General features: G+C 32.2%; 2 protein-coding genes across 2 annotated transcripts; both read right to left on the reverse strand.

Annotated features, from left to right (window-relative positions):
- Positions 1-29,037: 29,037 nt before the first annotated feature.
- LOC139525236 (techylectin-5B-like) lies at positions 29,038-34,680 on the reverse strand. The gene is made up of 4 exons (XM_071320430.1): positions 34,467-34,680; positions 33,396-33,514; positions 31,179-31,290; positions 29,038-29,045 (listed from the first exon to the last, which is right to left on the reverse strand). Exons 1-4 carry the CDS (start codon positions 34,678-34,680, stop codon positions 29,038-29,040), a joined length of 453 nt encoding a protein of 150 aa, XP_071176531.1.
- Positions 34,681-47,755: 13,075 nt separating this feature from the next.
- Positions 47,756-60,373, reverse strand: LOC139522509 (fibrinogen-like protein 1). The gene is made up of 5 exons (XM_071315999.1): positions 60,073-60,373; positions 54,699-54,817; positions 52,193-52,289; positions 51,341-51,505; positions 47,756-48,278 (listed from the first exon to the last, which is right to left on the reverse strand). Exons 1-5 carry the CDS (start codon positions 60,362-60,364, stop codon positions 47,998-48,000), a joined length of 954 nt encoding a protein of 317 aa, XP_071172100.1. The 5' UTR covers positions 60,365-60,373; the 3' UTR covers positions 47,756-47,997.
- Positions 60,374-60,948: the final 575 nt, after the last annotated feature.

A 60,948-nucleotide genomic window follows, 5' to 3' on the forward strand; every position in this document is an offset into this window, starting at 1 on the left:
ATCTAATAATTATGTAAGTGGTATTTAGCTTCTCATGCTAAGCCTACACAAATATGTATTTTGACCTGGTAAATCTAACAAACTTGTCAGCGGTATTTACCTTCTCATGCTAAGCCTACAAGTGCACAGATCAGTATATTTACCTGGTAAATCTAATAAACTTGTCATTGGTATTTAACTTCTCCTGCTAAGTCTGTACAAATCAGTGGTTTTAAAAAAATATTGTCAGTGGTATTTAACTTCTCATACTAAGCCTACAAAAATCAGTGTATTGACCTTGTAGATCTTAAGAACTTGTCAGTGGTATTTACCTTCTTATGCTTAGCCTACACAAATCAGTATATTGATCTGGCAGATCTAATAAACCTGTCAGTGGTATTTACCTTCTCATGCTCAACCTACACAAATCAGTATATTGACCTGATAGATCTTTTGAACTTGTCAGTGGTATTAACCTTTTCATACTCAGCTTGTACAAATCAATATATTGACCTTGAAGATCTTATAAACTTGTCAATGGTATTTACTTTCTTATGCTTAGCCTACACAAATCAGTTTACTAGTATTGACCTGGCAGATCTAATAAAATTGTCAATGGTATTTACTTTCTCATGCTTTGCCTACACAAATCAGTATATTGACCTGGTAGATCTAATCATTTTGTCAGTGGTATTTACCTTCTCATGCTAAACCTACACAAACCAGTATATTGACCTGATAGATCTAATAAACTTGTCAGTGGTATTTACCTTCTCATACTAAGCCTGTAAAAATCAGTATATTGACCTGATAGATCTAATAAACTTGTCAGTGGTATTAACCTTCTCATACTAAGCCTACACAAATCAGTATATTGACCTGATAGATCTTATAAACTTGTTAGTGGTATTTACCTTCTCATGCTCAACCTACACAAATCAGTATATTGACCTGGTAGATCTAATAAACTTGTCAGTGGTATTTACCTTTTAATTTTAGTTTTTTGTGTAAAATTCGGAGTTAAGTATGACGTCCATTATCACTGTACTAGTATACATATTTTTAGGAACAAGCTGAATTACACCTAAGGGTGTGGGGATTCTCGCTGCATTGAAGACCCATTGGTGGCCCTCGACTGTTGTCTGCTCTGTGGTCGAGTTGTTGTCGATTTGACACATTCCCCATTGCCTATCTAAATTTAAATTCAGTAGGTCACATTCATTAAAGGGGAGGGGATTGGAGCTACGACGTAAGGAACATATCCGATATCATTTTAAATGGTTATTCCATAGCGGTCAACCAACTTCTGATGGCGTCCGTAAAATTTACGAAGGGAAGATTTCAAGAAAATCATGCAAGCACGGGAATATCGTATCAATTGGGAGATACATACCCCGTATGCAGGTGCTGCTGGAATGTTGCTACTTAGACATGTTAGAAATGGCATGTTCACAATTGAAAAGCTGAAATCATCTCTTTTGTCGTAAAGTTTTGTTTTCAATCGACCATCATTGTCAATTTCTAGATGTAAGTCAAGATATGAGGTCGACTTAACTGAAATCTGTAGTATCCTTTATCCTTAGTTCGATGGGATAGATGCGTTCCACATAGTCACCAAATTTTGAATTATTTAGAACAGCATCTATATAGCGAAAAGTAGAGTTAAAGGATATTGCTAACTTCTTGTCTTTCCTCAAAGGAAAATGACTAAAATTCAGAGATGTATTAAGCCAAAATCTCTATTCTACCCCTGTGTTCAATTTTTAGCCACGTCTGACATGTTGGTTGGTAGGCAGGGTCATTGTATTCAACAAGATACGATGATAATTATTGTAGCCTAGCTGACTCAAATTTGATACGGTAGTTTTTAAGGAAAAGATTTATGTAAAAGATTACAAAAAATACATAAAAATGTTAAAAAATGACTTTAAAGGGCAATAACTCCTAAAGGGGCCAATTGACCATTTTGGTCATTTTGACTAATTTGTAGATCTTATTTTGCTGAACATGATAGCTGTTAAAATTTATCTTTATATATAATGATATTCAAGAGATTAGCCAAAAACTGGAAACTTTCCTTTAATGAAATAATAATTCAAGGGAAGCAACACAACAGCGGGTTGTCTAAATATTTTATAACAGAAAGATCTTGACCTGGTGGACAACTCAACGATGTCAGGTTTAATCTAAATACTTTGATTCAAGAGATATAAGCCAAATTCTACATTTTACCCCTTTGTTCTATTTTTAACCATGATGGCCATCTCGTATGGCCGGACAGTTTATCGGACACATTTTTTTTAAATTGGACATCACAATGATGATTTTAGCCAAGTTTTGTTAAATTTGGCCATGTTGTTTCAGAGGAGAATATATTTGAAAACATTAATGGACGATGATAATAAACGATAGACGACGGACACCGAGCTATGAGCCCTATGGGTAAGGCGACCTAAACATTAGGAGGTTTGTATAATTGAAAATCACAAATTCATTAACCAAAGCCTAAAGGGCAAGAATTGAATTTAAATGTCATCATATGACCTTTAACAACGAGAAAAAAACCACCAACATTGTAAAGCTAGATAAAATAATAGTAAAAAGAGTAATGTGTTTCAAATTACACCTTTGAACAAAAGATAGATAGGGATACTTTTTTATTTTACAATTCTACTGTGATAGTCGACTTTGGTATATAACTATATTTTTACCCAGTTATTGATAGGATTTCAAACTCCTATGCACAGACACTTGTTTCAGAAAAATATTCCTATATGCCTTAATATAACACAAGGTATTTAACGAATTTCAAAAAAATTTCAGCTGGTCGCGAAATTCCTTTGGCCTTAGCTATAAAAAGCCCCGGACATGAAAAAAGTATTCAAATAATAGAAGAAATGAATGGTGAATTTGAAAAAACAAATGTACGGTAAATTTTTCCAGAATGCATTTTTATTTGCTATTCAGACGGGTTCCTACGTGCATGTATATTACTGGTCATCCATATGTGAATCACCCTTGGTCGGTGTTAATTGTAACATTACCAATATATGTATCAGTAGAAATTTCGAGGTTTGTTTAATGTTCCGCATTACTTATTGGAATTTCAATTTTGAGCAAACTTAAAGATTTTTGCGATTCTTGTTTGTTCGAAAGTAAACTAAGCAGACAAGCTTAAGTTGTCGGAAGAAGATCCGACCTCAATTGATCATTCGTCTCAACTCGGCCGATTCCGTACCCTCATCTAAGGAAGATAGAAGGAGAGTAGCGGATTCTACCGAAGATTGCCGAATGGATAGAAGGAGAGTAGCGGATTCTACCGAGGATTGCCGAATGCTCAATTGATGTGTTCTATAAGCCGTTTGTGGTAAACTAAAAGATCGCCGAAGAAATAAATTCTATGGTGATTTCAAAATTGACAATTAAATATTCTAAATATTGTTCAAGACTGACTGAATTTGCTGAAGCGTATTTGTAGTTTAGCAAGTCAGCTTAGAATCATACCTTTCCTTACATACTGCCCTCCTGAATATCCAGTCATAAAACTTGATGAGAACCAACGACAAAATATCTATCAGAAATTGATCAAGTGATTGGCATTCGTTTCATGAAATATTTGCCACTGGACTTTAAGCAACCAACAATATATTAATCATAAGCTATCATACCATACCGCCTTCTCATGTATGTATCTAATATTTGTATAAATAAAAGAACATATAGAAAGTTTCGTGAACGATTGACTACAGGATTTACTAGACATGTCCAGAAACTTTGTAAAACGCAATAACAGTCTCGGAAAAGCGAACTATTTTGAAAATATAGACCCCCATCAGAAGGGACAATAGAAACATTACCGTCCAAAAATAAATCAGTAAAATAAAAATCGTCTCTATTGTCATATCTTTACATAGAGTTTTAAAAGGCGTTTTTTATATGTAATTGCAGTAACAGAAAATATTGAAGGTCACAGTCAAAATTTCCCGCTAAAATTCAGGGTCTAATCATTCTAGCGAAAAATACATAATTCGCTCTTGCATGCGAAGTAAATAGACGCAGATATATAAGATAGGAGACGACTGGATGCAAAGCAATATTAAATAAATGCTCAGTAAGAATTCAAACGAATTAAAATAAAACATTTTATTTTGGCAAATTATTACAATCTCATATGAAAAAAACAATAATAGACGTTAAAGTTAATTCAATCAATGTTCACCACCATTCATCAACAACACTTTGATCGCACGTCCGGCTATATCTAGCGGGTAATGACATCTACACCATTGTGAATTAATCCGAATCCAAATGATCGATTATAAACTCTGTTGCTCCAACGTCCTTTAATCAGTCAATTATATTGTAAATTTGTATATCCACAGTAACATCAGCATGGAACATACGCTGAAAAATAAAACTTCCAAAGGAAATGCGACTGGAACTACTGATTATAAATATTGGGTGGGATAAATAATGGGAGGGTTAGTTTTCGGCTATCGACGGCAGAATGAAAAACTTAAAATTCTTTAAATCACAAGTATCTAAAGGATCCAATCAAAATGCATTGTTATGTTATAAAATTCATAATAAGTTGTATCATTAGCTGTATGTAAACATGGTAAAGAACCGAAATAATTCGAAAAGTATAATGTCTTTTTCTTTTATCTCCAGTCACCAGTTATATATTTTTAATTAATTGAAAATAGCAAAATTAATTTACGTACTAATAGAGAAATTGAACACCAAAAAAAAGTGAATGATAGATCGGATAACGAGTTACCTGCGTCACTTCGTAAAGAAATGAAATGTGGATTTTAGCATTAATTTATAATTTACTACCCTGTAATTAAAGTTAGACATCTTATGACTGCATGACTTCGTAAAGGAACGAAATATGGATTTGAGAATGCATATTTTTGTTTTTATTCTTATTCATTTCAATTTCGTTCAAGATTTACGTACATTGTACATGAAGGTCAATAATTTAAGTTGATCTCAAACTTATATAATTGTTTATCAGTCTCCCTTAAATAACCAGGTCCGATCTGAATAGTTCACAAATAAAGCGCCATTAACAGATTTTTTTCTCATATATAGACTATCATTTTACTATGATTATATTTAAAATAATCAAATATTAAAAGTTTCTCGGTATTGTCTAGAATAAATAATTTTGTGGGTTTTTTTTAATTAAAAAGTGAGTTAACGAAAAACATACTCTGTCTTTATAGTGTGCGATATAGTTTTAGAGAGGCTAAATTTTTCTAGTATTTCTTAAATTTATAATGTTCCAAGGTTGTCATGTCTTATTTCAGGGTGGCATTCAAAATCAAAAATACTCATGTAGGATCATACAAGTTACATTGTGTTTTAAATATGCGAGATATCTTATGAGGAAAGGCTTTGATTGTGCATTTTTCATAGTTTTGTTTTAAAGTATGTCTGAGAGTTGGCCATCTTGCATTTGGATTGGCTTAACACTCAAAATGTGTATTAGGCTATTTTAAGGGCACGGCGAACTTGGGAAGGAAAGTTATAAATGATTAATCTCGGTGAGGGAAAGTGCAGAAGTAAAAAAGGGGCATATAGTTTCTAAATCAGGGATTAAGAATAGAGCAGGGTTGTCATTACCTCAAATATGGACGTAAACGTGTAAATAACGCAATTCAGTTCTAAAAATCAGTAAGGCCTTGTGAGTTTCGTCCTTTTACATGAATATTATCCAAAATTGAATGTCAATGTTTACTTGGTACTTTTAAGTAGGCAGTACAAGTGGTATGAAAAAAACTGACATCATACGTGTATTGCAATAAGCATTCTTTTTCTTTCGTTAAATAATTAATAATTTTCTACAAATACTGCCGAAAATTACCCAAAAGAACTTACTTTAAATCAATCAAATTTAAACAATAATAACTGTCCTTTTTTAGTTTTAGATATTTCGGCTTTACAGAAGAAACTCCATTTTTTTCGTCTTTATTGTTTATTTTCCATTATTGGATATTGTTGATTCTTTGACACCATCTTACGGTGTTTCTATTTCACAACAAGTTTGCTATACCAGTGTCTGTTGTGACGTATTTGATTTAACGAACGCAATCCATATATAACTAGTATATTATGAAGCCAGGGATTTCGTTACCATAAATTACTTAAAACTTTTACTGAATTCTTCCATAAATATATAAATTTGATTTTAAAGTTTGGTTATACCTGTAGAAAATTAATTTCAAACGGGATAACATATCCTCATTTTTACGTAAATGTTTAGAAACGATCATGGTAAACTTATCGATCCTTTTTATATAAACTTGTTCTTAAAGGGTGCCAATTCAACACTATATTTATATCATTGAATATTGTGTTGGTTTTTGTTGTATTGATATTGATTTTGTAATTAGTGAATTAAAAGCAAACTAAATTTTATTGTTACATACATATTGACATTCATGAATCTACTATCTGTCGATACTAATATTTTGGCACTGCGCATGGTCATGTTTTTCTCTGACTGTTTATGACGTGTTTACAAGTAATCCACTGGATGTTGGATGTGTACGGATTGATAGTTTAGTCTTAAATGCATAATTAGTTTTTATTAGTTATTAGTGGGCTCTCAGCCACTGCGAGTACTCTCAGATATATACGTAATGTCCTTTTGTTGATGGATTATATAAGTTCCCGACCACGTTCACTCTTTTTGGTATTTTTATTTGTATTCATGTGATGAGTTCAGTCTTTTCCAACTGATTTTTATAGTTAGTTCTGATGTTGTAATGTTACACCACTGTCCCAGGTTATTAGTGTTGGGATCACGCTAACATGTTTAACCCAGCCACATTCTGTATGTATGTGTCTGTCCAAAGTATGGAGCGAGCCTGTGATTCAGTGGTTGAAGTGTTACATGCTTTTTTTCTTTCATTCTTTTTATATGAATTAGGCCGTAAGTTTTCTAGTTGGAATTGTTTTACATTTTTCATTTCGAGGCCTTTTATAGCTGACTTTGCGGTATGGGCTTTGCTCATTGTTGAAGGCCGTACGGTGAATTATTAGTTGTTACATTCCGTGTCATTTGGTCTCTTGTGGAGAGTTGTCTCATTGGAAATAATTTTTTTGTAATATACAACATCTTCTTTTTTATATTCTGTTTGTATTTTTAATTATGCATTTCTTTTGTGTGGCTGTTTGCCAGACAAAGAGCGGTTATGTTATTGACATATATTTTATGTCGGTATGATCCAAAATCTTTAATAGGAGGGATTGTGTTTGATTTTGATATGACGAAGACATAATCTTTCAATAATTTTTATTGAGGTCTGGAGCTGGCCTGTAAGTAACTGCTTGTAGTCCGAGTCCTTTTTTTATTTATTTATCAATGTCATTTTGTTTCTTGTGTTACCTATTCTGTCATCGGACCTGGAATTCTGTTAAACAGGGTTTCACTGTGCATATTGTTATGTGGTGTTTCATTTTCATTTGCTAGATGTATATATGGGATTATTATCTTACATAAAACGGTTTACCCTGTCGCATGTTTGCGTCTGTCCCAAGTTAGGACTGCGCCTCTGGCCTTTATTAGTCTTGTATGATTTTAATTTTTAGTTCATTTTTATAATTTTCTTTAATTCGGTGTGACGTCTATTTTCATTGGAACTAGTACTCATTAGATACCAGCTGAAGCCCGCTTCCGGGTGCCGGATTTTGTTGCTGTGTTGAAGACCCATCGGTGGCCTTCGGCTGTTTTCTGCTCTTTGGTCAACTGGGGATTCACTATTATTCGTTGGGCACGAAATTAGATGTTCAACGAATGATAAATTTTTTATAGGCTTATATCCAAACTTCAGCAAAACCACGAAATTAAATATCCACGAATATGCAAGTTTCCTTAATCCACGAAAATTGGTACCCACGAAAATAAATGAATCCACAGTTGTAGTTATCTCTTTTTTCAATTTCCATTCAAAAGAATGTTAGGTTCAAATAAAAATTAAATCCAGTTGTCAGAATATTACAGCCTCTTTGTGTCTTAAAACCGTCTTGTGACGTTATATCATATACCTGATTGTTTGAATCCATTCTGACAAAGTGTCCAGTTCAAATCATTTTTGTTAAGCCTATCCTCTAGCGCAGTCCTCAATTGAATCTATAAATATTTGTGTATGTCTTCTTCAATTGTGATAATTTAATGTTAAATGTTTTGTAACGAGTCTACATTGTGTAGGGTGTACATGTTGTTTGATGATTTTCCTGCATTGTTCCTTTACTACTTTAGCTAGTAATATACGTTCACCAATTATACATACAGCTTTCTTCTCTTCCGTTTAACTTATAACATCAACTTAATAGTTTAAGGAAGCGAGATAGAGAACAAAAATCTATTGTTCACGCAATTCATTTTTTTTTCTCAGTGAAATTTCTCTAAGTATTTCCCAATGTGATATTTAATAGTATTGTAACTTTCACTGTCATTATTAAATGTTATATCAGTCTTACATATCTTATTTTGAATTCTATCCTTATTCTATCTTATTTCTATGAAATCTTTTTAGAAATTTAAATGTGACGTCAATTTGTGCGTTGGTGGCTTTGACTAACTCGACTGTGTATTATTATGCCCGAGAACACAGTTATTTCGTAGTGCATTTCTTTTAGACAATAGATTCTAATTTAAAAAATCGCACCTGCTCTTTCTCAAAAAGATTTTAACAGTGTATTTACTACCAGTGAGACAATTAATATCAAAACTATAGAAACTTCTACCAGCTCTAACTCAAAATATTGACAATTTTGTGTTAAGGGGGCGTAAAACTCAGTTTGACAGCTTCTGACGTGATAAAATTTGACCTTTTGGAACTGGACCAAATCACTACTTGGTAAAGGATAAGGATGTTCTTATCCTATGCAGAAACCCTAGCCGTATTCTGTCCAACTGTTTTGCCTTCTGAATTTTTTTTTTATTTGCTCGTCACTGGTTAGTCTTGTATGAACGAAATGCACGTCTGGGGTATTAAATTTTAAAACTGGTACCTTTTGATAGCTATTATTCGTGTGTTTCTCTGTCCTATATGTTCTCCCATGTATTTGTATTCTAGTCCTGGCATGTTATGTTGTCATTTTAATGTTATATTTAACATCGCCATAAAAATCGGGACGGATCGCATACAACTCAAACAGGTTCAATCCCTCTTTTTTTTCTACTACGTCCTAAATCAAGTTTAAAAAATGGCCATTGTTATATTGTAGTTCGTTTCTTTGTTTGTTTCGCGCGTCTGGCGTATTTAATAATAATCCTGGTACCTTTGATGACAAGTTTACACCCCTGGGTCGGTGCCACTGCTTGTAGATGTTTCGTCCCCGAGGGTAGCACCAGCACTTCGGTGTTAACATGAATATCAATTATATGGTCATTTTTTTAAATTTCCTGTTTAAAAAACTTTGAATTTTTCAAAAAACTCAGGATTTTCTTATCCTAGGAGAAGACGTCAGGCGTATTTTGTGATTTTTTTGGTCCTCAATGCTCTTTAATCTGCACTTGTTTGGCTGTTTAACTGTTTGATATGAGTGTCACCGATGAGTTTTATGTAAACAAAACGCGCGTCTGGTGTATCAAATTATAATCCTGGTACCTTTGATAACTGATTTTAATTTTGATGTTGTGTAAACTGTTTGCAAAAGTATGAATTATTCTAAATAATAAAAATGTTCTTATTAAAGGCAGAAAACCTCAGCTGTATTAGGCACAACTTTTTGGAACTTTTGGTCATCAATGATCTTCAATTCTTTACTTGTTTTGGCTTTCGAACATTTTCATCTGAGCGTCACATTTTAATGTTGTGTCGTAGTTCTCCTCTTATATATGTGGCGTTTCCTTCAGTTTGTAACCCGGATTTGTTTGAGCGGTTGCCTTTATTTATATTAGTACTGATTATTTTTTCCGATTTAAATTTCTCTTCGTGCATCTCAGGTTCAAATCGTATTATATCTTCATAGTGGCCTGCCTTCTGTACATTATTAATTGCCGCAGTAAATTTATGATTAGGGTTCGATCGCCTATTTTAATATTTTCAGGTTATAGTTAACCTAACGAAGGTATTAGCTCTAAATGTCCTCTGAAATTATGTAGGATTACTTTTGGAACGTGTGTACTATCTGCTTGTAGTTATGAGCGTGTTAAGCTTATATATTGACAATTCTGTTCTAATTTAATGAGTCTAAGAATTATAAATATTACAAATAATCATGAACTTATTACACGGAATGAAGCATATAGCAATGCATCTAACTTTTTTTATGTTGTAATGTGACAGCGTCATTAAGCGTTTACCATTCTTGCGTGTGTTTATTTTTTGCTCTCATTCGTGAAGTTCTTGATCAACTGTTTGAGTTTTATCATTATTTGGGCTATTTGTAATGGAGTCTTTTACATTACTATATTTTGTGTATTGTTTGGTCTGCATGTTGATGTTCTTCAACTTGAGTTTTAAAGTATTAAATCTGTCAATCTAACACAAAAGTGTTCCGTGAAATCTTGCTTTTCCATTTACATATGTTCCGGACCATATGAGTATTTGGACCATACGCGTATGCTTCAGGAAATTTGTAAAAAACAATACACACCTATGTTGACACGTCTTCATTTAAGAGAGTTAGAGTCATGTCATTGATCAAGGGGAATGATTTCGGAATGGGCGTGTCTTTTATTTTCCAGAAAATGGCAAATCATTATAATCACAAGTTTTGGTTTAATCTGCAAAGTGTGGAGAGAAAAGGACGGATTGTTACCATTGGCTAGCGAAGATGAGAGAAAATACCGTTTGAAAATATGTACATACTGTTATCTGCCTCCGTGCAGATATGAACTATCATTGTTTTGATAGTTTTCTTGTAGTTCAGTGTTAATAAAGTTTTGAAATATTCAAAAGACGATGGCTTTACAAAACCAAGATATAAAATACCTGAGAACAACTTTTTGAATTCAAATGGTCGGTTGCTAGTGCCCTTCAACTTTGTTTTGATTTTTCTATTCAGCTTTTTTAATTCTAGTTCCACTGGGGGTGCGTGTTAGTTACACAACAAATAAGTTATAACAAATATAAGCCTGGAATTTTTAATGAGCTTTTAATACACAAAAAAAACAGTACAGACTGTTAATAAAAACATGATAATATGGTGCATACTTGCCAATGAGAAAATTATCAATAAAAGCCTAAATGTCATCGATGGCCTCCAACAATGAGCAAACCCATACAGTGAGCTGTAAAAGAACCTGACATGAAATAATGTAAAAAATAAATTCCAACAAGAAAATCAACAGCCTTTTTTATGAAGAAAATAATTGACTTCAAAAAATATGATAGACTTTAAACAATCCAAATACGAAATAAAATCATGTCTGAGCTCACAAGTTAAATCAAGAAATATATAATTGACTCTCGTTATTTCGAAGTCGACCGGACCAAAAAATAAGTTCGAGATATCCTTATATCCTTAAGTCGACTCAAACGAAAAGCTGAAGTTTGACAGTTCGTTGTCTTTTTGACAAGGTATGAGCTTATTCAGAGTCATCTGCTAACAATTTGCAGTATACTTATGCAATCAAAAATGTTTAATCTTCATTGTGATATATTTCATTACTTCATATGAATTTGACCATGGATACCAGTAGATCATATGGTAATGGTCTGCCCTGTTTCTAAATTTGTACAATCCATTTGGATTGACATAGGTGCACTGACTTCTAACCAATACATTTTTAGCAAACCACCATCCACCAACCGTATAGCTAGTGCATCGACCTTCTTGCCAGTTGTCATTGTCACGATCTATAGTTGAAAATGGTTGTCCGGATAATTGAGAGGAATTGTTCAGCATTGCATCCCCTTAGTTTAAATAAATAGAAAAAATATATATTAGTCTCAGAACTTGTATTTGTTTGACTTTAAAAATATTTTGATATGAACGTTCTTGATGAGTCTTATGTAGACGACACTCGCGTCTTGCGTTCTGAATTATAATCCTGGTACCTTTGATAACTAATTATAGTCTTTGGATGATATATTGGCTCTCAATAATGACGATTTCAGTTTGTATACTAAAGAAATTTATCCTTGTGAACTTACTCTAAATAAAGCAAATATCAACAATGATCACTGCCTTTTCCTCGATCTTGATATCTATATCATTAACGGGAAGCTTAATACAAAAATTTATGATAAAAGAGATGACTTTTTATTTCCTATCGTAAATTATCCATTTTTAGATAGTGACATTCCCTTGTCACCATCTTATGGTGTTTACATATCTCAACTTGTACGATTCGCTCGTGAATGTAACAACGAATTAGATTTTAGCGAGAAATGTATGCATTACTGACAAAATATTACACCAGGGTTTTCGAGATCACAAACTAGTCAAAAAATTTACTAAATTTTATCATCGGGATAAGGAAATAATTCGTAAATATAACTCAACATGCAGACATCTTAAGCGATCAGGTATTTCACATCCAATCTTTTATGGTAATATTCTTTACAAAGCACAAACATGTCAGTATTCACCTCAAAAGCTTACAAAATCTTTAAACAGACTTATTAAAAAGGGATATAGTTACGATACTGTTGTTAGGTCATTAAAGATTGCATATTTTGGCTTTAATGTTGATTCACTTATAGGGTCTTTGCATCGGAACTAAACACATTTATTTAAAAAAAAAAGTTGTTGGCATGACACGGGTTATGTTCTTCTCATATATTTAAAGATAGTATGACACTAAACCCCTGACGGGAGGGATTATGCCTGATATTCATTTGATGAAGACATAATCTGTCAATCAGTTCAATCAAAGGTCTGGAGCTGACATGACAGTTACGTTAGTAGTATATTGTTATTTATGTATTATTGCCCTTTTATTTTTTTTATTTTTTGTCACATCTTCTGACATCGGACTCGGACTTCTCTTGAACTGATATTTAAACGGCGTACTGTTATGCATTTACTTTGCTACATTGGCTAGAGGTAAAGGGGGAGGGTTCAGATCTCATAAACCGGTTTAACCCCGCGGCAATTTTGCGTCTGTCCCAAGTCAGGAGACTCTGGCCTTTGTTAGTCTTGTCTAAAATTTGATTTTGGTTTCTTGTGTATAATTCGGAGTTTAGTATGACGTCCATTATCACTGTACTAGTAATCATATTGTTTAAGGGGCCAGCTGAAGGATGCCTACGGGTGCGGGAGTTTCTCGCTACATTGAAGACCTATTGGTTGCCTTCGGCTGTTGTCTGCTCTATGGTCGGGTTGTTGTCGCGTTGACACATTCCCTATTTCCTTTCTCAATTTTATATTTTTGCACAGTATTTGTTAGAATGATAAATACGCTTATAGAGGGAAAAATTAAAGGAACAAACTAGAGGTTCTAAAGAGCCTGTGTCGCTCACCTTGGTCTATGTGAATATTAAACAAAGGACGTAGATTGATTCATGACAAAATTGGGTTTTGGTGATGGTGATGTGTTTGTACATCTTAACTTACTGAACCTTCTAGCTGCTTACAATTATCTCTATCTATAATTAACTTGGCCCAGTAGTTTCAGAGGAGAAGATTTTTGTAAAAGATTACTAAGATTTACAAAAAAATAGTTAAAACTTGACTATAAAGGGCAATAACTCCTAAAGGGGTCAACTGACCATTTCGGTCATGTTGACTTATTTGTAGATCTTACTTTGCCAACATTTATTGATTTTTTACAGTTTATCTCTATCTATAATAATATTCAAGATAATAACCAAAAACAGCAAAATTTCCTTAAAATTACCAATTCAGGGGCAGCAACCCAACAACGGGTTGTCCGATTCATCTGAAAATTTCAGGGCAGATAGATCTTGACCTGATGAACAATTTTCCCTCGTCATATTTGCTCTTAATGCTTTTGTTTTTGAGTTATAAGCCAAAAACTGCATTTTACCCCTATGTTCTATTTTTAGCCGTGACGACCATCTTGGTTGGTTGACAAGGTCACGCCACACGTTTTGAAAACTAGATACCCCAATGATGATTGTGGCAAAGTTTGGTTAAATTTGGCCCAGTAGTTTCAAAGGAGAAGATTTTTGTAAAAGTTAACGACGACGGACGACGGACGACGACAGACGACGACGGACGACGGATACCGGACGCCAAGTGATGAGAAAAGCTCACTTGGCCCTTCGGCCAGGTAACCTAAAAACGGCAAAATTTCCTTAAAATTACCAATGCAGGGGCAGCAACCCAACAACAGGTTGTCCGATTTATCTGAAAATTTCATTGCAGATAGATCTTGACCTGATGAACAATATCAACCCCAATCAGATTGCTCTAAATGCTTTGGTTTTTGAGTTTTAAGCCAAAAACTGCATTTTACCCCTATGTTCTATTTTTAGCCTAGGCGGCCATCTTGGTTGGTTGACCGGGTCTGGCCACATGTTTTTTTAAACTAGACACCCAAATGACGATTGCAGCCAAGTTTGGTTTAATTTGGCCACGTAGTGTCAGAGGAGAAAATTTTTGTAAAAGATTACTGAGATTTACAAAAAATGGTTAAAAATTGACTATAAAGGGCAATAACTCCTAAAGGGGTCAACTGACCATTTCGGTCTTGTTGACTTATTTGTAAATCTAACTTTGCTGAACATTATTGCTGTTTATAGTTTATCTCTATCTATAATAATATTCAAGATAATAACCAAAAACAGCAAAATTTCCTTAAAATTACCAATTCAGGGGCAGCAACCCAACAACGGGTTGTCCGATTCATCTGAAAATTTCAGGGCAGATAGATCTTGACCTGATGAACAATTTACAGCATGTCAGACTTGCTCTAAATGCTTTGGTTTTTGAGTTATAAGCCAAAAACTGCATTTTACCCTATGTTCTATTTTTAGCCATGGCGGCCATCTTGGTTGGTTGGCCGGGTCACTGGACACAATTTTTAAACTATATACCCCAATGATAATTGTGGCCAAGTTTAATTGTATTTGGCCCAGTTGTTTCAGAGGAGAAGATTTTTGTAAAAGATAACTAAGATTTACGAGAAAATGGTTAAAATGGACTATAAAGGGCAATAACTCCTAAAGGGGTCACTTGACCATTTTGATTCTGTTGACTTATTTGAAAATCTTACTTTGCTGAACATTTTTGCGGTTTACAGTTTATCTCTATCTATGATAATATTCAAGATAATAACCAAAATCAGCAAAATTTCCTTCAAATAACCGATTCAGGGGCAGCAACCCATCAACCAGTTGTCTGATTCATCTGAAAATTTGAGGGCAGATAGATCTTGACCTGATTTACAATTTAACTCATGTCAGATTTGCTCTAAATGCTTTGGTTTTTGAGTTATAAACCAAAAACTGCATTTTACCCTATGTTCTATATTTAGCCATGGCAGCCATCTTGGTTGGTTGGCGGGGTCACTGGACACAATTTTTAAACTAGATACCCTAATGATGATTGTGGCCAAGTTTGATTTTATTTGGCCCAGTTGTTTCAGAGGAGAAGATTTTTGTAAAAGATAACTAAGATTTACGAAAAATGGTTAAAAATGGACTATAAAGGGCAATAACTCCTAAATGGGTCAACTGACCATTTTGGTCTTGTTGACTTATTTGTAAATCTTACTTTGCTGAACATTTTTGCTTTTACAGTTTATCTCTATCTATAATAATATTCAAGATAATAACCAAAAACAGCACAATTTCCTTAAAATTGCCATTTCAGGGGCAGCAACCCAACAACCAGTTGTCTGATTCATCTGAAAATTTAAAAGGCATATAGATCTTGAACTGATTAACAATTTTATCCCATGTCAGATTTACTCTAAATGCTTTGGTTTTTGAGTTATAAGCCAAAAACTGCATTTTACCCCTATGTTCTATTTTTAGCCATGGCGGCCATCTTGGTTGGTTGGCCGGGTCACCGGACACAATTTTTAAACAAGATAACCTAATGATGATTGTCGCCAAGTTTGATTTTATGTGGCCCAGTAGTTTCAGAGGAAAATATTTTTATAAAAGTTAACGACGACAGACGACAGACGACGGACGACGGACGCTAAGTGATGAGAAAAGCTCACTTGGCCCTTCGGGCCAGGTGAGCTAAAAAGGACAAACAAATTTGTGTTTAAAGTTAAAAGAATAAAAGCTAGAGCAAAGCTAAGTAGACTTAAGATTCAGCGATAGAAATCCAATCTAAAAGTAAGAATATGAGTTACGTTAATTCCAAGTAATATGGAGTTCTTGTTCAAAAGATAAAGCCACTGTATTAATTTTGATAATGCCATACCTAAGAGTTAAAACGGAAACATAAAGTTTTGTTTGCCGTATCTCAATCTGTCTCTTTTATTTATATATACTTATCACAACAGTCACACATATTCGTAATTTTGGCTTATCAATGCTCCGCTAACTATTTACTCTGTACTTTATTTTGCCTTCTTAACATATCTGAGCACCACTGATGATATTTTTTAAGACAACAAAGATAGGAAAATTCTTGCCTTTATAATGAGATTATATAGATATAATAAAATAATATAAAAAAAAGAGTGATGTCCCTTTATGGCTAAGGCTTAGTGAGATACCGCTCCAGAAAAAAATATAATTTCATAAAGTTGAACTACATGATGGAACCAGAAATTGAAGCATTAGTTAAACAATGTCATTTTAAGCGTCTTTTTGAAGACATGCAAGGTATGCAAGAAGAGTTGTTAGACCCCGAGGTGGACATTTCAAATCAAAACAAAAAAAATATGGCGTCATATTCCGAGGAACTGTAAAAAAAACACCAACACAAACCAAAACAAAACAGTTGGGGCTGATAATATTACAGATGAATCATATGATCAAAGTGACTATATAAAACCCATATTTCTGACAGATACCGATATATTTGGTTCTGATAAACCACCGAAACCCCTGTAGCTTACGAACATAGAAATATTGTGGCGCGTTTACATGGATAACGAGGAAGACAAGCTGTCTCTGTTAAAGATATGAATGATCTTACGTGGAACGCTAGTTCCCCTGCACTCTCAAAATTCCAGAAATCTAGGCCATTTACAACCAGAAACCACAAAATGATGGATTGTCGTAATGCATTCCAAGTAGTAGGCAAGAAAGAAGAACAAATAGTGACCACTGATGAATCTGTTTCAGTAGATGATTCTTAGTCAACTGAACATGCTGAGAAACTAAACCCAAAGACAAATGCGGCAAACAAATCAAAAAGTAGAAATACAAAAACAACAGACACTAATTCAAACAATGCAAATAAGACAAATTCTTCAAAACCAGGAAAGGGAAAGGCTAGTGTGAATGAGACAAGTTAAAGCAATTCTGACAAAGCACAATCATACATGATAAAGACAAATTTATGAACACACCACAAAGTCAACGCAGGAATCTGTCTCACCAACTTATATGACAGGACTACTGGTAATAATGGCCCAAAGAAGGTCGAGAACTTATATGACAGGACTAGAGGTAATAATGGTCCCAAGAAGGCCGAGAACTTATATGACAGGACTACTGGTAATAATGGCCCCAAGAAGGCCGATAACTTATATGACAGGACTACTGGTAATAACGGCCCCAAGAAGGCCGAGAACTTATATGACAGGACTACTGGTAATAATGGCCCCAAGAAGGCCAAAGCTTTATAACTGTAGTCATATAGACAATGTAAAATATTTTAATGTAAATATTACAGTACAATGATCTTTTATCTATATATAATATAAACCAAAAGTAAACCTTTATTCTAAAGGCTTTGTTAAGCTATAACAAAATATATATAAAGTGTGAGATGTGTATGTCAAAAAGAAATATATTACCAACAATTCTTTAATATTCCTTTTTCTTCTTCATTGTAAAGTAAAGTACATATTGTAGACAGCTATTACTCTGTTAATTGTAACTAACACGCAATTCTACATGTATGTAAAATTATAAAAAAAAGTTTGCCAATGAAATCCCCTGGTTTAACCATACAGTTCAGAACCTTAATGCCATTGTTGTAACATCAAGGGGATTTGTTAACAACTATTATAGTAAAATAAAGTATCTGAAGTTGTAAAAAAAACCCAAAAAAAACCAATTTATCTCAATGAAGTATCTCATGAAATGTATGTACTATGCACGATGTGCATTATTGCTTTAAAATTATTTACAACTATTGTGTTTACTATTTTGGTCAATCGCTGAAAAAATCGAGCAGCGAATATGTATTGATATATTTAGCATACTACTAGTATGTTGGTTTTTATCTGCGCTATTTTTATCGCAAGTATACAAATAATGTGTGCTATTAATAGTAACTGAACGAGTGTTGACATTAGGTAAAACACTGAATACAATAATATGCAACTTTTCACTGTTTAAAATGTATAAATACATACCTCAATGTCAGCGTATTCATTCATACAGATTATACTGTATTTGTAGTTCAACAAAATATATTTTTGAAGCATATTTAAATATAGCGGTACATGTAATAAATCAACGAAATGCACTATTGAATATTCATTTACACGTCCTAATAGATACAACATGTACAAGTAAACATGGTAAAGTATCTTGCAAACAATTTACTTTCTTGGTAAGGATAGCCAACACAGTTTTAAAAGCAAACGATGAAGTTGACATACGTTATTATCCTATATTTGTTTACTTATTCAAATCAAAGTATCTCAGTATATACACACATAATGTGAAAAAGACACGTATATGAAACAGATATATCCATTCGAATAGTCATTGTAAGGCTGTAACAAATCACACATGAATGTTGATTATTTCAGTTTCAATTTTATTGTCTATTTTTACAAAACAAGGTCAAATCAGGCCAGTAAATTAAATGCCGTATTCACAGGTAGCGTGTTTTATTTGCTACCTGTAATTTTAGGTAGCTTAATGAATTGTACTTTTTATGTTTATGAAAATAGAGAGATATACATTGTTGATTTCTATATGATTGTTATAAACATGTGTTTTAATTATATTGTTCATGTTGTTTGCAGGCATGGACAGTTTTGTGAGGAAATAATACAATTATTTGAAACTATACTTTAGAATGGCATCAAAATTTCTAATAAACTTAAGTAGTTTAAAGGGGAACTAGCTGTCAAATAATTCATGGTCACCGATTGGACTCCAATTCTCTAATTTAATTTTATAACAATGTAAAACATGTACTGTGACATTAAGATATAAAGAATTCTTATGACATTATTAATGCAATACTAGGCTATTGTGAAAACCTTGGCTATAATAAATACTTGTATGTCCCCAGTACTTAAAGAAACATAGATCATTTTATGTCCCCACCCCTACATGCTGGTTTACCTCATTCTCTACTTCTTTCAGAAAAGCCTTAATAAACAACCTGTATCCAATCATATCTTATCTTATTTAAAAAGAATGATAAATAGTTCCATTTAAACAGATAAAATGGACAGTTCCATTCAATTTGTATTCATTTTATCAAAACTTTACAAGAAATGCACAAATTCAAGATTTTTCATACTAATCTCCATTCCATGCTTTAGTATATGCCATATTGTGGTTAAAATTTTTAGAGCTTGTTATAAAATCTATTATTCTGTCTTGAGATGATGAAAACAAAGATATTAGACACTTTAAACTTTAAATATGCAAACTACTCAGCTGTAAAGTTGCCTTTGTTGCCTGTATTAATCAATGTAAAAAGCTGAATTATGTCCCTTGGGAGTATTAATTTCCAACAAAAGTCCTTTCAAACAGTAGGAAGTGAAAAAATATTTATGTCTGATATAATAAAAGAAAGAAACTACAAAATAAAGCACTTTTGAAATATTTGCTGCATGCATTATCAAGAATGTGAACAATTCTTTACACAGGAGAGTATAAATTCTATGTAAATTTAGCCTCAAGTGGGCCTCTTTTTTTCTTAGATGAACAATTCTAACACTGAAAATGCTTTCAATGTGACCAAATATTGCCTAATTCCATAAACAGTACAAACTAAACCAGGCAATTTCCCATTTTAATAGATTATGTTTACAGAAATACCCAAGTTATACATTTAGGGAATTACGCAGCAAAAAAGGCAAACATTTCAGTAAAAATATTTGTCGCGACTTGAATTCTGGTGTTTCCAATTGAAAAAATCATTGCGAAAGTTGAAATCAAATACAAAAGAACTATAATATGGTGCATTTTACACAATATAGTTAATATTGACATCCTAGAATAAAGTTTTATATCATTACCAATCAATTTGACCTATCATGATGACTCAGCACTTTTCTCAACACAGTGTTGTTCTCAGTGAAAAATTTCTATTCTTTGTGATAAAAATCAAATGTACTAATCAAAAGCTTCAAAATAGTATAAAAGAATTGAAGTTTGAGTGACTTTGATTTCCCTTGCTATCTTCAGTATACTGTGACATTAAGATATAAAGAATTCTTATGACATTATTAATGCAATACTAGGCTATTGTGAAAACCTTGGCTATAATAAATACTTGTATGTCCCCAGTACTTAAAGAAACATAGATCATTTTATGTCCCCACCCCTACATGCTGGTTTACCTCATTCTCTACTTCTTTCAGAAAAGCCTTAATAAACAACCTGTATCCAATCATATCTTATCGTATTTAAAAAGAATGATAAATAGTTCCATTTAAACAGATAAAATGGACAGTTCCATTCAATTTGTATTCATTTTATCAAAAATTTACAAGAAATGCACAAATTCAACATTTTTCATACTAATCTCCATTCCATGCTTTAGTATATGCCATATTGTGGTTAAAATTTTTAGAGCTTGTTATAAAATCTATTATTCTGTCTTGAGATGATGAAAACAAAGATATTAGACACTTTAAACTTTAAATATGCAAACTACTCAGCTGTAAAGTTGCCTTTGTTGCCTGTATTAATCAATGTAAAAAGCTGAATTATGTCCCTTGGGAGTATTAATTTCCAACAAAAGTCCTTTCAAACAGTAGGAAGTGAAAAAATATTTATGTCTGATATAATAAAAGAAAGAAACTACAAAATAAAGCACTTTTGAAATATTTGCTGCATGCATTATCAAGAATGTGAACAATTCTTTACACAGGAGAGTATAAATTCTATGTAAATTTAGCCTCAAGTGGGCCTCTTTTTTTCTTAGATGAACAATTCTAACACTGAAAATGCTTTCAATGTGACCAAATATTGCCTAATTCCATAAACAGTACAAACTAAACCAGGCAATTTCCCATTTTAATAGATTATGTTTACAGAAATACCCAAGTTATACATTTAGGGAATTACGCAGCAAAAAAGGCAAACATTTCAGTAAAAATATTTGTCGCGACTTGAATTCTGGTGTTTCCAATTGAAAAAATCATTGCGAAAGTTGAAATCAAATACAAAAGAACTATAATATGGTGCATTTTACACAATATAGTTAATATTGACATCCTAGAATAAAGTTTTATATCATTACCAATCAATTTGACCTATCATGATGACTCAGCACTTTTCTCAACACAGTGTTGTTCTCAGTGAAAAATTTCTATTCTTTGTGATAAAAATCAAATGTACTAATCAAAAGCTTCAAAATAGTATAAAAGAATTGAAGTTTGAGTGACTTTGATTTCCCTTGCTATCTTCAGTATACTGTGACATTAAGATATAAAGAATTCTTATGACATTATTAATGCAATACTAGGCTATTGTGAAAACCTTGGCTATAATAAATACTTGTATGTCCCCAGTACTTAAAGAAACATAGATCATTTTATGTCCCCACCCCTACATGCTGGTTTACCTCATTCTCTACTTCTTTCAGAAAAGCCTTAATAAACAACCTGTATCCAATCATATCTTATCTTATTTAAAAAGAATGATAAATAGTTCCATTTAAACAGATAAAATGGACAGTTCCATTCAATTTGTATTCATTTTATCAAAACTTTACAAGAAATGCACAAATTCAAGATTTTTCATACTAATCTCCATTCCATGCTTTAGTATATGCCATATTGTGGTTAAAATTTTTAGAGCTTGTTATAAAATCTATTATTCTGTCTTGAGATGATGAAAACAAAGATATTAGACACTTTAAACTTTAAATATGCAAACTACTCAGCTGTAAAGTTGCCTTTGTTGCCTGTATTAATCAATGTAAAAAGCTGAATTATGTCCCTTGGGAGTATTAATTTCCAACAAAAGTCCTTTCAAACAGTAGGAAGTGAAAAAATATTTATGTCTGATATAATAAAAGAAAGAAACTACAAAATAAAGCACTTTTGAAATATTTGCTGCATGCATTATCAAGAATGTGAACAATTCTTTACACAGGAGAGTATAAATTCTATGTAAATTTAGCCTCAAGTGGGCCTCTTTTTTTCTTAGATGAACAATTCTAACACTGAAAATGCTTTCAATGTGACCAAATATTGCCTAATTCCATAAACAGTACAAACTAAACCAGGCAATTTCCCATTTTGATAGATTATGTTTACAGAAATACCCAAGTTATACATTTAGGGAATTACGCATCAAAAAAGGCAAACATTTCAGTAAAAAATATTTGTCGCGACTTGAATTCTGGTGTTTCCAATTGAAAAAATCATTGCGAAAGGTGAAATCAAATACAAAAGAACTATAATATGGTGCATTTTACACAATATAGTTAATATTGACATCCTAGAATAAAGTTTTATATCATTACCAATCAATTTGACCTATCATGATGACTCAGCACTTTTCTCAACACAGTGTTGTTCTCAGTGAAAAATTTCTATTCTTTGTGATAAAAATCAAATGTACTAATCAAAAGCTTCAAAATAGTATAAAAGAATTGAAGTTTGAGTGACTTTGATTTCCCTTGCTATCTTCAGTATAGGGAAAACGGTACTATTTATTCTGCCATAGGCGACAATGTTAACATTTTCTAAATTTACCACTTTATAAGATAAAAACCTGGATAAAACAGTTATATGTCGTGTTAGTACTTTATTACTCTGTTTTAAAAATTAAAGCCAAATAGTATCATGACCAACTTCCAACGGAGCTTGTTTATGTTATCCATGCCCACCGTCATTTTGCACCAAATTTATGAAATTGTGCAAGTCTTTTCGAATAATTCTCTAGAAAATATTTCAATAGGGTTTAAAATTTATATTGTAAATATACACACTGCAGTTATTCATAGATAAATAAAAAATATATTGTACCCTTACATCCAATCAGAGCGCTCCTAATTTGACTTCCTTCACCTGCCTTGGGTACACAAAAGGCCAACCTAATGCTGGGAAAATTAAATACTACCGTTTTCCCTGTATCCAAACTACCAAAAGTCTAAATTAAAGAGTTTACAGAGTATGGGGTAGATAATATGTAGGTTGGTTTTGTGTGCATTTTAGTCTATAAATTTATAAATTATTTAGAAACTAAGGTTTCAACTCCCTCAGGCAAAGTTGGCTTTAGCTGAATTTGGCTATTTATTTTAGGTATTTTTGACATACAGCTCTTCAACGGTTTCGGTACTTATACATCTTCGGATTTCAAATGTTTGGCTTTGAGCGTTCCTGATGAAGGTAAACCCAGAAAAGCGCTTCGGACGCAAGAAATTAATAACGTGTTGTTTTCAATCTTTTTAGTCCAGACGTCATCTAATAAACTATCGATTTGACCTCAAATGACCATATAAGCGATGTAAACATGAATAGATATATGAATAGATTAAACCAACACGTGCACTTGGATATTTGTTAGGTCTGTTTGAGTTTATTTTGTAGATTAAAAATATATGTTTCTCATTGTTTTTAACCGATAAGAATGATTTTATATAGATCGAATCAGTATTCAAATGTTTTACCGTAGTTTCACTCATTGTTGACATTATTTTTCTTTAAATAATCAGTACACGTACAATGCATGCGTTGTCAATCTCTAGCAAGGGGTTAAATTGAAGTTAACATGAATACGGATTTAATGATGGCGACTCATTCACTTGCAAGTGAATAGGTAATTATCAATGTTTCTTTGCTTAAGTTGACAAAAATTGAACCATTTTTCTGCTAAAAGTGAATTATTATTTCACTATTTCACTTTTATTATTGATTGAACAAAAACAGTTCTTAATTTAGTTTTTTTTTATCTCGTAGCTAGTGCCCCTTTAAATGTAAATGGTACTTAAAATAAAGCCGAAAGAGACAGAGTAATTGAATGATTAAATGTCAAAATAGTTATATTTGTTTTTACTCATTTTGATTAAAACATAGAAACAGAAATAATAAAACTATTCAGAATTTGACATATTTTGCAGTCACGGAACGACCGCTAGTAGGGGTGTGACTATTCTCATTAAAATGTCACTAAATTATAAGTTGATAAATAAACATAAATATGTAGATGAACGATTAATTCTTTTAAATGTAGAAATTGATGAAAGCGTTTTTACACTACTGTGTATATATGCACCTATTTGTAAAAGTAATAGCAATATATTTTTCAAAAAAATAAATAATATATTAAAAGAACAAGGGATAGAAATTACGATAATGGGGGGGGGGGGGGGGGGTAATGATACGATGAAAGCGATAGACCGGGAAAATACTCGCTCAGAGGTAAACAAAATGCCCAATCAGTAAATAGTTAAAAATCTTTAATAAAAATAATTAATCTAACAGACGTTTGGAGATATTAAAAGAAAAATAAACAACAATTTACTTGGCGAAGAAATGATAAATCTCAGGCAAGTAGGATTGATATGATTCTGATAGGTTCAGGTTTCATACTACTAGCAGAATGTTGTAAAATTTAACCTGCAGTTATTGATTCTACCGATCATCGAAGTGTTTTTATGAAGTTTAGAACTGGTCCATCAGAAAAGGGAAGGGGGTACTGGAAAATAAATAGTTTTATATTAGAAGATAATGACTGCATACAATTAGTTAATAAAGAAATGCAAAGCTGCTTTAAGGGTAATTGTAAATTAAAAAACCTTGGTTCAGCATTGGATATATTTAAAATAAAGGTACGGGAGGCAACTATAGCTTATTGTAAATCTAAAGCAAAATTTACAAGAGAAAACTTACGAACTCTTGAAAACAAAAATAGAAATAAAATTGAAAATTAAAGATGGACAAGAATCTGAGAATAACGTTATAGATAAAGAGATTGAAGAACTTGAAAATAATGTTGCCAAAATTTATGAACAAAAGGCTAAAGGTGCTCAAATAAGATCACGAGAGAAATGGGTTCAATTTGGGGTAAAATAACTCGAACATTTTAGGTATAGAACACAGAGACAGGTAAAAAAAAGTCAATCAATAAATTAAAAGGGGAAGAAAATGGTGAGATTTTAACAGATCAAAGTGATATACTTTGTAGTATTAAAGATTACTATAAAAAGTTATACTCTACGCAAAGCCCTGATAAAACATCAAGCGACAAATATATATTTGAGACAAAACTCGATAAAGAAATGGATAAAAATGATAAATCACTCTGCGATGGGGATATTACAGAAGAAGAATGCTCAGATGCTATTTATAAAATGAAATCTGGATATCTGAGGTCTTTAAAAACACAAGGGGTATACGTCAAGGATATCCTTTATCTGCATTGTCATTTATTTTATCTGTGGAAATTATAGCTTCAAGATTAAGATGCAAAACTGATTTTAAAGGTATCAGAGTAAAATTAGACGTCAAAAACCATACTATAAAAATTTCGCAACTGGCAGATAATACTACTTTATTTTGTTGTTCTGAATATGATGTTCAAGTAGCTATGAATGAAATTGAAATATTTGGTTCTTATTCAGGATAGAAATTAAACAGAAACAAAACAGAGGGGTTATGGGTAGGAAAGCTTAAATCTTGTAAAGACAAAATTGAAGGAATCAACTGGAGCAATGGACCAGTTAAAACTTTTGGCATTTATTTTGGGCATTGTAGAGAGGAATATGAACAACTAAATTGGGAAAATAAGATTGAAAAGATAAATAAATTATTTTGTTCTTGGCAAAAAAGAAATCTTACTATGTTTGGAAAAATTTTGATAATTGAAACATTAATTGTGCCAATTTTTACTTTTGTGGGATTAGCTTGCAGAGTTCAAGAGAAATTTTTAAAAGAAATAGAAAAAAAGTTGTTTTAAATTTGTTTGGGATAATAATCAATTATTGGTCCATATGAAAAGGGGGGAGTGGATATGATAGATATCAGTTATTTAATTGCTCTAAAAGCTATGTGGGTAAAAAGACTAGTAAATGATTGTGAAGGAGGGTGGACAATTATACCTCAATACCATTTATATAATTTTTGGTCAAACTTGTTAGTGTTTCAAACAAACTGTGGGGATAAGACAGGCGAAATCATTGAAAATATCCAAGATTTTTATTAAGATATTATTAAATGTTGGAAATTAACTGGTGGAGGTCTAACAAAAAAAAACAGAAACATTTACAGATATAAGAAAACAAATATTATGGAACAATAAATTTATTAAATTTGAAAATAAAGTGTGTTTTTTTTTAATTAGATTAAAAGCGATCTTATTTTTGTAAATGATATCATAGACGAAAAAGGCTGTATTTCTCAAGACATCAGTTTAAATGAACTAAAAAATACATCAAACTGGATAGCTGAAATTAATTTAGAAAAGAAATCCATACAAAAGACTCGGCAGCAATTTTAAAATCGAAAAATTCTATAAAAAGTATTGTTAATATTAAAAGAAACCAATTTATATTGGATGGTTTCCCTATGAAATTAGAAGCATTAACAAATAAACTTTTATATAAGTCTCTGATAAATAAATTTTTTTAACCATTTATTGAACCCAAAAAATGGCTGCGTATTTTTGATATAGATGATGTGTTATATCAAAACTATCTATATAATTTTTTTTCAGATATTTAAAAAAAAAATAAACTTAGAATTTTTAGATGGAAATTACTACAACATATTCTACAGTACAAAGAAACTTTTATGCAGGTGGAAAATTGTAAACAATAGTTCTTGTAATTTTTGTACACAAGAAGAAGATAAAACTCACTTCTTCATACTTGTAATACATATTTTATCAAAAGACAAAAAATGTCAACGTTTTCTCAATTTTTCTCAATGAGGTCATTTAAGGAGTATTTTAAAAAATTAAAAGTAATCTTTTAGCAACTATTAGAAAACATATGAATAGTCATATTAAGTGATATTATTTAATATATATATGATGTAAAAAATGTAATATGTATTTTACAACTAATCCCTACCCTGAGTGATAAGTGGATTGTAACAGGGAACATCAGGAGGAGCTTGGACTCCTGAATGATATTGTAACGAGCCAATATTTGAAAAAAATATTTATTTATGTTGTTAAAAAAAAAATAATTGAGTATAGAAATGAGGAATATGACAACAGTTCAGTGAACGGCATATCAAACGACAAAACATATTTCAGAACTAATATTAAAAAACTTACACGAAAAAGGGAGAAGGTTTGGTACCATTAAAATGTTTCATCTCGCTGCAAATGTTTGCACCTGTCCTAAGTTAGGAATCTGATGTACAGTAATTGTCGTTTGTTTATGTAATGTATATGTGTTTCTCGTTTCTCGTTTTTTTATATGGATTAGACCAATAGTTTTCCCATTTGAATAGTTTTACACTAGTAATTTTTGGGCCCTTTATAGCTTGTTCTTCGGTGTGAGTCAAGGCTCCATGTTGAAGGCCTATTATTGACCTATATTGGTTTACTTTTATAAATTGTTATTTGGATAGAGAGTTGTCTCATTGGCGCTCACACCACATCTTCCTATATCTAAGACTAACAAAGCTCAAAGACTCCTGATTTTGGACATGCGCAAAACTGCGGCGGGTTTAACATGTTTTATGAGATCTTAACCCTCTCCCTATACCAAAAACAAATGTGGTAAATAAAAAGACACAGCATTTACTAACAGTAAACCTCAGTTTAAATGAAGTCTCAGTGCGATGTCAGCAAAGTTAACAAGAGAAACTAAGCAAAATAACATTGATACATGAATTAACAAAGGACTAGTATAGCAGTTCCATATGACATGCCAGGTCTAGACCATAATTAACAATAATTTAGTCTTCTGATTGGCTGACGTTATTTTGTTATGAGCCCATAGACATAATTTAGTCATGTTACCGTGACGTAATCAAGGTTTTTTCATGGTTTTCTAAGCTCGTTATCCAGTGTGCACCAAATTTTTTATGTTATTTCTTCATAGACAGAAAAAATATTACAGTCATTCCTTAAATAATAATAATAATAAACAGTATGTCTCTGTCATAAGGAAATCAAGCACAATTCCTACCGTAAGGGGTTTAGTATCATACCGTCATAAATTATATGAGAAGAACATACCCTGTACCATGCCATCAACTGGTTTAAGAATAAATGTGTGTATTTCAGATGTACAAACCCTATAACATGTCTAAGTAAATCAAAATTAATACCAATTACCAAATATGGCATCCTTAATGACCTGCAAAAATATTTTAACTTTTTTCCAATCTTAATAAGTCTGTTTAAGGTTTTGGTTATATTTTAAGGTGAATACCGACATTTTTATGCTTTGAAAGACCATTGATTGGATGTGAAATACCTGAACTTAAAAGATGCCTGCATGTTGATTATATTTACTATGATGTATATAAATTGTTTAATTCAAAATATGTAATTTTTATTGAACTACTGGAAAAAAATGAAAAACAAATACAATTGAATGCAGACTTAATAAATGTTGGTTCCACAGGCAGTTGTTAAAATCAGCTATTTAAGTGTGTCCAAATATGGAATATTTTAACGTGAAATTAACATAAGCATTCTCGTCATACCTTGTTATTTTTTGGTACATAATAGAAAAAAGGATGTAGTTTTACTCCGATATTTAGTCAATAGCTTCAAAACGAGCTCATTGACCAATATGTTTTCTGATGACATTTGGCTACATTATCATGATTATAAAGAATGATTATTTGTACTATTTTCCGTGTAAGGCACAGATAAACACTTTTTATAAATCTGAAAAAAATAACAGCAAACAAATGCAAGGTTTCTTGAAATCAAGACAATCTAATAGATATGAATCACTTTTAAATATTTGTTATACACGTGGGATGTATAAACTTAGGCGTTCACAATTGTAACTCCGAGGAAAATTCAAAACTGAAAGTCCCTAATCAAATGATAACATCAAATGTACATTGCATTTCTGGAAATAATTTCTGCCTTTTAAATATCATTGTTTTGAATTGCCGTTTGTGTCTTTTTCAATCTTTCAGTTTTTACATATAGTAACTATAGTAACTATTCGCTAGCTTCAGCCTGGTATATTCATCTCCAAAGGAAGCACATAAGGGTATGTGTATGTATATATTGGAACTATTCAAATAGAAATTAAAATGTATGCAAAATTTTGTCAAAACATCACCGTGATGTCGTGATGTCCAAACGGTATCGTAAACTCATAACTGTAACCTTACCAGCAGTTCCGGTGTATCCAGCTAATGTTAATGTATAATTGTTAGACTCGTCTGCTATTTTGAATGTCTTGTATTGAGCAAAGCGCCACTCTTCAGACCAGTTTCCTATGTCAAATTTCAAACTATACGACTTTCTTTTCGTGATATAAAAGATGTTGTCGTTACCTTGAGAAAAAAAAAGAGATTAGCCTGTAATTCAGTGGTTGTCGTTTGTTTATGTGTTACATATTTGTTTTTCGTTCATTTTTTTACTTAAATAAGGCCGTTAGTTTTCTCGTTTGAATTGTTTTACATTGTCTTATCGGGGCCTTTTATAGCTGACTATGCGGTATAGGCTTTGCTCATTGTTGAAGGCCGTACGGTGACCTATAGTTGTTAATGTTTGTTATTTTGGTCTTTTGTGGATAGTTGTCTCATTGGCAATCATACCACATCTTCTTTTTATATTTTCATGTTTTTTCTTTCCTTTTTTACTGACAAGAGGATGAAGGTTACCTGATTATCGTGATTGTTTTTGTTTTTCGATATTTATTGTCGCTATGGTTGTATTCTGACTTCAGATCCTTGAAATTATAATTTTTTTTCGTAAACGTTCTCATAAATCTTAAATCGTATGGTGTTTGTTATTTGATTGTTGTTTGTTATTTTAAACAATTGTATACAAATAAATGGTAAAGCATATAGTTTAAAATTTTCAGAAAAAAATTAAATATTATTTTGTCATTCCAAATTTTATTTATTACCTTTAATAGTTGTTATTTTATCATATGGTACAGAAAATCAATTGTGTTTGCCCCAGGTGACTTTTAAAATGAAGACATCTCTGAAATAGTTCCAAATTATCTCCCTTTAGTGCAAAAATGCATTTGTTCCATTAAAATTGAAATATTCTTTTTTAACTCATCGGTGACCTATATTTTTTATTGTTGTTTTCGAATAAGCTGTACATAATCTAAATAATTGTAAAATTCATGCGATTTCTGTAGTTCTTTCTTTATTTCGATATTAACGTTATTTCTCCTATTAGTTCAACAGAAAAAAGGACATTAACAAAAATGTATGCTTCTTTCGAAGGCAGATTGTGAGCATAAATGAACGGTGACCCCATTTTTTATTTCATTTTTTTATTTAGTATAAGATAAAGTTCATTTATGAAAAAATATAGAGAAATCCTATATTTAAAAAAAAAATGATTTAGACCCGCGAGCCCCCTTAAAACGTATTTTTAAATTATCAGTATCACAGTAGATATACTAGTAGTGTCTGGATGTGATCGTGGTTTTTTGAGTGATTTCATTCGAGTTTTGTTTTCGAGTAATCGACTATTTTTTTGCGATGCATTTCACCGATTTAGAAATTAATCATCTTAAATTGAAATATATTTACATCAATACGTTGTTATTTACTTCCAACTTTCTAAACAAATAACTTTCACCTTTTTGTCATTAGAATTTTTAAAAAATATTCGAGCGTCACTGATGAGTCTTTTTAGATGAAACGAGCGTCTGGCGCAAATATAATTTTTTTTTACATGAAGTTGCATTGATCTTAATGTTTCCAACAATACAATTAACCTCAATCTCATAGTTTCTCCGAAAAAGGATTTATTAGAGAAACTTTACGTTGTTTTTAGATTCACAAATATAAATAATTTAGTTATGCTCTAACTTACCAAGCCAGTATTCTCTAATAACCTCTCCAAATCCTTTCTTATACGCTGCCCAGTCTCTCATGAAACTTATTGGATAACGATATCTACCTACATAAAGTCGTCTTTGGATAACCTGTAACATAGATTGTAAATCTCATCATCGAAATCCCGTTGCAACAAAGAAACAGTGTATTCAAAACTCGAAAGTCAATCTTAATTAACTTAGAAAATGTAGTTTGATTGATGGCTAATCGATTTAGTCACTTGTAAAAATAAAGGCGACAGTTGTTACCGATGTAGCAAACTGAATTTAAGATAATCGATTGAACTCTCTAAAAAGTGGACCAAGGGGCGATGAGGGAGTAAGTACAAAATGTATCTCCTGTTTGGCAAGCAGTACCCACCATTGGTCTTTCTGTATTGTCTACTAAACTATTTATAAATTATGTTTAACTTGCTTAAAACACAAAACAAAGATGTTTTCCAATCAGACAACTTTGAACTGATGTAATTTCTTTCATCCAGCTTTAGATTTTATAAAGTGGTATCAAAATAAAGAAGAAAGAGTAATCTTTCAAATGATTATAATTTCATTATGACATCCAAGTTGAGATATTGTGTTGTGCACACTTGAATGAAATTAGCTACTTTGGATTCATTATTATTCGTTGGATACCGATTTCGTGGGACACAGAATTAAATATTCAACGAATGATAATTTTTCCATAGGTTTGTATGCAGACTTCAACGAAACCATGAAATTAAATATCCACGAAAATGCAAGTTTTTCTTAATCCACGAAAATTGGTACCCACGAAAATAAATGAATCCACAGTACTTTGTTATGCATAGCATCATAAAATGTTATAAAGATTCTTGTATAACACAGCTTGACCTCCACAACAGAGTCTCAGATGTTTGCTATTGTATTTCATTCTCTTCACTTCAATGAAGTTTTCAAACTCAATTCATATAATCATACCAAGGAATTTTAGTCTTATTGAAGAACTATTTAAGCCATTCCCTATAATTTGATTCTGAATTACATTCTAAACCAGGGTTAAATCATGAAAACGTTGATAACGTGACGGTCACATGACAAAATTATGTAAAAACTGATAGATCAACCACTGTTAGCCAATCAGAAGACGCGTAACATCGAAAACTCAATTATTACCGAATAACATAGCTGGAACTGTTGTTACAGTTTAAAAAATTGATTACATGTACAGTTATATTTGTAATGGTTATAACTTATACCCAATAATAACATGTACACGAAATATACGTAATCATGGTAATGGTCGTAACAACATAAGACATTTATTATATAATCCCGTTTTAGATTGATGTGTGTTTGGGTTTTTTTCATCGGCTAGAGGTATAGGGGGAGTATTCAGATATAAAAAAAAAAACATATTTAACCCCGTCACACTTTTTCGACTGTCCAAAGTCAGGAGCATCTTCCCTTTGTTAGTCTTGTATTATTTTCTATTTTAGTTTCTTTTATATACATGTATTTCGGAGTTTAGTATGACGCAAATTATCACTGAACTTGTACACATTTTTGTTTCGGGGCCAATTTAACAAGCCTCCGGGTGTGGGATTTTGTCGCTGTTTTGAAGACCCATTGGTGGCCTTTGGCTGTTTTTCTCTCTTTGGTCGGATTGTTGTCTTTTTGGAACATTCCTAATTTCCATTCTCAATTTTATTAACATAATTAACATATCTATTAGAAAGGAGTTCAAAATTACAATTTGCACCTGAACCAGCTATGATTCTACGATTTTCAGATCCTTTGAAATTCTGATACTTCAATCTTAAATTGAAAGTGGCACGGTAGTAATTTCAAGTCCATTAGGGAAAATGATAGCCTTTTTAGAATTGTCATCACTTTCTAACAGTGCCGCAAATTCTACATACACTGTTCTTTAATTATAGTATTCAGCAATGAATTTAAATAAGTATCATGACCGGTTTCTTTTTTATTTCTATCTTTAAAAAAATAAGGTTCCTAGTGCTTTCTAGTCTTTATCATGCAGTAACTACAAAATTTGAAAAAATCTCAAAAAAATAATGTTCACCGGTATGTAAAATTATTTCCTATTTTTCTGCACCTGATTCATCCCTCAGTTTGACACTGTATATGTTTTCAATCAAACTTTTTAGATATATTGACTTAAGTAGAAGACCAACTTAATTCCGTAGTACAAATAATACCGTGCTACCTAAACATACCGTCCATCCACCGTCTGTCATATCACAGTATACATCTATACATCTGTTGTTAACAAAGATTTTGTAGACGCCATTTCTACTTCCCTGGGGGATGTTGGAGCAGTCAGTTGGTACATAACCTATAATTCAAAGATATCCCTGCATATAGAATAAAATGAAGTGTATCTAGCAGCTAGTGGTACATTATATAGTTTCACAAGACATTGTTTCGCATGATATTCAATAAACTCTATTCATTCACATTACACCACTGGTGTAAATTATATTTACATCACATCAGATTGTTGTTAGATAAACATGTTTCATTTACCTAACACCATACTGTTGTTTTTAGATAAAACACATTACATTTACCTCACACAATTCAGTTGTTAGATACACACATTACATATACATCACACCAGACTGTTGTTTGATAAACACATTACATTAACATCACACCGGACTGTTGTTAGATAAATGCATTACATTTACATCACACCAGACTGTTTATAGATAGACACATTACATTTACATCACACCAGACTGTTGTTAGATAAACACACTGCATTAACATCACACCAGACTGTTGTTACATAAATGCATTACATTTACATCACACCAGACTGTTTATAGATAGACACATTACATTTACATCACATCAGACTGTTATTATATAAATATATTACATTTACAGTACACTAGACAGTTTCCAGGTTAATTTATTATGTTTACCTCACACCAGACAGCTGTTACATAAACACATTATATTTACATCATACCAGACTGTTTTTTTATAAACACAGTATATCATTCTTTTCAATAGACCTACTAAATAAAAGACCAAATATAACCAACAACGTGTGGTCCAGATATATTTCATGTTGACTCATTTAGATTTTTACAGCTTTGAAACTATACAGGCTGTAAGAAATGCGATTCGAAACCGAGGACTAATATTAAAAAAGGAATTTCCAACCCATTTCATATTTTGAATACGTGAATTTAGGAAATAGTGTTTTCAATTATCGGAGAAAAAACATTTCTCAGTGAAATATTTTCATGTATCTTACATATGTTAATCTGACTTACTTTTAAGAACGAGAGTTCCAGTTTTATTTTTTCCTGTCTCTGGATTACAGTTGGAATCTAATTTGCATTGTTCTGTGGTACGATCATAGCTTGCGGTTTCACACTCCTGTTTGTTCGTACACAGCATGATGCACTCTATAACAGAATCTGCTTTAATTGTAATTGTTGAATCACTTGAAATAATTGTTTCTTCCTTTTCTAATATGAATTTCATTTTATTCCTAATATCTGATGTTCCATTGCATATTGGGTATATTACAAAGACACAATAAATAATTATGATGAAAACCATGTTGTTCTTATCCATCAGTAGTTAAAATAGATGAAATATATGTCCAATAATAAAACTAGCTCTTTTATAGCAGAATGACACAGTCGAAATAATTTATGCAAAGATATAGTGAATATGCAATCCCTAGTATCCAATATATTTTCAGAAGGAAGGTAGAAAGTATCGATTTCTTTTTAAATATTTCTAGTAATGTAATATGCATTTCTGGCGGATGTTCATAAGGTGCTAAATATTCTCATTTGTTTATATTTCACAATGATTCGTAAAATATGTACGAGCTAATTTCTCAATGCATGCAAAGCAATACTTTGGTTAATTTACTAGCTTTGTTTGTATATTGTACAACTGTATTTGGGATAACGTCCAATCAAATTTAAATATAATATATAAAGATTTAACTATGCCTGTATATATTGTTTAAAGATGTCAAACTTAATAACCAAGCTTGCGTAAACGTTTATACAATCAAAGCAGGATAGACAAACAACGTTTTATTCTACAAGTATTAAAAAAAGCGCTGTAATATAACTGTAAGGAGATATGATGGTCAATAGGATTACTATCCAACAAACACCAAATGACGTATAAAGTAACAACTACAGATCACCGTATGACCTTCATTTTCGAATAAAAAAAGACTGCATAGAAAGCTACAAAAGACCCAAAAATGGTAAATGCATATGACGGAACTAACGACCTAATATATTTCTAAACAATAAATGAAAAGAATTACGCAAATGTATGACACACAACAACAATCTCCAAACATTGAATCACAGCCTTCTGAATGTGGCGTGTTCAAACATTTATGATGACGCCAACCATCTCCAAACTGAAACAATTAATATTGAAAAGTAAAATCACAAAAATACCGAATTGAGAGGAAAATCTAATCGGAAAGTCCATAATCACATGGCAAAATCTAATAACAAAACACATTAAAAACGAATGGACAAGAATCTCATATTCCTGACTTGGTACAGGCTTTTTCAAATGTAGAAAATGGTGGATTAAACAAGGTTTTATAGCACTAAACCTCTCACGTTGATGACAGTCTTATAAAGTTGCAAGAATACTCTGTAACATAGAATGCAGGACAGTCCATGGTACAAATTTTTCCAAAAGAAAAAAAAAGCAAAGTGGAAGAAAAAAAATAACCATGTGTAGCAACAGACCCCCACCCCCATGATGAGTTTTAGAGTGTAGTCAAATTATATATCCGCCATGCAACCACCTCATATTTGTCGACATTACGACATTTTACAACACTTGTTGTATATTAAAGTTTTCATCGAAGAGATTTGTTGGCTTCGTTCGATCATTGGATATAAGGAATGCGCAGTTCTGCTCAAGTTAATCTGTTAATCAATTGCATGCAGCAACGCAGACCCATACATAGTATTGGTCTTGTTTTTGCCAGAGTTGATCAACTTTGTTCGTCCCTCCTCAATTCCAAATCCCAATGGAAAAAAAAGGTTGATGCCTTAGAAACGGGACACATCTGATTAATATATACACTGAGTTTGAGATCTTTGGAATTGGTTTTAGAATTTCAGAATTAACTGAAAACTTTGATAAAAGATGTATATGGGTCATTTTGAAATATTTTAATGCTTAACAAATGCAGACTTAAATAAGGAAAATACACGAGGAACATTTCAGTTAAGATGTGTTCTGCATACAGGCCCATATATAATCTGTCTACAGTATGACTGTGTTTTCAATATTTTTGTTATCTGCACTTTTAGAATTACAAATGAATTAGTCAGATTCTGAGTTTAATATTATGTTATTTGCTTGTGCGTTTCTCTGTGGTGAGTTTTATTGTGTGTGTTTTTGTTGTATTTCTGTCACGTCATTTTATTGATATTTTTTAACAAAGCGGGATGTTTGGCTATCAATTTACCCAAGTTCAATCAACAACTTGTTTTTGACATTTCCTGTACCAAGTCAGGAATATGGCAGTTGTTATCAAATATTTTGTTTCTATGTTTGTTGGGATTTGTTTTGTTGCACTTCAATGTTTCTATTGTTCCTCTATTTTCTTCTTATAGTTGGTGCATTTCCCTCGGTTTTAGTTTGTAACCCGGATTTGTTTTCTCTAAACCGATTTATGAACAGCGGTATACTTCTATTGCCTTAAGTTTATTTACATTGAAAACAAAAGTGTCATACCATTCATTTAACTAACTAATCTTGTTGATAATTGAAGAAAAGAATACTTCTTCCTGGTTTAGTAAGAACACATAATAATCAAAGTATGGTTCTTTGTTTTTCTTTTTTAGATTAATCGTCAGTATTTCCGTATGGAAACTGTACCCGCATATGGCATTGAAGCCAAACTATCAAATGTTTGTTGTTGTAATCCATATCAATGCACATAAGTCTGTCAATAAAATCTAATCGTCTATATTCACTTTTAAATGACAAAAAAAGCTGAAGACATTTTCCTAAAAAAAAATCAATAAAGGTACATGGATGTGTCGCGTACATGCTATTATCATGAAACTGTCAGTGATTTTTACAAACGCATGCTAAGCCTACAAAATCCAAACAGCTTGACAGTGGTGATAATAGTAGCACGCTGGTATTTTAGAAAGTCTTTTATCATGCAGTGTATACATTGATTTCATATCCGTAATGTTTTCCTTTTCCCTTTTGCATAGAATATTTGTTTTCGGTTTGAGTTCAATGTCGGTATTTCGTCCAATCAGAGTAAAGATTTGTGACATCGTGAATGCTGTTTCAATAATGAAACGTCCTTTCTAAATTAGGCACAGACAGAAATTATACAGACTGAATCGGAAAAAAGGAAAGGAAACAAACACATAGCAATATTAAGTTCAAAAATGAATATGCTGAATGATGTCGACTGTGCAAAAATAAATTAGTAAATGAATAAGAACAAATAATAAAAAAAAATTGTGAACATTGTGACTTTAAAGGGCAATAACTCCTAAAGGGGTCAATTTACAATTTTGTCATGCTTTCTGATTTGTATATCTTACTTTGGCGAGTATTATTGCTGTTTACAGTATATCTTTATCTTTAATAGTATTCAATATAATAATAATAAAAAAAAACTGCACAATTTCCTTAAAACTACTAATTCCGGGGGCAGCAACCAAGCAATGGGTTGTCTGATTTGTCTGAAAATTGCAGGGCAGATATATTTCAATTAAGTGAACATGTTCACACATTGGAAGATTTGCTCTTATAAATACTTAAGTTTCAGATATATAAGCCAAAATCTGCATTTCACCCCTTTGTTCAGCCACGTCGGCCATGTTTGTTGGTAGGCAGGGTCATCGGACACAACAAGATGCAATTATGATTATTGAAGCCAAGCTGAATTAAATCTGATACTTTACGATTTTTTAAAAAGGTTACAATATTTACATAAAAATATCAAAGATTGACTTTAAAGGGCAACAACTCCTTAAGAGGTCAATTGACCATACAAGTCAATTGCCATTTTGGTCATTTTAACTAATTTGTAGATCTTACTTTGCTTAACATAATTGCTGTTACAGTTTATCTTTATCTATATTGATATTCAAGATATTAACCAAAAACTGCAAACTTTCCTTTAAAAAATAAATAATTCATAGTAGCATGACAACAGCAGGTTGTATGAATATTTCAGAACAGATATATCTTGACCCGGTGAACAATTCAACGTTGTCAGATTTGTTCTTAATGCTTTGATTTTAGAGATTTAAGCCAAAATCTACATTTTACCCCTATGTTCTATTTTAGCCATGACGGCCATCCTGGTTGGCCGTACAGTTTATCGGACACATCTTTTAAAAAAAATGAAAACAATAATTTTTCTTGCGTTCGAAGCGCTTTTCTGGATTTTCCTTCATCAGGAACGCTCAAAGCAAAACATTTGAAATCTGAAGATGTATACCGAAACCGTTGATGAGCTATTTTGTCAAAAATACCTAAAATAAACAGCCAAATTCATGTAAAGCCAAGTTTGCCTGAGGGAGTTGAAACCTTAGTTTCTTGATAGTTTCAAAATTTAAAAACGGACAATTTTAGTAAAAAAATATTAAGTCATGACAGTACCGTAGTACTGACTACTGAGCTGATGATACCCTCGGAGACTGATAGTTAGACATCGCAATAATGATTGCAGCAAAGTTTGGTTAAATTTTGCCTTGTTTTGTTTAAGAGGAGAATATATTTATAAAAGTTAACAGACGACGACGATGGACGATAGACGACGGACACCAAGCTATGAGCCAAATGGTTATTTGTATAGTTCAGACATTTATTAACCAGCTCCCAAAGGGCAAACTTTAAATTTAGATGTCAACCCAACTAAATAGTACGTAGGGATATAGGAAACACACATATTTTGTTCTGGCCTTAGCTATAAAAACCCAGTGTATAATTACCAATTTCTGAATAAGTAGAAATTTCAAGGTATGTTTAATGTTCCGCATTTCTTATTGGAATTTCAATTTTGAGCAAACTTAAAGATTGGTACGATTCTTGCCTGTACAAAAGATAAATCTAGAAATTTTGTAAACCGCAATAACAGTCTCGGAAAAAGTGAACTATTTTATAAATATAGGCCCCCATCAGAAGGGACGATATGAACATTGCCGTCTAAAAGTAAAATAAAACGAACCAAAAATCGTCTCTTTTGTCATATCTGTATATAGAATTTAAAAAGAGTGTATTTAATGTAGAGGCAATGACAGAAAATGTTAAATGTGGCAGTAAAAAATATCCCGACAATACTCCTTGGTCTAAATAAAGGCATCAGTAGTATACCGCTGTTCAAAACTCAAAAAACAAATCGGGGTAACAAACTAAAACCGAGGAAAACGCATTAAATATAAGAGGAGAACAACGACATAACAATAAAATGTAACACACATAGACAAAATCCCACGAGAATAACAAATATAACATATATATATATATAACATCAAAACCAAATACATGAATTTGGGATAGACAAGTACCGTGACACGTCTTATCGCAATGTGAATTTACACTCAAAAATAAGAGAAAACAAACGAAACAACGTTATAATGTAATACACACAGAAACGAACTATAATATAACAATGGCCATATTCCTGACTTGGTACAGGGCGTTTTTAATGGAAAAAATGGTGGGTTGAACCTGGTTTTGTTGCATGCCAAACCTCGCACTTTTATGGCCATGTGAAATATAACATCAAAATGACAACACAGGACTACAATATAAATAAATTGGAGAACACAATTGACAAAGAATCACACGAACAACAGCCAACAAAAGGCAACAAGTTCAAAATTTTAATACGCCAGAAGTGTATTTTGTCCACACAAGACCTACGTGTGACGCCCAGATACAAAAGTTTGAAAGCCGAAACGAGTACAAAGTTGAACAACATCGAGGACCAAAAGATCAAAAAGGTTGTGCCAAAAACGGCAAGGGTTTTCTGTTAGTTACCAGAAAATCCCTATACTTTAGAATAATTTATACTTTTGCAAACAGTAAATTTTATAAAATGAATATACAAAAGATGTACATGATAAAACTGAAGTATTAACTAATTACAGGAAACAACTGAAATACATTTACATAACAAGACATTTGAAACACAAAAGTAGACACATCCGAATAAGTTTAAACCTCTACGCCAAGTGACGTCCTATTTGAAACTGAAAAATGACGAAAAAATGACGTCATTTGAATTTGTAAAACAGATCATCAAAAAATGAAAAATGACGTCACATAAGAATGAATAAGATAGAATTAGGAACATTCGAAAGAAAATTCCATAATTAATTTACGTACTAACAGAGAAATACAACAACCAATGATGGATGGATAATAAGTTTCTTTTGTCACTTCGTCAAGGAACGAAATGTAGATTTTGGCAGGAATTTATAATTTACTTCCTTGTTACAAGTATAATCGTTTATGAAAATATACAATGTTGATTTCCATTGCTTTATGGACCTTATATAATGTTAATCTTATAGCTTTGGTGAATTAAGTATACATCTGCTGTTTTTGTAAACAAATTAGTGCTAAACTATGATAAAAGCTCATAATAATTAGCAAGGTTAAAATCTTTTTCAACTCATAAATTTTTTTTTTTTATTTTCATTGATTCCATTTTTGTTCAAGATTTACGAAAATCAACAATTGTAAGTTGATCTCCAACTTATATTATTGTTTATCAGATATTTTCCCTTATATAACCAGGTCCAATTTGAATATATGATTAGATAGTATCAAGAGGTAATTTTAATAAAAAATAAAATTCCATTTTTTTCCGTATTTTACTTATAAATGGACGGAGATTTTCTGACAGGAAACATTACATTACTCTGTGGTTAAAGTTTTTAAAACTTTAATGACTTTCTTTAACTATCCTGGATTTTTACCAAACTAAGACAGTAGTTTGTTTCTGATCATAAGATAGTATCCAGAAGTAAATTTGGTTAAAAAAAATCAACATTTTCCCCCGTATTTTACTTATAAATGGACTTCGTGTTTTTGCCAGGAAACAATACATTCACTCTTAGGCCACACCAATTTGATTCCTTGTTCGACGGACCCGCCCGCACCTATTTTTTTCAAAACAGAATTTTTTTTATTTTTTTTTATATTCCCGCTATCCGCATCCGGAAATGTAATCATGTCCATTTCCCGCATCGTTTTTTTTGTAAACATTATAAAAAGATATCAACATTTGTTTTTAAAATCACAGTCTAACCTTTATATAACGATTTTAAACATAAAAGCACCCCAGCACACTTTGTAAATATCTGTGAGAATATTTGTTTCAGCATGAAACCTACTTATTCAAAGCGGGAGTGCTCCGATCAAGGATTTGTATCTCCGATATAAATCTATATCAGCGGAAATACCGGAGTAAAGAACAAAAACTTGGTTACTTTCCCCCTTACTTATATTCCCTATCAAAACATGTTTGTTGTTAGAATAAAGTACAAAGAACTTCTGAAGGATTTGCCTTCAACTGCAATTATATTGTATGCTAGCGAAACAAAACTATCCATAGCCTCTGCATGTTTATGCACCTGTACTGATTGGTTGAGGGCCTGTCGTTCAGCAGTTATCGTTTGGTAATTTGTTCATTTGTATTTTCCCGTTTGGATATACATGATATATACATTAGATCGTTGGTTTTCCTGTTCGAATTGTGTACGCTAATAATTTTGGGTCCTTTATAGCCTGCTGTTTGGTCTGTATCAAAACCCTGTGTAAAAGGCCGTACTTTGACCTGTGTTTGTTATTTATATCAGGTTGAGAACAACCCTCCCTCAGACAACATGGACAAGGGGTCATTTTACTGATGTAGAAAAGAAAATAGAAATACCATTGTATTTTGTACTCAAAAAGAGGAGAGGTACATCATATTTTAAACAACTTTTTCTAAAAGAGGGGTCCACTTTATATTTTGAATAATGTTAAACTGTTAAAGTAAATGTTTTAACATGGTTAAAGTCCAGGAATATTACAAAATTCTTGGACATGTTTTGACCATTTAATACCAGATAGATATATAGTTCTTTGAGAAAATATGAGCCCTTTTGTACAAACAAATATATTATAACTTATATTGATCCCTCATAAAACATGTAAAAGGGATATTTATAACATTAAGAAGTTGTCCCCAAACTGATTATGACTTGGATGGAGAATTGTCTCATTTTCAGTCACACATACATGTCATACATAGACCAGATTTAATTATTTCTTGGTGAACAGAGAAAAAATACTTCAGAAATTAAAGAAATGTCAAACTACAAGTGATAAATCAAGCTTTAATATTGTCAAAACCTACTATTTTATGTTTACAAAAAAAAAATATAATCGCTCGCCTCTACTTTTCAAGCTTCGCCTCAAAAATTTGCAAATTAAATATTTTTTTATTTAAATTTTCAAATCGCTCGCTCGCCCCAAATTTTGAAGTCCAAAAATCCGTAGAACAAGAAATTAAATTGGTGTGGCCTAATTTCTAAATCTTGAAATGGACAGTTATTATCATTTAAATTTGATTGATTTAAAACAAGTTCCTTTCGGTAATTTTCGGCAGTAAGGAAAATTGTTAAAAATTTACTCTAAAGGGCAATAACTCCTTAAGGGGTCAACTGACCATTTTAGTCATGTTGACTTATTTTTAGATACTTTGCTGAACATGATTGCTGTTTACAGTTTATCTCTATCTATTAAAGTATTCAAGATAAAAACAAAAACAATTCTTTAAAAATTACCAATTGGGGAGCAGCAACCCAACAACCAGTTTTCCACTTCATCTGAAAATGTCATGGCAAATAGATATTGACTTGATAAAACAATATAAACCCTTGTCAGGTTTGCTCTAAATGCTTTGGTTTCAGAGTTATAAGCCAAAATCTACATTTTGCCACTATGTTCTATTTTAATCATTGCGGCCATCTTGATTGTTTTGCTGGGTCACTGCACACATTTTTTAAACTAGATACCCTAATAATGATTGTGGTTAAGTTTGGTTAAATTTGAACAAATAGTTTCAGAGGAGAAGATTTTTGTAAAAGATTACAAAAATTTACGAAAAATTGGTCAAAAATTACTATAAAGGGCAATAACTCCTAAAGGGGTCAACTGACCATTTTGGTCCTGTTAAACTATTTGTAGATCTAACTTTGCTGAACATTATTGCTGTTTACAGTTTATCTCAATCTATAATAATATTCAAGATAACAACCAAAAAATGCCAAATTTCCTTACAATTTCCAAATCAGGGGCAGCAACCCAACAACCTAGATCTTGACCTGATAAACAATTTTATGCAGTCAGATTTGCTATAAATGCTTTGGTTTAAGAGTTATAAGCCAAAATCTACATTTTACCCCTATGTTCTATTTTTAGCCATGGCGGCCATCTTGGTTGATTGGCCGGGTCACCGAACACTTTTATTTAAACAAGATACCCCAATGATGATTGTGGACAAGTTTGGTTTAATTTGACCCAGTAGTTTCAGAGGAGAAGATTTTTGTAAAGGTTAACAGATGACGACGACGTCGACGACAGACGACGGACGCAAAGTGATGAGAAAAGCTCACTTGGCCCTTTGGGCCAGGTGAGCTAAAAATTAAATCCAGTTGTCAGAATTTCACAGCCTTTTTGTCTCTCAAAACGGTCTTTGGTCGATCATTCACACAGTTTTTCAACTCTTGAAAGTGACGTTCTATCAGATACCTGATTGTTTGAATCCATTCTGACAAAGTGTCCAGTTCAAATTATTTTCGTTTAGCCCGTGCTCAAGCGTAGAATCTAGAAGTAGTTGTGTATGTCTTGTTCAATTGTAATGATTGAATGTTAAATGTTTTGTAACGAGTCTACATTTTGTAGGATTTACATGTTGTTTGATGATTTTCTTTCATTTTCCCACAATGGTCACAAATATGTTTGTTGATTCATTACTTTGTCAGCTAGTAAAATGCTTTGTTAACCAATGAGACATACAGATTTCTTCTCTCATGTTTGCCTCTGTTTAACTTATAACATCAACTTAATAGTTTAAGGAGGTGCGATAGATCAAAAACCTAGTGTTCACGGAGTTAATTTTTTTTCTCAGTGAAATTTCTGTATGTACTTCCACAATTTGATATTAATAAGTATTGTGACTTTCATTGTTATTAATAAATGTTATATCAGTCTTACATATCTAATTTTGAATTCTATCTTAATTCTATCTTATTTTTATGAAATCTTTTTAGAAATTTAAATTAGTTTGTGCGTTAATGGCTTTGACTAACTCGACTGTGTATTTTTATGGGCTGGTTTAGGTTGTTTTACGTAATGTATCCACTTTTATTCTATAGTAAGTCACCACTTCGGTTTTATCATGTATATGTTGTGTACAAGATGTAAGTTTGTACAAATTATAATTTGTACAGGGTTTTTGTACAAGTTATAAGTTTTTTGACACCTTCCTTCTTGCAACAGGTGATACAGGTGTATCTTATAAAATGTACCAGTGGAATGTTTTAAATTCAAAATATCATACTTTAACCTAACATTTAGTGCTATTCTCCTTGTCTTCAAACTGGAAATGAGGATACCTGAATGGTTTAAATTCTAATTTTATTTTTTTCCTTATACCATATTCATGTCCATACAAAATCTGTGTGTGGTCTTATAATGTTTTTGTATCACTGTTCAGTATTAGACTGTATCATGAAGTTGTGAAAATATGACAGAAATATGCGAAGCAAAAGACTGTGTGCTTGCATCATCCATTTGTGTTCAGCAGGTCATAAAACACTGATAACTTGTACAAAAAATCTGTACAAATTATAATTTGTACAACATTACAACTTGTACACAACATATATATCTTTTATATAGTCATTTTATTAATTTACTTTTTGCTAAAGAATGAATTATTCTAAATAATAAGGATGATCTTATCCCAGGCAGAAACCCTAGCCTTATTCTGCACAACAGTTTCAACTGTTTTGGCTTTCGAACTTTTTTTTATCTGAGCGTCACTGGTTAGTCTTGTGTTAACGAAACGCACGTCTGGGGTATTAAATTTTAAACCTGCTACCTTTTGTTAGCTATTATTCGTGTGTTTCTCTGTCCTATATGTTCTCCCATTTATTTGTATTGTAGTCCTGTCATTTATTGCTGTCATTTTAATGTTATATTTAACAATGCCATAAAATCGGAAGGTTTGGCATGTCACACAACCAGGTTAAATCCATCTTTTCTTTTCTAAAATGTCCTAAAACAAGTTAGGAAAATGGCCATTGTTATATTATAGTTCGTTTCTGTGTGTGTTACGCGCATCTGGCGTATCAAATTATAATCCTAGTACCTTTGATAACTAGCCACTGCTGATGGATGTTTCGTCCCTGAGGGTATCACCAGCTCAGTAGTCAGCACTTTGGTGCACTTTGGTGTTGACATGAATATCAATTAAACGGTAATTTTATAAATTTCCTGTTTACCAAACTTTGATTTTTTTTTTATCCCAAGAGTAGAATAATAATGAATCCACAGTACTTGTTTGGCTGTTTAACTGTTTTGATATGAGTGTCACTGATGAGTTTTTTGTAGACGAAACGCGCGTCTGCCGTATTGAATTATAATCCTGGTACCTTTGATAACTATTTTACATTTTAACGTTGTGTTTAATGTTTGCAAAAGTATGAATTATTCTAAATAATAAAAATGTTCTTATTCCAGGCAGTTAACCCTGACTGTATAAGGCACAACGTTTTGGAACTTTTGGTCCTTAATGATCTTCAATTCTTTAGTTGGCTTTTGATTTTTTTAATCTGAGCGTCACATGTTAATTTGGTGTTTCTGTAGTGTCACAGTTCTCCTCATATATTTGTGGCGGTTCCTTCAGTTTTAGTTTGTAACCCGGATTTGGTTTTAGCGGTATACTACTGTTGCCTGTATTTACATTGGTATTACTTAGTTTTTCCGATTTAAATTTCTCTTCATGCAACTCAGGTTTAAATCGTATTATATCTTTATCGTGGCTTGCCTTCTGTAAATTACTTATTACCGCAGTAATTTTATGGTTATTTATCCGTCGCCTTTTTTAATATTTTCTGGTAATGGTTAACCTAAGGAAGGATTTGGTTTTAGCTCTAACTGTTCTCTGAAGTCATATAGGATTACTGTACATTTGGAACATGTGTACTATCTGCTTGTAGTTGTGAGCGTGTAAAGCTAATATATTGACAATTCTGTTCTAATGTAATGAGTCCATGAATTATGAGTATTACAAATAATCATGAACTTATTAGACGGGATTGAGCACATAGCAGTGCATTTACCTTTTTTTCTGTTGTAACGTGACATTGTCATTAAGCGTTTACCATTCTTGCGTGGTTTTTCTGCTCTGATCATGAAGTACTTAATCAATTGTTCAAGTTTTAGCATATGATTATTTGGACCATACGCGTATGCTTCAGAATATTTATAAAAATAAGACACAACTATGTTTAGACGTCTTCACTTAAGAGAGTTCGAGTCATGTCATTGATCAAGGAGGATGATGTCGGAATGGGCGTTACTTTAATATTCCAGTAGATGGCGCAGCATTATAATCACAAGTGTTGGTTAAATCTGCAAAGGATGGAGAGAAAAGGACAGGAATATTACCCTCGGCTAACGAAGATAAGAGAAAGTACCGTTTGTAAATATGTACATAATGAATTCTGCCTCCGTGCAGACATGAAATATCATTGATTTGTTAGTTTTCTTGTAGTTCAGTGTTAATAAAGTGTTGAAATATTCAAAAGACGATGGCTTTTAAACCCAAGTTATAAAATGCCTGAGCACAACTTTTCTAAATTTAAATGTTCGGTTATCAGTGCTCTTCAACTTTGTTTTGATTTTTCTATTCAGCTTTTTTAATTCTAGTTCCACTGGTGCTTCTTAATTACACGCTCGTCTGGCTTACCACCAGCCCAGTAGTCAGCACTTCCGTGTTGACATGAATATCAATAATGTGATCATTTTTATAAATTTCCTGTTTACAAAGCTTTTGATTATTTCGAAAAACTAAGAATTTTCTTATCCCAGGCATAGATTACCTTAGCCGTATATGGCACAACTTTTTGGAATTTTGGATCCTCATTGCTCTTCAATTTTGTACTTGTTTGAAATTATAACTATTTCACTATGAGCGTCACTGATGAGTCTTATGTAGACGAAACGCGCGTCTGGCGTACTAAATTATAATCCTGGTACCTTTGATAACTAATTACCAACTATGAGCTTGGAATCTTTAAGTTAGCTTTTAATACACAAAAAAAAATGTACAGACTGTTAATATAAACATAAGAAAATGGTGCATATTACCAATGAGACAATTACCAATAAAAGACCAAATGTCATCGATGTCCTCGAACAACGAGTAAAACCCATACAGTGAACTGTATAAGAACCTGACATAAATTCATGTGAAAAATAAATTCCAACAAGAAAATAAACAGCCCTATTTATGAAGAAAACAATAAACTACAAAAATATGATAGACTTTAAACAATCCAAATACAAAATAAAACATGCGTCTAAGCTCTCAAATTAAATCAAGAAATATAAAATCGACTCTTGTTATCTCGAAGTGAGTCACAAGAGAATTTCGAGATACCCGCAGTTGAAGTCAATAGAAAGTGAACATTTGGCAGTCCATTGTGCTTTTGATAAGGTATCTGGAGTCAGCTGTTGACAGTTTACATAGTTGTGCAATCAAAAATGTTTAATCTTCATTGTGACAGATTTCATACCTACGTATGTATTTGTCCATGGATACCAGTGAACACTAGCGTACATTGAATCTCCAAAATCATTATAGTACTTGCCATTTGGATTGACAAAGGTGCACCGGCCATAAGACGATTCTTTGGCATACCACCATCCAGCTTTCACAAAGTCAGTGCAATGCCATCCGGGCCAGTTGTCATTGTCACGATCTTTGGTTGAAAATGGTTGACCGGATAATTGAGAGGAGGTGTCCATCACGGCATCCCCTAAGTTTTAATAAATAGAATAATAATATTTGTCTCGGAACAAAGTCTTGTTTTGCAGAGTATCTGGTAGAATTATAAAACTATAGTAAACACTTACAGTGGGAAAACTATTACACAAAAACAGACAAACAAGTTTTAGTTAACGTAAAAAGAATAAAAGCAGGAACAAAGTTCAGTAGACATAAGATTCAGCGTAACAAAATCAATCTAAAATTAAGAATGAGTAAATGTAATTTGAAGGAATATGGAGTTTTCGATGATGAGATTGTATAGAACTAATAAAATTGAGAATTAAATATGTCAAAGAGACAATAGTTCAGAGAAAATGGACGTCATATTAAACTCTTAAACATACAACTGAACTAAAACTAAAAAACCTACAAGACTTACAAAGGCCAGAAGCTCCTGATTTGGGAAAGGCGCAACAATTCCGTGAGGTTAAACATGTTTTGTGAGATCTCAACCATCCAGTAAATCTCTAGGAAATGTAGAATAAAGAAACCCCCACCAATACGCGCAGTAAAACAAAGTTTAAATGAAGTCCGAGTCCGATATAAGAATCGGTAAAAAAGAAACTAGTCAAAATGTCAATGATACATAAATTAACAAAGGACTACTATAATTTACTCTTCCGTTAGGGGTTAAGTATCATACCACCATATAATATATAATAACATTACCCGTATCATGCATGACAACAAATGGTTTTAGAAAAGTATAAAAATTAATAAAATTGAGAATGGAAATGGGGAATGTGTCAAAGAGACAACAACTCGACCACAGAAAAAACAACAGCAGAAGGTCACCAACATGTATATTTTCGATGCAAATACCCTATAAGTGAATCAGCATTAATGTCAAAGTATGCCATCCTTAATGACCTGACAACAGAATTGTAATCCTATACCATTTTCATAAAAGTCACCTTAAAGGTTTGGTTATTTTTTTAGGTGACTACAAGCATTTTTATGCTTTTGACGTAATATGTTTGCTATGTGATAATGGACTTTCCGAATTTATTTTCCTCTAAGTTCAGTATTTTATGGGTTTTACTTTTTACCATTAAAATTTGATGTAAAATACCTGAACGTATAAGATGTCTGCGTGTTGATTTATATTGATGAATTTTTATAGAACTTTTAAAAAACAATGTATTCCTGATCCGATTTTTAGGAAAAAGTCTAGGACTTTTGGTTTAATAGTAAAAACTGATTTTGTCTTTATAAACCAAAAATAGGGATTATGCCCCTTGCAGGAAGGTCGAATCTCTTCGGTCAAAATGTACAGAAGTTGTGCCTTAATGATCAAAGCATTTACCACTATTCAATACTTTAAGAAATATGATATTGGAGATTATCCCAAAACAAGGTTTAAGGTCAAAGGCCAAGGTCAAAATACAATTGTGACCTTGAGGCATTTTTAAAGTCTTATAAGTTGATGATCATTTGTGAAGATCCTAGGTAAATACGACTTGTGGCCAATTGACATCGTTTAATTTTCAAAGGGGAATAACCTTACTAAAGTGTCATAGAATCCTTGAACCAAATATAGCGAAGATCCAGGCTCTAGTATCGAACAAATTCCATCCTTAGGTTTTGTTCTTCCTATTACGGTTACGGTGTTTGAATGATAACATGGGTCTTAAGGTTTTTGGGCATATAACTCCAGGCCGACAAAATGTTACGATTCAAAGAGTGAGTTCCGGATAGGTGTGACTTCATAACAAAGTGTGAACCTGAAAGCAACATAGGTTATGGTTACGGCTATATATGTTGTCAAAGTTTGGCGGCACAAAAAGAATAAAAGTTAAAGACCAATTGTTCTCTGAACAATTGAAGGTATTTCCAACTTAACTTCTAAAATATAGAATGAAATTTCAAAAACAGTGTTTAAGGTATAAATTTTGGTGTAATTTGTAACTTCAAACAGATTTTATAAAATAAGATTCTATGTATTTTTTCATCGAAATAGGATGCTTCCACTTAAGATAATGTCACTCCCGCTTAACCATTCAAATGTCAACTAAACCAAATGCAAAAAAAACTAATGTTTTTTTGGGTTGTTTTTATGAACCAGTATAATTTTTTAGCAAAGGTCAAAATCCAGAATATGAAATCGACCTTCAACTTGATCTCAATTTCCAGGTCATATGTCAATAATTTCAAATTGAAACATCCTAGGTCATTCACTTGTATTGTTGAGGAGCAATAATGATTTCAAATACATAAGGAGAGAAAACTCCTATAAAAGGTGTACAAAACACTTCAATCTAAATACGTTGAAGTTGCGCCCTACCGTAAAACAAGTATTTGGCACAGTTTTGAAATCCCAATAACTTTACGACATCATTCGCAATAAATTCATACCAAAGTGTCGTAAAACATAAAAAAAATCTCAGACGGCAGAACAAAATAAATAAATATCAAAAATCAATTGCTCAGAGAACAATTGAAGGTCTTTCCACTTTGATAATAAAACATGAAATTTAAAAAATGTGCTCGAAAATGTAACTCCTGGTTTATGTAATTTGTTACTTTAAACTAATATTAAAAAATTTAAATCCTAGGTATTTTTTTCTTTGAAATAGTCTGAAGAAGGCTGCTACCGGTTTTGATACGGTAATTTCCGGTTGACCTCATAAACGGTGTAATATCTACAACTTAATGCAGAAGACTTAATTTTTATAACGAACCAGTTATAATTATTAGCAAAGTTCAAATTTAGAATGTCTAATTGAGCTTTGTATCGGACCTCAATTTCAAGGTCATTCATCAGTGATCAAATATCGAAAGACTCCATTCACTTGTATGGTCATCTCCTTTGGAAAAGGAAAGGCCCTATTAGTAAAAATAATCAGAAGAAATACAGTAAGGTCTTTCCCTTTTGAAAAAGGAAAAACTTTAATAATAATTATCAGAACAAATACAACAGAACGGTCTTTCCCTTTTTGAAAAGGAAAGACCTTAAACATAAAAAATAAATTGTGTGGCGCTAATACGCTTCCGTAAAAAATATAACCGTGTGGTCCAAAGTATATGGCATGTTCTTACTAGAAAGCTTACCAGCTGTTCCGTTGTACCCAGCTAATGTTAATCTATAATTGTCAGTCTCGTCTGCTATTTTGAAAGTCTCGTATTGAGCATAGCGCCATTCTCCATCTACGTTTTCTATGTCAAATCTCAAACTATACGACTTCCCATTCAAGATATTAAAGATGTTGTCGTTACCTTCAGAAATAAAACAAGATTGTCTTTTCAAGGTTTATTTTGAGTATTTATTTTACTGACAATATAATGATGTCATTGCACGGAAGCCTGTTGAAGTATAGTGATCATTTTTAGCAACATAGATTGTTGTAAAACGAAATTTCTTTCCATTTTTAATAACAAAATACAATATCGTAATAACGATTTATTATTTGTTTCTCTGTTGACTGACTGACTTCTGTAACATTAGTCTTTTAAGATTCAATCAATGTTCTGTTTGATTTCAACATCTTCTTATTTCTATTTTCATAATACAAAGAAATAAATTCATTATAGTTACTAGGATTACAATTTGATTTTTGCGCCAGACACGCGTTTCGTCTATAAAAGTTTCATCAATGATGCTTTAATAAAATAATCTTAAAATGGCCAAAAAGGAACGAAGTTGAAGAGTATTGAGGACCATAAATTCCTAAAAGTTTTGAAAGATACAATTAATGTAACCTATCACTGATATAGTTAGTTTATAATTTTGACCATATCAATGAAAATCCATGTCAACACATCGTGCACAAAGATTTATCAGAGAAACTAAAGTTGTGTTTAGATTCTAGCTCTTTCACGTGCTAAATTTCACCTGTCATTTTTTAATCTGGTTTGAAACTACGAAAACACAAATAACAATATGTTAGTTATACTCAAACTTACCAAGCCAGTATTCTCCCGAAACGTTTCCAAATCCTTTCTTATAGTCTGCCCAGTCTCTATAGAAATCTTCCGACCCATCTAGTCGTCTTTGGATCACCTATAACATAGATAATGAATCTAATCATAGTTATCCAGTTTAAATAAAGGAACGGTATATTCAGAACTCACACGTCAATCTTAACAAACGACATTAGTCTACCGATGTAGTAAACAAAAACTTAGGTAATCGGATGAACCCTCAAAATAATGGGACCTGGTGCGTTAAAAGGGTGAGCATCTCATGTTGTGCCATGCGTCCCTCTGTATTTTCTACTTAACCTTTACTAAATTATGTCTCACTTACAGTGAAAAACGTATATAAAAAGTCATCAATGCCGTCTTTTCGTCAATTCTAATATTAGGGTAATTAACATCAAGTGAATATAATACTAAATGAAAGACGGGCGAAAGATACCCGAGGACCGGTCAAACTCATAAATCAAAAAAAAAACTGACAACACAATGGCTAAAAATAAAAAAGACAAACAAATAACAGTATATGGGAAACAGCATAGAAAACTAAAGATCGAGCCACACGAATCCCACCAAAAACTGGAGGTGATATCAGGTGCTCCGATAGGGTACACAGATTCTGCTCCATATGTGGCACCCATCGTGTTCCTCATTTTATTACAAACCCAGTAAATAGTCTAATTAGGAAGGTTGCATTCATGAAAAGAGATGGGGATTGTAGTTACGACGTAAGAAACATTTCCGATATCATCTGTGAAACGGTTATTCCATAACGATCTACCAACTCGTGATGGCGTTCGTAAAATTTACGAAGTGATGAGTTCAACTTTACGATTTGGAACTCTTGGTTTAGTAGCTTCCCTGTGAGCAGCAACCCTTTATCAAGAAAATCATAATAGGAAATAAAAGCGCTGGAATATCGTTTTAATTTGGATATATATACTCCGTATGCAGGCGCTGATGGAATGTTGCTACAATGAAATGAAAAGTGCACAAGTTTCTTTGATAAATATATGACTTGGCTCTGTATGTATACATCCTGCATTGAGTTAATGTTTTATAGTAAATTAGTGTATTCTTGTCTTCAATTTTTGCTAATATACTAAATCTATATTCCACTTTGAGCTTCTTTGTTACATATTTGTTTGGTTTTTAGTGATTAAAATAATTAAACAATGGTGACAACTGTAACCATTTTTTTTACCTATAATGTATGTTTGTTTTATTCACGCATCGTTGTCAATATGATTGAATGTGTTGCGATTGTCATAGAAATGAGAAGTTTAGCCAGATATAAACCAGGTTGAATTCACCATTTTCTACCTAGGAAAATTTCTGTACCAAGTCAGGAATATGACAGTTGTAATCCATTTGTTTGATGAGTTCCAGCTCTTTATTTTGCCAATTAATTAGGGACTTCCCATTTTGAGTTTTCCTTGGAGTTCCGTATTTTTGTGATTTTACTTTTAAATAATCTTTAAAATGTTACAAAGTTTTCCGATAAAATCTATCTATTGTGACAATGTATTATCTAAATTTCTACAAAAATAATCGGAGTATTGTCCTATGACTTATCTTAGTAAAAAAGCGATAATTCCCACTTTTGTAGTCTAGTTTAAGATACATTTAGTGTTCGCATTAGTTTTTGGAATATGAACTGGAATCGGATTAGATTGCAAAAAAATAAAATCGATTTGGGTATTTGAAATAAAGATACATTAAAAAACAAGAAATATTCAATTAAGGACGACACTCATTAATTTTCAAAATTATAAAGCACTTTTTGAGTAATTGCAAAAGTTCCTAACGTCACTTTTCTTCCGGTTGTAAATAACTGAAATGTATTATCGATTAATGTATTTGAAAAAAGATTTATTTAAAACAAGAAAATTTAGTATTCAGTTGAAGACGATACTCATTAATATTCATAAAAAAAGACTTTGCAACATTGTATCAGTCCCTAACATCTTTTTTTCGTCCGATTATATTATCACTATATAACAAAGCTAAAACTGTTTAATTCCTACCAAGGAATTATAGCATTATTAATAAATAACATAGTTTCCTATCAAAGTTCGGTGTTTTCTCCGGGTATTCTAGCTTCCTTCACCAAAAAAAATGGCCAAGTTTCTTTTATATATTTCGGAGTTAAGTATGCCGTTAGTTAGTTATCACGTGAGCTTAGGATAAAAACTCTAAATTGGCATTCAAATTAGAAAGATCATAGCATAGGGAACATGTGTACTTGGTTTAAAGTTCTTTGGACTACCTCGACCAAAAACTTTAACCTGAAGCGGGACAGACGGACAGACAAACGAATGGACGAACGAACGAACCTACGGACGTACAGACCAGCAAACATAATGCCTATAAAAGTACATTAACACGAATGCATGCTTCTTTCGAAAGCAGATTGTGAGCTTGAACAGTGACTCCATTTTTTATTTAATTTATTGATACCCTCATTCGCCCTTAAATCTTAAATTGTACATACCATCCATCCACCGTCTGTCATATCGCAATACACAGTTCTGCATCTGTTGTTTGCAAAAGTCAAGTACACGCCGTTGTCACTTTCCTGTGGAATGTTTGAACAGTCTGTTGGTTCATGACCTGTAATTTAAAAATATCCCTGCATATATAGTGTATCTAGCACCAGTGTGGTTCATTACATTGATTGACATCATCTTTAATAAACTCAATGCATTCACATTACAACACTGGGGTTACATAAACTGATTACATTTAATACTACACCATACAGATTTTTAATAAAATCTTCCATTTACATCACACCAAACTGGTGTTTGATAGCCACTTTATATCAGATCACGCTAAACTTCTGCTAAAACAACTCATTTGAATCAGTGATAAGATATTTATAGTCATATCACTGAAGACTGTTTGATAAACTAATTGATTCCCATCACATTCCACTGATTGACGGTTATTCCACAAAATTCACTCATACTAGTGTTGAATAAAGTCTTACCAGTCACATTAAACCAGATTGGTATTTGATACATCTTTCGCTTCTTTTCTCTTCAGAAAGAATTTTAAAATAAGTTGTTTTCTATGTACATTAACAACGTAGTACAAAGTAAAATCACAAAAATACTGAACTCCGAGGAAAATACAATCCGAAATTCCCTATCAAATGGCAAAATCAAATGAAAAAGCACATCAAACGAATGGACAACAACTGTCATATTCCGGTCCGAGAAAAAATGAATATTATTTTAACTCAGTCGCGATATAGGCGAGTGTAATATTTGAAAAAGACGTCTAGTTAAGGACTTTAATGCACCCACCTAACACACGGCTAATTTCTTTTTTAAATGAAAGAATAATGATTTAACTTTGATTTTTGCCCGGTCGTCACAAAATCGTACGGTGCAGTTTTTGTAAAATTGACGTTTATTTCAGAAATTAGTTGAAAATCATAAAATTACGACATGTTTTTCAAGCAAAAGAAATTAGTCGTATCTCTTCTTTTAGACAGAATAATTAAGTGAATTAGATTCTTAAAATAATGAAAAACAATTATTACAACTATAACTCCGCATGCTTTTGCATTCCTTCTAAATATTTGACATTTTGTACGAAAATTTTCATAATCCTGACTTTTTCGGATCTACAATTAAATGTTTTATTAAATGCTTTTGCACTCTATCCATTTTAGAACACACCAAATCACTCATCAGTTATCGTTTTTTCATTCAAGATCAAGACTTTATTTCAACATTTCTTAAAATCACGAATTTCTGTAATTTTATGATGTTGGGTAAATCACTATAGTTTCCGGAATCCTTTATCTATTTCGTTATCGTTTTTTTATTGAATATATTAGTCGATTTCCGTGTACTTAATAGTGCTATTAGAGTACGATAAATCATATGTAAACGGTTCTATTTCTATCTTGAACTTCAGTGTAGCTTAAATAGATATAAAATCGTCCGAAATTAAGATCAAATCAAAGTAAAACATAGTTTTTGAGTTCTGTAGAATTCACCCATTTCTAAATAAGGAATCGTATCGGAAAATTGTAGAAAATCTTCCGAGTCGTGTCAAATTTTCACAGTCCAGTTCACCCTTCCTATGATAAAGAGCAAAAACTATCTATTGATTGACACAGATGCATAGTCTGTCATGTATTTACTACATAGAAACTATGTAGTTAAACACTTAAATGAAGATACAGTTGTATTGCCGCAGTGGGAAAACGAAAAGATGAAGTTTACAGAAGACTGGTCGATGAATATGAAAAAAATGAAAACATCCCATTTGAAAATACAAAATATCATAAAAGTTGCAATGAATATTTCAAAAGTAAGCACAACCTATCATCTTCTGTTTTGTCTGTACAAAGACTTTGTGCTGCATGTACCAATTCTACCGACCAGTCTCTTCTCATATATCAGCGAGGGCAATAGATCTACAACTCATTCTGATTTGTCTGTTTGTATATTTTGCAAACGTATAAAGGCTATAAGCAAGTTACACAACTTCATAAGGTATCCTCTGAGTAGCAAACTCAAGCTGTATTGAGTGTTAAAATACATATATCTCCTACAATATATAAAAAAAAGATGTGGTATCATTGCCACAAAAGACCAACATGACACAAACATTAACAACTATAGGTCACTGTACGACCTTCAACAATGAGCAAAGCCCATACCGCATAGTCAGCTATAAAAGGCCCCGATAAGAAAATGTAAAACAATTCAAACGAGAAAACTAACGGCCTTATTTATGTAAAAAAAAGAACGAAAAACAAATATGTAACACATAAACAAACGACAACCACTGAATTACAGGCTCCTGACTTGGGACAGGCACATACATAAAGAATGTGGCGGGGTTAAACATGTTAGCGGGATCCAAACCCTCCCCCTAACCTGGGACAGTGGTATAACAGTACAACATAAGAACGAACTATAAAAATCAGTTGAAAAAAGCTTAACTCATCAGATGGACAAAAATACAAGTGGACGTAATGATCTGATTTACAAAATAACTCATGATAATTTTACTATTAAATCGTTATACCATCGAACTTGCATCGCTAAATATTTGCTACAAAATTTGAAGTCAGAAAGTAAAGAGCTATTTTGTTCTGAACATAAAACAGCTTTTACTAACATTTCGACGATTAAAGATGACGTGCCTGTACACAAGGAAGTATTCTGGTTAACAACTTTAATTACTTGATCAGTTAACCGGGCTTAATTGATGCCCGAGGATCGCCGCCGAGAAAACTACATAACATATTATCAGCTTCAACAAATACTAAAAATACATGTATATGGTCAATTTATAGTTACAATGTACATGTATACAGCCTCAACAAGGCCAAGGTACATCCAATATTATATACAGCAGCTCTATAATTTTGTCTTATTCTTTTTAACTCTTTTTCATTTAGATTTATCATTACAAATGCACCGTATTTATGGACACACCTTTGATAACTATTAACAAGTTTGACTGATCAACAGATTAGAAAAATTGAAAATGAGGCATACATTCTACATGGCATTATTTTTCTTCTGGGGGTCCAAATTTTATCCAAGACAATGTCGACCTAACTTCAGAAACAATAAAAGTTCTCCGTATGACTTTATTTGGTTAAAAGGCAACATCGGTCCGGTATGATGTTATCCAACTTTCTACAAGATTTGATCTGTTCACGCAGGGGGAGGGTTGAGATTGCAAAATCATGTTTAATCCCGCCGCAATTTTGCGCCTGTTCCAATTCAGGAGCCTCTGGCCTTTCTTATTTTTGTATGATTTTTTGTTTTAATTTCTTGAGTATATTTCGAAGCTTAGTAAAACGTCCATTGTCATTTCAAACTAGTACATTTTTGTTTAGGGGCCAGCTGAAGAACGCCTCCGGGTTTGGGAGTTTCTTGCTGCATTGATGACCCATTGGTGGTCTTCGGCCGTTGCCTGCTTTTTGAACGGGTTGGTGTCTCTTTGACAAATCCTCATGTCCATTTCCAATTTTAATTCAATCTGTATATAGTAGATCTTGTGTCCGCTTTGAGCAAAACCACTGCTGTACTGCTATATGTCAATGCCAAGGAAGTTGTCTTTGTATGGATATTTTGACCGATATGAATGATTAAATAACAAGTTAAAATGAAGCTATAATATTCCGATATCGCAATATTCCGACACCTAAATGGTCCTACATCCCATTGGTCCGACGTTTCGATCATTTAGGTTATACGCTAACGGGATTTTAACATAAGAAAGACAAATAAAAGGTTTATATTAGGATAACCTTGTCCTCCGTTTGAAGCGGTGAAACAAGATATAAAAAAAAGTATTACGTAGTGCCAAAGTAGCCGAAGGTCATCACTAGCGTAATTTTAAAAAAAACTCCTTTGTCAAGTGTTGTTTGATTAATAAGATATCTCAAGATACACGGCGGCCGACTAAAATAAAATCATACACAGTGTGACGTACAATGAGTGGTCATTTTTTCCTTGTGATGTTTTATATTAAAATTGTCAGTTTGTTGATATAAATATACTAGTAGCACTTTACTCATTTTAGTATTAATGTTAGTTAGTACTCTTATCATATCTGATTTAGTGATGTAAATGAAATTGCGGTATGATCCAGACTCAACATATTGCACTACAATAATAACAAAACATCAGCCCTATGGTTGTCTGATCTTGAAGCGGTTCGTAGGCTTTCAAACTAACAGGAGACCATACGCTTCCTCAATTTTAATGTACAGCTCATCATGGGACTTTCTAAACATTTAAAAATACGTGATATGTTAAATTTCCCCTTGCTTCAAATATCTTGTTTCGGATTATTTATATCAAATTTGCAGATATATGTTTGTAAATATGTGCAATCAAATGATACGGAGGTATTATAAGATTTAGATAATACTAGGGCAACTACAGATACATTTGTGTGACTTAATGGTTGATTTTCAAAGACTCCGAGAGAAAACGTTACGTAAAATGCGTTACCGTTAAAATTAACCAAAATTAATTAACACTATGATAGAAATATATTTTCCCAACAGTAATACAGCATTCCTATAAAATTGTTTCATTTTTGCATTTGTTTTGACTCGATTTTTCTACTGGAAGTATCCGTGAATTGAAATTGCACCCATGACCTTTGACCTCGATTTAAAAAAAAAATGCACCATAATTTCTTTTGACGACCGGGATATTTAGAAAGTATACATTCTTAGCTTTTCAGTGATGTATAATTTAGCCGTGTGTTAGGTAGGTGCATTAAAAATGTAAATTTGGCTCTCATATCACTCGCCTAATATATCTCCTTGAGAAATTATTGCCTTTTTTAAAGCTTACCTACCTTAACGTAATTCTTACAAGCGTGCTCATAATTATAATTAATATAAGTATATTCATATTGCATTTTGAAGAAGACTTCATTTGTATATTTCAATTGTGTCTCTTCCATGTTGACTAATAAATTACAACTACACACCAGTCTGTTGTTAAATAAAGACATTACATTTACATTACACCACACTGTTGTTAGATTAACACAGTACATTATTTTTTTTAATAGATCTACCAACAAAGACCAAATATGACCAACAACGTATGGTCCAGCTATCCTGTTGATGTTGATCCATTTAATTCTGTACAGCTCATAAACTATATGTAAATGCGATCACGATACCAAGGTCATATATTAAACAAGGGGAAAATGAAGATTTCAAATCTTTGTTAAGAAATTTCAAACCCATTTCATATTTTGAATGTGTGAATTTCGAAAATAATATTTCGAGGTAGTCCAATATCGGTGAAAACATTGCTCAGTGAAATATTTACATGCATCTTACATATGTTAATCTTACTTACTTTTAAGGACGAGAGTTCCAGTTATAATTTTTTCTGTCTCTGGGTTACAGCTGGAATCCAATTTGCATTGTTCTGTGGTACTATCATAGCTTGCAGTCTCACACCCCTGTTCGCTCGTACACAGCATGATACACTCTATTACAGAATCTGCTTTAGTTGTAATTGTTGAACCACTTGAAAAAATTATCTCTTCCTTTTCTAATATGAATTTCATTTTATTCTTAATATCTGACGTTCCATGGCATATTGGGTATATTACAAAGACACCATAAATAATTATGATGAGAACCATGCTGTCCTTATTCATCAGTAGTTAAAATACATGAAATATGCGTCCGTTATTAAAACTGGCTCTTTTATAGCAAGATGACACAGTTGACAGAATTGATGCAAAGATAGAGTGAAGGTTTAATCACTATATATAGTATCCAATATATTTTCAGAAGGAAGGTAGAAAGTATCGATTTCATTTACTAGTAAATATTTCTAGTATATATTCTCATTTGTTTATATTTCACAATAATTCGTAAAACATTTGTAAGAGCTAATTTCTTAATGCATGTAAAGCAATACTTTGGTTAATTTACTTGCCTTGTTTGTATATTGTACAATTGTAATTGGGAAAACGTCCAATCAAATTTAAATATAATATATAAAGGGATAACTATGCCAGTGTTATATTAAAATTTTGTCTGACCAAAACTTAAGTGAAAATTATTCAATTTTTACAATTTGAGTTTAAGTATTTTGAAGTTTAAATTTTATTTTATTTTCTAAAATTTCTCCTTACATAAGTTACATTATTTTTGGAATGTTAATTTTTGATAAAGAAGAATGACATACAACTTGAATATTTAGATTACGTAATTAAGACGG

The sequence above is a fragment of the Mytilus edulis genome, chromosome 5, assembly GCF_963676685.1.
Source record: "Mytilus edulis chromosome 5, xbMytEdul2.2, whole genome shotgun sequence".
In the NCBI taxonomy this organism is placed as follows: Eukaryota; Metazoa; Mollusca; class Bivalvia; order Mytilida; family Mytilidae; genus Mytilus; species Mytilus edulis.

Excerpts from the sequence above, each read along its gene's own strand:
- LOC139525236 (XM_071320430.1), bottom strand. The coding sequence starts at position 34,680 with ATGAAATTCATATTAGAAAAGGAAGAAACAATTATTTCAAGTGATTCA. Across the intron at positions 33,515-34,466 it reads TGGAACTCTCGTTCTTAAAA|GTTATGTACCAACTGACTGC; the intron begins GTAAGTCAGATT and ends TTTGAATTATAG. Across the intron at positions 31,291-33,395 it reads TGACAGACGGTGGATGGACG|GTTATCCAAAGACGACTTTA; the intron begins GTATGTTTAGGT and ends TCTATGTTACAG.
- LOC139522509 (XM_071315999.1), bottom strand. The coding sequence starts at position 60,364 with ATGGTTCTCATCATAATTATTTATGGTGTCTTTGTAATATACCCAATA. Across the intron at positions 54,818-60,072 it reads TGGAACTCTCGTCCTTAAAA|GTCATGAACCAACAGACTGT; the intron begins GTAAGTAAGATT and ends TTTAAATTACAG. Across the intron at positions 48,279-51,340 it reads TGGGTACAACGGAACAGCTG|GGGATGCCGTGATGGACACC; the intron begins GTAAGCTTTCTA and ends ATTAAAACTTAG.